The sequence below is a fragment of the Falco rusticolus genome, chromosome 6, assembly GCF_015220075.1.
Source record: "Falco rusticolus isolate bFalRus1 chromosome 6, bFalRus1.pri, whole genome shotgun sequence".
In the NCBI taxonomy this organism is placed as follows: domain Eukaryota; kingdom Metazoa; phylum Chordata; class Aves; order Falconiformes; family Falconidae; genus Falco; species Falco rusticolus.
This window is the reverse complement of record NC_051192.1, coordinates 63,555,544-63,627,632: the sequence shown is the minus strand read 5'-3', so window position 1 is coordinate 63,627,632 and position 72,089 is coordinate 63,555,544. Positions and strand designations below refer to the sequence as shown.

Genomic DNA, 72,089 nt, shown 5'->3' with positions numbered 1-72,089 from the left:
AGTTGATAAAGAGCGAAATGTATTCTTGGAAATTCAGACTTCAGATCTTGTTGATAATAGGTGAAAAACTTGAACTGAATATATTAACCTGGGAAATATCCTGTCTTTTTAGCTGAAACCATGTTCTTGTCTACCTGCTTTTGCTTAAATAGATCTTGAATTTCCATTCAGCCCTGGCTTGTTTGGTTTTTTTTCTTTTTAAGTAATTATTTACAAATTAGATTTCTTGAGAGTAAACTATCAGAGGAGGCACACTCCCCTCTCTTCAAATGTATGCAATAGATCTAATTATTTTTCTGTAAAACTACAAACAACCTTCTAAATAATGACAATCATTAGAAAACATTAGGGTCTGTCACTTTTAATCTCTGCCAACTGCTGATAACATTTTATTACTGCTTAGAAAGGTTGATTAAAGCTTGTAATAGATTTAGTGAGGGTGAAAGATTAACAAAAAGGTATTTATGATAGAGACACTAAAACATAATATGTTCTCAGCAAACACTCAAAAAAACCCAGCCCTGTGACATTTATAGATGTTGCTCAAGACGCAGTTTTTCATCTGAACAATGAAACCGATAAGAAGTTTCTACATGCTGGGGGGGGGGGCGGGGGAACTAAAAAAAAAAACAATCGAGAGAGAAAGGGAGAAGAGCACATTACCTTTATAAGTCTCATGTCAAGGCAAGCGAGAAAGTGCTTTCCAAAAATAAAACAGTTAAAACCCCTGAGTAAGTTCCTGGGACTGTTCCTGTTTGACCATTTGGACAATCTCCTTTGAAACTAAGGCAATGGAAAATAAAGGAACAGTTTATATCAGAAGGTGGTGACTAATGGGCATCTATTTATGCCTGGCCTTGGAGGAGGCTGTTACTCACATCCCTCAGTCCACCCACCCCATACCGCTACTTGAGGGGACAGAAACCACGTGGGGCTGCGCACTGTAGAGGACAGCAACTGAATGCACCACAGCTGGCACTCTGTGATGGGCTGGCAAGGTGGGCATCAGAGCTTTCCTTCTGCTCACCTTTCACTGGGGGCAGGTGCAGCCAACAACAAGCTAGCAGCTCTGAAAAGCATGTTTCAGTATGGAGTTGTTACAAAGGATGAAGAGAACTGCAAGAAAGAGCATGTGGAAGCACCCATATCCCTCCCCAGCAGCAAGGTCCACCAGCCTCTGGAGCTGCCAACCTTGCAAAGCATTGGTGCCTCAGGCAAAAACATGCGTTCCTGTGGCGCAGTACAGTCTCCCTGAAACATTTGATCATCTGTCCACTCATAGGGGCCACTTGCAAGCATTAATTTAATGGACTGCAGGCTCAGCTTGCTTCTCGCTTCAGAGCAGCCTCTGCTGAGGTCAGCCATGAAAGACCCGGTGCAGCTGAGAAGCAGGTGCCCAAACTCAGCCGTTACAAGCTCAAGCCAAGGATGTGAATGCATATGCCATGGAAGGAAGCTTCAGCTGTCCTCGCTCAGTTCTGACCTTCAGCTGACTGCTCTGCCTGTCTCCACCCACCTAGTCAAGAAAATAGAGTAGGAGGTTCATCTGGCTTCCACAAGCCTGTGGCTTGCCTTAGTAAAATAAACTCAGGTCTGTTCTCATAAACTGTGGTGAGTCAGAGGATGCTGAGCATCCCCACACAGACAGGGAGCAGGACAAGTCTCCAGGAGTGAGCTGGAGCAGACAGCAGGGGGGCTAACTGGTTTGGACTGCCTACCTTAAGCCAACACAGAAAGACTAGATGACCTCCCAAGGTCTTTTCCGACCTGACTCTGTAACACCCTCCATGAATTATCTTCTCTCTCGTTTTTTCGAAAACTATGGGCCAATATTTAACAGCACTCACCACTGACCAGCCAATACCACAGAAATCATTTACCAGGAATAAGCGATCGGCCAAATCACAGCCAAAACCAAACACATTTGAAAATAAAAACAATTCCTGCACTGTGCAAATCTATAGCCAGATATACATGTAAACACATTAATGTGTGGCTCATCAGAGAGGTCAAACTGTGGTGAAGCAGAATGAGCTTGTGGTTAATTTGAGCAGAGAGCCACCGTCTGCAGCCTGTGAAAATGTTTGTAAGTTAAAGTACTGCAAAGTGGGTGACAGATTACAGAACCTGTGAACGCAAGTCAGCCTGTCCCGAACCGTTCCTCAAATGCACTGCACGGGTGACACTCACTTGGAGGATGACTCACAGCTTTCATGTTGAAAAGTGGAAATTTCTTTTTAATGTCAAATGATGGTCAAAACTAAGGTAGTTAGTTATCTCGGAAGACGTAAACCCAGATCTGTCCCAGGTTTAACCATAGTCCATTGTATCACAGCCAACACATGAACCCAAACACATCTTCCGAGATTAAGTTATACAGTGATTTTTTTCTCACTCATTCTTTCATACCTGGGAGATAAACGTAGCCTTGGAAGAAATATTTCCAGGCTATATAAAGATACACAAAAAGCAATAAATACAAACAAAAAATCTCATATTTATGTGTTGATGTAGTGAGTCAGAATAAATATGACAACTTTACCTGAGAAGTTAGAGTCTTGAAAACAAACCCCGCATGTTTGGCAACAGGCACAGACAATTTTTAAAAGAAATACCAAAAATAAGCTTAGCAACATACTTTGCAACTCCCACAGGTAAGCCTCATTCACCCAGACAGACTCACCAAAGTCAAGAAAAAAGAAGAATCCTGTAACATTGGGTGCTGAGCATCCCTCATGCCCTGTATTCCACATGCTGCCTGTATCCCACTAAGCTGCCCGCTGAAACCTGCTCCTACAAGGCTAACCTGCTCAGGCAGCAATATTTCTCCTGGAAACAATAACAAATTAGAAGTTCAGCAAAGGCTGGCATAGTGAGCTAAAGCCACAGAGCACACAAAGGAAAGACCGGGACAGGCACACTTTACTTCCAGCATTTATACGCTGGCTGCCAGCACAGCCAGGATGTGACCTATTGTACTATGGCAAGAACCTGCACCGCATCAGGGAGTGATGGTGTGAAGCTGACAGGCTCCTCTACCTCCCTAGTGATGCTGTTGCTGAACCCTGTGGCACCTGAATAACTTGAATACAATCCAGAAAGATGATCTTTCTACCAGGGCAACAAGAATGACAAGTGGATTGCAAAAGACACTGCTAACACTTGATTGAAGCTATGGAAAATTAATTCTACATAGTCTGAACCATCTTGTAGCAGACAACGGACAGAGTACTTCCACCTGGCTGAACTTCTGGTTTGACTATGACAAACTTAGTCATAGAAGAAATTGAGTAAAATTCTGAAAGCTGAAGAGTATGTCCAACACACATTTAATTAAAAGATAAAGAGAAGATCAGAAGAACCATGAAAGCCATGAAAATTTCCATACTGTCAGCGGGTGAACAAAGCTAAATATCCTAACTTCTAGTTCATCACATGTGAAAGCAGAAGATTAGCAAAGAAATCAGGATAGGCTGGACTTAGGGGTTTTGACCCCCAACCTCAGATAGAGGCAATATTTCAATTTTTGCCTCCCAGTTAGAAGATACCACAGCACAAATTCACATAAAAACATTGTTATTTTGTCTATATCTCATTGATTCAATGAAAAAATTTTGGTGATAGGTATTCTTGCTTTTTTTGGATTTAAAACCAAATGTTAGCAAGTCAGAGGTTAAACCATGACTTTTTATCAAACCTCTTTGCTCTTTCATGCCAGAGAATTCTTCTTTCTTCTAGCTTGGGAAAGAGCTTCATAGGCAGAGCTATGGCTAGTACTAAACACATTCAGAGAAATGGCATCCTTTCCTTTTTTTTTTTTTTTATTTGATAGTATAGACATTTTAGGAAAAGATGCTGACTTTCACAAATGAAACAAATATATTCAAGAAGCAACAGAATAATCACACTTATCAGGACTATGACCTCAAATTTTTGCCTCTTCTTCTAGTGTAGCAGCATTTCCCACATCTCAGGTATCACACATTCCCTAATGGCGTGTCTCAAGCTGGGAAGCAGTAGGTAACATGGCTTTCTGTATGTCATACCTGGTGGAGTTTATAAGAAAATAAATGGAACCTTCATTCTCCAGATTCTACTGGTAAATGACCAGGGTTTTATTTTATCTTTCCCTGAGCTCAATTCGGCATCCCTTGAAGTCAGTGAGAATTTTTTCACTGGGTGTTGAAATAAATCATAACGAATCAAAAATTATCCACACTTGCTTGATAGCTGGGAGTTCTGTTATGTTCCACAGGTATCAGGAGATCTTTCTGTTATGTTAATCAGTTTTATTTTTTTCTACTGCTCTGCATCCACTCTGTGCATGCAGCCAAATTTCCAGCATAATTTTTCTGTTACAGGCAAGGGATCATTCTTCTAGAGAGGTTTCCTTTCTCTTGGTGGCATCTTAGCTTTTGACAAAGTCAATGCTCTTTGAGGAGTTAGGACCTAGGACCTGCAGGGCAGGAATAAATTTCCTAGAATAAATCACTGCTAGGGTTGGTGGGACAGGCCCTGGATGGTAAAGCTCCTTCGTTCTCAGCCCAGGGAGCCCCCTGCCTCTCCTGGCCCCCAGACACTACAGTGCCCTGGCAGCATCTTCTCTTGAAATAACTCACATTAATCTTCTGCTTGAAATGGTAAAAAGCTCCAAAAATCTGATGGTCCTATTATCCTTCCTGAGGAAAAATAATTTAATTTGAAATACTTCTTTATGATTACTTTCTTCTCTAAGTTACTCCAATTTCATGAGTTAACAGTATGTAACTTAGCTCCCGACCTTGAAGTAAATCTGATTCATCAGCAGCAATCTTATCTATCTCCCTCCTGCAAACAGAGTCCAGAAGCAAATTGGTCAGAAAAGCATAGAAGAATTCATATGTGCATCAAATATGTTCACTCCTGCAGGAACTACCGAACACCTTTCAATATAAAAGATGCAGAGCTCTCAAAGGAAAGCTAAAGCATGTTACCTGCTTTTTATGTGCTCCCCAAGAGCCTGCACTGTGAACTGGCCTAACTCCTTCAAATGCAAATGTCCCTTAATAGGCCAGGTGCAGACATTCCTTATCCTCTACTGATCTATCAGTAAATCATTAATCCACAGAGGAGCAAAACACTCCTGCTTACCAAGACAAATCTCAGTGTGAAGTTTTTCCAGGCTCCAAATTTCCTATTTCAAATCAATGTATCCGTTGACAACCACAGCTGATGCAAATGTTTACGTGTGATCTGTGCTTTTGGGGTGACTGATGGACCCCAGCTTCTCCCAGAGGGTTACCATGAGCCTGATGTTACATGGCCACCGGGACTGGAGCAAGAGCAGAAAGGGTCCCTGTTGTCAGGTGTAAGAGGATCAAGCCTTTGATGGCTCTTCATAGTTTTAGACCACTGGAATCTGCATCATCCTCAACAAAGGGTCTGAACAGATGTATGCTTCCACCAGATTCTGCCAGATATTTATTAATACAACATAACAAAAGGGAAAAATCCACAACAGAATCTAAGCCTAAGGATGTCTTAAACTTCAGCATCTCCAGGTCACCTTCTAAAAAACGCCAGGGACAGCCAAATGGGCTGCTGACTTGGACAGCCTGAGAATGCAGCTCCTGCATGAAGCTGAATGAAGGGCAGGTGTGGCGAGTATCAAAAAGAAAACTCGGCTCTGCTGTGTCTGCAACCAGCGCCTCAGCCTGCACACCACCCTGCCCCAGTCCCGCCACCAGTCATCTCTAACCAGATCCTGCACCGAAGTGTGCTGAACGAGGAACTGCTGGCGCTGAGTCACTCTGTTTGGGACTGGCCCCACATATAAAAACATTTTGGTTATTGATCTAAAGATTCATGACTCACAGGCTCAATATAGCACCGGGTTTAAAAGACTGCTTTGTTCTTGGAAGTGACACATAAGGCCTCCTCGGGGCACCAGCCCTCCTCTGTGACACCTGCTCCCTCAGAAGAAACTTCACAAGGAGTTGAAGAGATGCCCAAAAATGAATCAACAAGGGAAGTCCACCCTTTTCCAGCTCACAAGGCTTGGATGAGGCAATGTCATCCACGTTGTGGTGTCACAGAGGATTATCATGATGTCTCTTCTCACTTTATAGCAGACGAATCTGAGGTCCCCAGGGACCATTCACTACATGAAGCTCTGTCTAATCAAACACTTTAGACCAGAAGATCTCAAGTCAGATTCTTTACACATAAAAATGCGACCTTGACCTGAACAAGTACTTACTTCCTAGAGCCACAGAAATATGTAGGGGGCAAACTTCAAGGATCTCCTCAAATTTGTACATGGAAGCGGTAACAGCTGCAAGTGACCTTTCATGGTGTTCAGTCATTTACAGAAAATGCAACAGCATACTCTTCCAGTGTACTCTAGCATACTTTCCTTGCCTGGGGAAATTCATTTTGGAAGTGTGATATCTCTTTGAATTAACTGGCACCAGTTTTGTAATCAAGCACTGTTGAGCCAACAGGAAGACAAGGACTTACAGTATTTTAGTGTGGAATGCACACAAAACCCAAAAAATTGGCCCACTGTGCTATAAAAGACCACAATACATGCACTCATTCATACAAAAATTAAGTATATAATCACACGATGAGCAAAGGACTTCATATGATGGTATACAAATTTAAAACACATACAACCCTATTTAAATAAACTGCACACTGTGCTAGATTCCAAAAAAGATGAAGTTACAATAATTGTCACTTTCAGTTTTATATAATTTCCCAAATAAAAATGTGAGAGTTGCCATTAACTAGCACTGACAATGCACATACAGTACACACATTTGTCAATTTCATTAACCTTCCAAATTAGGTATTCACAGGGAGCTAATGGCAGCATAACACATCATTACAATATTCAATGCAATTTCATGGATATTATGTATAGGGAGAAATTTTAGGCTCTCTTGTCCTTACAGCTGTTAGAAAATATTATACTTTGCAAATATCCCATTAGGGATAGGCAAATGCTAAGTAGCAGAATCTGAATAGCATGAATTATGTCCCACTCTCCCGCCTCTCCTCGTCAGGAACAGGGTCCCTCTATTTGTGTCATATTTGGCCATAAGTAAGGCATACAAATCATCTGCCTGGACTTTCCACCCTCCATACCATTGCTATTACAGCTCTCGCAGCTGAATTGGGATCCACAAGGTTTGGGCTTAATTTACCCATTAACTTTCTTTCTGACCTTGGGCAAATCACTTAATTCCTTGCATCTACAACAATTCCTTGCTTCACAGTGCAGATAAAATCTATCATGGATCATGAGGGACTGAAATACCAGCAGAAGGGTTACCATCCTCCTCATAACTCATAAGGGGGGAAAAAAGGTTTTATTAGAATGAGAAGAGGGGGTCTTCCAGCTGGGAATGAGAGTGGGAAGGCACTGGCTATGAGAAGAAAAGTCAAATGTGGGCAGGTGTGGGAAGGAGAAGAAAACAAGTTACTTTGAATTATCTAAAGTAAAAGTATTTTGGTGATGAGATGGGAGAAGACACTCAGAAGAGAAGCAAAATGGAAGGAACTTAAGTGAAAGGAAGATTTTCAGGAAATCAGAACGTGGGCAGAAGTAACTTTGTAACACACAAAACAGATAGATGTCATAGCACTGTACACCTCAGAAAATAACATGTTCTTACCAACAGCAAAAGGATATGAAAGGAAAAGATAGTCTTGCATGACCAGAAGAGGAAGCGAATGACAGAAATAATTTTTTTCAGCTTTGATGTATTTTGAAGGGGTTTTGTCTCTGAGCTACTTTGAATTCCACAAACCAGTCACCTGTGAGTCAAATGAGCAGGACTGGACCTCAAGGAGATTGCTCTAGCATCAGCAGAGAATCCTTAACTCTGAGGTTACCAAAAATACTTGCCTCTCTTGAATTAGAAGGACTTTACTAAATGTATGCGGTATAATAAATTACCAAACTTTTTCCTTTTGACGAGCAATAAAGTGTTTAAAACATAGCCACACATCCATGTGTAATCGAGAAGGACAACAAATTCCCATGCAAGCCACCCCCTACAGTAATGGTGGAGGTTTCCTGAAGCAATTTTAACTAAGCTTTGCCTTTACACTTGATGCCATTTTCCCTGCAGGTCCTAAGCAGAGCTCAGTACAGGTTCTGTTCACCTTGTCAAACAGGACTAGAGATAAGTGGCCCTGTAGCTCACCAAAGAAAAACTGTGTTTTCTGTAGGTGGCGGCACAGCAAGCAGTGTTAGCAGCAGCCCTTCCTCATTGTTTCTAACCCAGTTGGCTATGTTGCACCCTACAATATCTGAAGTTCTCTATTCATAGGAAATGCTTTGGACTGTCCGGCTTTGCAACAGCCAGCTTGTGTTAATTTGAATCACTTTGGTTTGCTTTTCTCACTGTTGCTCTCACTGCCAAGGGCTGTCAAAACACATTGTCCTGCTTTCAGAAAAAAGCCACATACTGTGTCATGGAGAGATACAAAACACAGCTGATAAAACTACACGGAAGAGTTCAGCTGTCTTCCTAATCTATTAATTTAAATAGCATTCTCCTATAGAAATGAAGCAGTTTTATGTTAAGTTAATTTATCTTTTTTCCCTTCCATACAGAGGCCCTGTTTCACTTTGCCACTTCCTTTTGTGTTTAGTTTTTTGTTTTAGCTCAGTTTCCCATTTTGGAGATTTGACGTCATCCAGAGTACCAGTAAAGCAAGATGTTAGCCATCTTCCTTTCATCAGAGTTGAGTTATCCATCCAACCAGTGCTGGAGGTTTACAAAGTTAGCTATACGGGTAGCCTTCCATTGCTCTTGTCTTGACTTTCTGTTATAACATACAGATAAAATGCAGAACAAACGGGTGACTCTGCATCTCCAACAATATGGAGAAAAAAAAATGAAGTAAGGTTCCAGCCTGTTTAAATTCTGGCCAGCACAAAAATGTCTGATAATTAGGGGGAAAAAAACAGTAAAATAAATATATTTTTATTCTTATAGTTGCAGATTTACCACAGACAAAAAAAGAATAAGCTGTGACACAGGAGAGTGGAAATATTTTTAATAAGATGCTGTGCCAATTTGGCTTGTTATTCCTATACATAAAGTATCCTGGTGTCCTTTAAATTAAAAAAAAAAAAGTTCAAGCTGGACAGAAGTGCCAGCAAATGTTATAAACCAGTGGATAGTGGGTGGGTGGTGTGAAAACGTTTCATAACTGCTAACAGCAACCCTGTTGTGAACCAAACAGCTGTGCGCAGAACACAGGTGTGCTAGCACAACAAGGGCTATTCATGCCTTCCCACAGGGTGCTGGCCAGGTTTGCAGAGCCACAGCTGACCACATAAAGCATCAGGGATGGAAAAGACTGAGTGAAATGTCCACTAAAAGTGTAAACACCGGATGCCACACAGGCACGCGCACACACGCACACACACACATATGTTTTTAGTCCGTTCCGTTTGGTACTGAAATGAAAAGGGGCAAGGAAAGCCTATTCTGCTGTGGGAAGCAGAGAATATAATGACGTAGGAAGTTAATAGGAATGTTATGTGTATGGAAAGATAGGCAGGTAATAAAGTACTGGGATATGGCACAAGCCAAAATATTCATAATTTAATTGGCTCTGTCGTGCCAATAAATCTTTCCAACATTGTATTCAAGACATTTGTAATTAAAGAAAATTTAGAAAAGATCCCAAACAATGCTATCAGAAGGGTTACAGATCCTCTTTTCTTGTACAGAACCTCCAAGAGAGAAGATCAATTTCAGGAAAGTAAAATATTATGCTTAAAAATTAAAATCATTTACCTTTCACTCTGCATAAAGTGTTTTTGCAGCTTTTCTTCCACAAATATCAGTGCAGTAAAAGGTTGGGGGGGGAGGGTTGAGTTTTTTTTTAAGCAGGATTCTTATAAGATGGTTTAAAAAACAATTGATGTGGAAAGGAATGGTAATTAGGAATCCCTGAGTTCTAATTCTCGACACAGAAATTCTGCTTTGGGCATTTCAATTGAACACACAAGGAAATATTACAATTTAGTTACAAAAGGTAGAAATCCTTTGCAGAAAAGCAAAGGATTACCTGCCTGAGTAGATCTTCTCTATCTATTGCACCTATTAAGAAAATGAAATTATTTGTTAAAAACACCATCTCTAGATACAATATTTGTGTCCAGATAGTACACATCAGGAACGAATGCTTTCCTGTTCTAAGTATATAAAAGCCACCTTTCATTAAAAAAACATGGCAATGAAAGTTCAACATAGTATAACATATGATGCTGACTAATATCTCCACATTTGAAATTCTCACCAGCCAGTCCAAGGTGAAATCCCACATGACGCCAGCTTTGACATGGCAAAGCCCTGCCTGATTCCTACCAGTGCTGGTATTCCTGGATTCATTTCTGCTTTCAAACCAAAGTACAAGCTACCAAGACTGAACAGGGTTGCTGTGCCAGCTAATAAAGCTAATGATGAAGTGATCCTATGAACCTAGAAAATCTTCAATTCTCCAAGTACCCTTTTGCACGAACAAAGTGAAGAACACTAGTTTCTCTCTCGTATGAAAGACCAGTTTCAAAGGTATTTAAATATCGAACAAAAAATCTTGCTCCTAGCAGATGCAGGGCCTCGGTACAACAGTTAGAAATGCGTAACAGCAGTGACAAAGATACGTTCCCCACGTGGCTGCAGCCGCACACTTTTGGCTCCCGATGACAGTGACCTAGATGTGTATCTGCCCAACGTTCGGAGTGTGGCTGTTCCACTGCTATTAGCAGCAGCTAGTGGTCAGCCTCCCTGAACCACGCTTCAGAAAACAGCATGTACAAGCCGTGCTGTTTACACGTTATGGCTACTATCTGGGGTAAACTGAACATCCTCTCTCACCAACTAAAAAGGTCTAGAGAAATGCTTTTATCGCATTGTTATCGCTGCTTTCTTCTAAGATGGCCCCAGCTGTCACAGGAAAAATAGGTCCCGAGATCGACCAAGATCAGCAGTTTGTATGTGCATTTTCAACATCGCTTGAAAATCTGATAAAAATCCAGTGTTTATCACCATTAAAACACTTGCAACAGAAAAGTGGCCTCCAGGTCTTCACTCATTCAGCAGACACAGGCAGACGTACTCCAGCAGGACATGCATTTCTCATTAGTCACAACTTTGCCCACAACCCTCACGAGAAGGAACTATCTCAAGGAACCAGGGCACAGTTCAACCTCTACCTCCGCTCAGTCCCTGGGCTCTCTGGTGAAAAGTGCCTGGAGTGGCTGATCACCCAGATTTTGGCTGAAGTCCCCAATTTATCACCTCTAATCCAAGAAATAATTATCATATTCAACCAAAGGAGTTAGTTTGGCTTCTTCTCACTGTTATTCCCACATAAGTCTACTGATAGTGCAGGTATTAGTCACACACTTCTTTCATCACGGCTTACTTAAAGTGATTTACACTTACCTCAAAAAGTTGAGCAAACCTGAAGCACATGCTCACAAAATTCTCAAGTTCTTTTTTTTCTGTGTAACTGTCAAACCCAGCTTCTTTCCAAAAGCACCAGAATTTGATGTCTTCCAACAGGATGGTATCTATCTGCCTCGCAGAGCTGCTGTTAGCCAGCATTCTGTATCGAAGGAGTCAGCCAGGGAATTACTGGGCCATTGGGTCTGTCATCTTTCAGTAAGTGCATGCTAGCACTACACTGGAACTAAAACTTTTCCTTATATAAGATGTAAATTGTTTCAACTCCAACAACCTTGAGAAAGGTTTAAAAAATTAGAAGCACTGAGGAATCTGGCCAATCATATTTGTAAAAAAAAAATGTTTACACCATGGTGCTGATTCTCCATTTATTCAGCTGCTATGGGTTCACACTAGCTACACTCGTACAAAAGCAGGACCGATTTCAGCCTAAGCAAATGTAACACCTTTAAAGGGAAAACTTAACACTGACATTCTCATCTTAAACCTTCCAATCAGTCTTACAGAAACCCTATTTTTGTGCTTTTTCATGTGGAAATGAATGACTTGCTGTTCTTTTGTGTGATAATTTAGCTAAGCAACAATTATTACTTCGTGTCCTCAGCTGTGGAAAGGACAGAGTTGAGTTACTTCATTCCCGTTTCTCTCTCTTTGCATTTATAAATTATATATTTTTGTCTTTATAAGCAGCTTGCAACAGGAAATAAATTGAATTCATCTGAGTATTAACGTCACCTAACTACTACTATAGAAATGTAATTTCTAATCTCAAGCACGGATAAAACTTTGCACTCATATTGTTTCCTCAATAATTTTATTTGTTTTTCAAATCCAGACCAAATTCTGCCCTTCAGCTTCTTAGAGGGATCTATATACAAGGATCAAGAGCAAAAAATGGACAGAACTACTGCTGTGGAAAGGAGAAATACAATGTGTGAAAAAGAAAATCTTCAGTCCTTGCTCATAAGATCCTTTTATTCCAGACCTGTGATTTTATAAAGTTTTTAGAGAAAGCCTCTAGACAAATTAAGTCATGGATTAATATAAATGACACAAAGTTATCTTTATAACAATAGATTAGTATACTAGTAAGTCACATATTATTTTCTCACTATTTATGGTAGTGGTGATCCCAGTAGCACTAGCATAGCTAATGCCACTGCAAAAAACCAAAGCCAGTGAAGCCTTCCATGTACAAATTGCACTAATCACTTCTTAGAACCAGATTACCTTCAAATGAGAAAATGTGAAGAAATAACACCAACTGCAGCAAACAAAAAACCCACTAGTTATTTAAAGAAAATTGCACACAGCAATGCTGCCAAGATGCCACAGTGTCTCCATCACAGCCGGAGGTGGATGGCTTCTGCAGGCTTGGGCAATTCACATTTCAGATTCTTTTCCCACTGCCCACATGTTCAATTTTACTCAACAGCAAGCCCTATTTCTCCCTTATTTACCTTCTAAAGCAAAGCCCACATTGGTGGGAATGAACACCAAAGTGACACTTAGAAAAAGCAACATCATTTGAACAGCTGTAGACAGTCTGTTATTTATCAGAAATTTTAACAAAGGCCAAAGGAAAAAAGCAGCAGTTCAGCAGAGAGCGAGTCCTGCCCTAGCACAGCTGTTACACAAGATGCGAAAATTTCAAAATGAGAAAGTAAACACCACTCTATATTCTAGCAAAGAGGGAAGAGATTTTTCTTCCCAATCCTTGGAAATGGCAAACTTAACAGTAATGAAATGCAAACATCCCCCCCATTCCCCAAATATAAAACCTGGGATCCAGTTGTGATTCTTGCCTTGTGGTATTACTTTGCCCACGCTACCTACAGGGCAAAAAGCTATAGATGCTGGACGGGGCCCTCAGCAGCAGTAAACCAGCACTGTGTTGTTGATGTTCATGATCACTGCTCTGACAGTTTTGCTGGACAAGCTCAGAGTTCACAGCCAGCCCCTGCCAGCAGCTCACAGTTTGGGGAAACACCCACAGGGGTAAAATCTTTCCCCAATAAACAGATTTGTTAAAGGCAGTGCAGACAGATCTTTTCCAGGGTCCTTTCAACAGGTTTCTTGCTGAAGGCAGGAACTGGTGCTCCTGTGGTAGCAGCATTAGGAATGCAAAACTCCCCATTCCGCATCTGGAGACAAACAGATGGATGGAAGCTCTAGCATGAACCAGTTTGATTTGGCTGTTCTGTCATTTAGAGGCTCACATTCCTCAGTGCTGTTATTTACGACTCAGATGACAAATACACAGAAGAAAAAAACCCCAGGACCTCCAATTGAATCAAGGAGGTACTTAAAAAACTCCCTGCCAACAACACAAGGCAAGTCAAGTGCAGCACAGCCGTGCACCAATAGTGCAGGTAATACATGGACCTGCACTATTGGAGCCAGACACATTAAAAAAGCCTTACATGGAGCAGTGTCATCACCCACTCAGACACAGAGCTGTAACTGATGTGTGCAGACTTTCCTGGGGGTGAGCAATGCACGGATGAAGGCAGAAGCAGAAGGTCTCTGTCACTATCTTTCCCTGGTAGCTGGTTCCTAAAAATTAGAACAGACTAGTTTTCCCAAGGCAAAAGCACCCAGGAAGCTGTTCAGAATTATGTACCCTGATTTACTGAAAGCAACACCTCACCATATCTCCATTCAAGAGGGTGATGTGTAGGTCCAAATTTGCCTTATTGCAGATCTCAGACAAGCAACAGCCTCAAGGCACAAAGATGGCCAAGCTCTATGTCAGGCACACTCACAACTAAGTGACCTTCCAGCAAGAGCTGTGCTGGCCACCCACACATGCCCAGGGTCCACAGGCCTCCAAAGGTATCACAAAGGCAAACTGTCCCGTAACATCAGAGATAATGGGAGAGACATTACAAGGGTGGTGTGTGTGTGTGTGTGTGTGTCTGTGTGTCTTTGTTTAACAGGACTGTTGGCAGTTCTCTTCCTATTGTTATGTCTGGGACAATATGGCAAACAAGATATGGATATCTGGTTATCTGCAGAAGCAGCTGTGTTGTGCAGAGGCTTGTGCCCCACAGGGCTGTGACGGCAGAAACCAGGCACTAAGCAATACCAGCTCTGGATGATGTCTGAGCACCACTGATATCCTTTGAGTATTTTTCTTACAAAAGAAAAGAAAAAGGCAGCACACCACAGGAACAACTGTAACCCAGCAGTTTGAGGACATCCAGGGGACATTAGATGCAGGCTTGGATATTAAACCTTAATCTCTATCATTCTTTGAATGTCTGAGTCACTGGTTCAGGGGTATTCTGGACTAAGCTCTATCCATCTCCTTTGTTGGAATAACTTAATTTCATGTAAACAATCATATATTAACAGCAAAGGGAATCTCAGTGATCATCTTCCACCTACCATGGAGTTATTCACTGCACAAAGTCCATCTTTTTCTCCTTAATTCAAGGGATGTGCAAACAAGAACAACCTTTATTTGGGAAATTGAGAGGCCTACAACAAAAAGGCTCAGGCATACCTTTGGAAAACTACACTTCTTGCCCACCTTTAAGCACTGGGTTGTTGGTTAGTCTAGGGTACAGGCTGGGGTAGGTGACCAGAAACTCTTTATGAGTGTTATCACAGCTAATGCATCCCAGGGTTACAGCAATCTGACATTAGCCAAAGAAAACCCGTTTAGTCAGAATTTTTTCTGACCATTGTTCCCCTTGACTCCATTCTACAGCTATTTCCCCTGGTTATTCAGTAAGCAGCAATCTGCTGCAGTGCACTGAATGCTCTGTGCTTTATACCATACCCCAAGGGTCCAAAGCAATACGCCAAAGAAATAACACTCTAGCTGTGTTTCTGAATTTTAGCTTAGTTATAACACCGTGGGCAATAAAAAACTGAAGGTTCCAGTTACTGATAGAAATTTTAATAACTTCTGAAAGCAGAATTTTTAATCATTCGCTTGCAATATTTTCCTTTTTAAAACAAATATTCATGTTTCTAGGAATTGCTGACTACTGTGCTTATAAAATGGAGCCTATTTTTGCTGTGTCTAGGGAAGGATAAGGAAAACATGATGCACAAACCAGGAAAATTGTAGAAAAAATATTGGCTAGAAAGTCTGTGCTCCTGAAGACAACCAAGGATAACATTTAACCAGAAACTGGTTTTGACATTCAGCTGTCAGTAGTTCCCTTAAGCACTGGAGCCTCTCAGTCTGCAAATAAAATCCTGATTCATACAAATGCATATACTAAACAGGTGTATGAATCCACCCAGTTTTTTCAGAAAATTTAAAAAGAAATAACCTTTGAAAAACTGATTTCCAAAGCTCTGAAGTCGGTTTTTATATGCAGGCAAATTGATGTATATGTTTATTATATATGAAACGCACAACTTTATATATTTTGCTTCACTTTCAGTGTAAAATCTATTTCTTATTAGTAGAGAAGGTTTAGCATATAGACGTTAGCCAGGTGGTTAGAGAACTTGCCTGTATGAAACACGATAGGTTAAATCCCATTAACACTAATTACATCCACAGCAGCGTTTCCACATACAACCTCACATGTGTTTCAGCTTTGACACTTAAAGCACATTCACTCAAAGTTATCTTAGGACATCAATGTCTTTATCTGGAATAAGCTAAAGCATTTTTGTTTTATTTTTCCTTACACATCAGCTGCTCACTAAGGATTCAATATGTATTTTCATGTTCACAAATTATGCCAGTTGAAATATACAAGCTGCAAAATAGAAGAGAAGAAAACAAAGACAGCAAAACTCCCACCACTGGTCAATTTGCATATAAAATCACATATCAATATAATTTATAAGAAATTACCTAACAACCCCCATAAAATTTAACAATCTTCAGTAACACTTCTTATATTCTTGACTTCTGAACAAATTTTGGTTAACAGAAAATGTTGCCTATTTCTCTGCTAAAATAACTTCTAGGTTTTCTTTTCAAAGGATTCTCCTATCACTAGTAGGTAATTCTGCCATATATATAGTAGTTCATATATATAGTACTTTCTATAGCAGAAAAGCTATGTATATTTTCGCCATCATACAAAATACTGACAAAGTTCTAGGATCTGTTACTACTATTATTTTATAGGTTTCAGAACAGAAGACAAAAAAAGACGTCTCCTTTATGAAACCTAAAAGCTAAATTTTAGCTAAGGTATAACTAGAGACAATCAACAAAAGAAATGAGGCAAAAAAAAAAAAGTGAGGTTAATAGCAACAACTTTGCAACTCAGCCAGTTTAGGAAAAGGAAAAAGAAAAAAAAAAAAGAAAAAAAAAAAAACACATTGTCATACTTACTTTAAAATGGTAAATAATAGAGGGCATAGAGGTTCTGAGCCAAATCCTGCCTAAGGCAGTGGAAAGATACGCAATGGCTACCGTGGCATTTTGGATCAGAACTAATATTTTTATCTAATTTAAGCTAAGGTCATAAAGCATTTTAGCTCACACTTCTAAACCCAGTGAACCTTACATTTTGCAAATGCCTGCTGAACATCTTTGAATAAGCTACGGTATGCATAAGGTGAGTTTCAGGAAGACATTTAAATGGAGAGCAATACCTCTTGCTTGAAGAGCACTTTATTGATGTGAAATCCTTGAGCTGTACATTGCTGGGGGCTGGGATTGTACACTGCGTGAGCACCCTGCTCCTGTACCACCCACCAGCATCTCCTGTTGGCCTCCGTCACAAACAGGACACCAGGCTGGGGGGCCTTTGGCTAAAATGGCCTTTTAATGTTCTTATGTACTATACAGAAAATCAGACAGGCATCTTTGTGAAACTTCTTCCCTCTCCCCTCCTCCTCCCCACTCCCTCACAGCTACAGCATTCACAGACATATTCCACAGATTTTATTTTCAAATTTTTTTTCATTTTAAATCACTGTCAAATTAAAATCAGACTCACAGGACTGGCTGTATCTGAGTGCAACAAGCAAGTGGCTTAAGCTTATTTCTTCTGTTAACAGGGTACTGTACTGCTCTTCCTGCCTAGCATTTTACCAGAGCATCTTTCAGAAGCATTAGAAGAAGATTACACAGTCCTCCTTGATTATCTCAGACCTTAAATTTATTATACCCCTATCACACACAGCTATTATAGTCAACTGCAGGTTTGTAATTGCTCTCAGTGGGAGAAAGTTCAAGCCCTTTATTTCTTCCTCAGAAGGATATTGGGCCTGATCCAATTCAGGCCAGGCTCATACTGTTTTCTTCTCTAAAAATCTATTTCCTTATTTCTAGATTAATACAAGCTACATGATACCATCTTTCTCTCTGGCCCTTGACCTTCCAGATAACCCTTCTTTATGCAAGAAAATAAATGTGTAGGAGAACATAATATTAATTAAAAGGCAACATAACTTTGATTTAAGCATCAAATAAAATTATGATATCACTGAAGCAAAGAATCTTGAATACAGTTCATCATACAGACATTGAGCAAAATCAAAGTGTAGCTGTGAGCCAGTACTAACAACATAAGCATACTCCCCTCTGATGCAGACGCAGTCACTCAGCTCCATTACCACTCCAACTTAGGGGTAGGATCCTTGACCACAGGCAGCTCTCATTTACTCACCCCACTGCCCCCCTTCGGTGCTGCCAACCAAAGAGCCACTCATTCATGGGGACCTCTCGGGGGGGGCCCTTGACTTGCAAGTTATACGAATAACACGAGACACTCACCCCTACACACACACATACATCACCTGTAATTGTACTCTGGTGAGTTTGCATCTGAGTATTTTCTTAAAGACAGACCCATTTGTCTTTCCAGTTAGTTGTCCTCTGTGAAAACACAAACTTTGATGCTTATTTTTTCAAGGCACATAAGAAATATAATTCATTATGAATTAATCTGCATAAGAAAAAAATGCAGCTCAAAAATTTTGTAGGAGGACACCAACATAAAGAATAGTGTTTGCAGGGAGAGGTGGAAATCATGTGTTTGCTGGTACTTTTATTCCGGCTTGATGGGCTTTCCAGGAATTCAGGGTTTAATGGTAGCTCAACAAGGTAAATGGTCAACATCTAAGATTGGCTTTAACATATTACAAGTCTACAAAAGCTACCTCTCCCAAAAGATGCGTTCGCTACTCAAACTCCTCCCATTGAGAATCCCCCAATACTTGCTTCCGAACAGGAAAATTGATAGAATCCTTCACTGGACAGAGATGCTATAATCAGGTTCAGGAGGTGATTAACATGGAAAAGCTGGCTGATGTAGGTATCGACGTTAAGTGACAAGTCCCCTAGCATTTCATTTTGTTCACAATCTCCACTGCAAAGGCTACTGCTCTTCCAGCTTCCTCACTATTGAGTTAAAACAAGCAAAGGACTAAAACCAGTTTACAATATTTGCCAACTCCAGCTGCTGGTCTTGTCTTCCGTTTAAATGCTATTCATTTCTGCTTTACTACAGTCTCAGTAGAAAACAATGAACTCTATAAAACTTAGATTGGAGACTAATTCTAAATTTAGAAATCTTTCAAAGCTGAGGGCTTTTGGATAAGGCATTCTCATTTAATGCTATCAGAAGGATTAGAAAGTAACAAAATGTTCATGTCTTTATTTTTTATAAAGCAACTAACCAAGCTAAACTGGAAGATGAATATTAAAATGACTAATTTTAATTGATGAACTAAAATGATTAAGTCAAAAGCCCATTGCATGATATATAGCACTACTGAGCAAAGTTAATATTCTTTGGATGGATGTCATAATTGTGTATTTTCATAACCTAAAATGTTTTTATTTCATAGATGTGCCATTTTAGCAGTACATTTCTTGTCTTACATACTTGTTGTAGGGTTAATTTCAATACATGTATAATGTATGCTATGCTTACATTACTAGAACATACTGTCATTTTTAGCTAAAATTTAACACTCTTTTCTACTTCAGAGTACAAATCAATTGTTGCTTTCTCTCAGTCTCTCCAGTCAGCTGCATCATAAAATACCCTTTAGACCCCAAATATTCATGTTTTATAAATCCTCATAATGTAAGTGCTGTAATGTTTTGGTTTATATCTATTGAGACACACTTGAGTTTTGATATTTAAGGACTTGTGCATTAGTGATGCACTGAAATTTGGACAATTTATGTGCTGAACTGCCAGAGAGGAGAGGCTCTGGGAAGACAAAAGCTCAGCAACGATGCTGTGGCATGACACAAAGATCCAAACTGAGGATGTTTGTGAAAGGGCTTTCATTGAGCCAAGGAGGTTTTATGAGACTTCAGCACAGTATAGCATTATAATGTCAGAACTATTAGGGCAGCTCACTGTTTACTCAGCACAGATATAGCTCTGGGGTATGCAAAAGTGTGGAAATAAAAACTATTTAGGTTACAAATACAAAATCTATAATCCCCGGCAATTTAGGAAATTTTCACTGTTTCCTATAACAACCTTATCACACTTTTTAAGAACTGTCATAATAACGAAACAGTTACAGCACTGATTTACTTAAAACTTTGCTACTGAGAACAGTCCATTTTACAAATTGCCAATTAGTCATGTTCAAGTGGTTACTACTACAAATTTGCTGGAATAAATAAATAAAAAACCAACTGCTTTGATTTTTTTCATTTTTAATCTTCTGGAACTTGATCTTTGGGAAATTGAGATTTTAAAAGTGCTCTACATGCTGATTTAAAATATGGAACCTGGAATTTGCCCAAAAAGATGATATCCTCATAAAAAGGCAGGCTGGTCAAATTTGTTAGTATGAAGCATAGACATCCAGGCTTTAAAGACCCATGTGCTGAGAGAGTCTCACATTGACATGGCTTTAAAGGTCACATGCATGCTCTGCCTCAATTGAACCCCAAGGGATGCTGTGGCTAAGCACACAAGATGTTCAGATACTACAATTAGGTTTAAATGGGCATATGGCAGAAGAAATCTGTTCCCATAGGAGGAGGAAAAGGAGAAGTAATATCACAAGCGAAATTAAGAAAAATCAGGATGACAGCATATTACTAAACTAATAGAAGGGGTGATACAAAAGGGAGGAGGCTGAGTTGCAGGGAGACACTTGAAATTAAGAAGCCAATTCTGGGAGCATGGCAATGCGTTCAGTATTCATGCTGACCTTCAGCTGGAGAAAAATGTCATTCCTTTTGATTCATTTGGATTTTGGTATATTTCAAATTTATCTAATGTTTTCAGTACAAGGCAACTAATCTCAAAAAAAGCTTGGTTTGAAAGCTTTACAAATGTGGTAGTTCACACAGGACAAAGAAGTAAATGAGTGAGTAAAGAACGAGAATTTTCCCTCCTGTTCAAAGACAAGCTGTATTCATACACCAGTCTCTAGACCTCATAATCTCTCAGACGCTGCTGCCTCTATCCGCCAGGCCTAGCTTACAGAGCAGAGGTGAAGTTTGCTAATTAGTTTGGACCCAAATCTGTCTAAGATACTTTCTTCTTGGGTTGTTCTTTCCTTGGGCTAGTAAGACAGAAATCAGCCTCAGAAAGAATGAACATTTTTTGCAACATTTTCCTTCTGCCACGTCTAAGCTCAGCTCTAAAAGCGAAGCTGCAAATGCAGAAAGATTCATTTGCCTTCCCAAATACATTTTGGGATAGCTCTTAGCTCTGCAGTATCAACAAAAGTGCAAGCAGCATGTCTGTGACCTCCTCTTTGCTATCTGCACAGGAGTGTGACACATCTTACTCATTTTTCCCTTAAGAAATAATTTAGAGGAACACAGGTATTTTTAAGAAATTTTTTTCATATCTTTATCATCACATATATTTTTTAAAATCCAAAAAGCATGAAAAATTTACAAGAACTCCCATTTAAAAACTCCTCAGGTCTATAGAGTGTTTTCTCCACCTGCCTGGAATAACATCATTTTGGGGAGGATTTTTCCACACGGATATATGACAAATGATGCAAAAATCCTCTTCTGACACTCCTCTATTGTATCCAAACAAGGCAGGGAGTATTTAGTAGCCCCCACCAGGCTGGGAGCTGGCTGCTGCTGAAGCTGAATACAGCATGGGAGGAAAAGAGTCCAAAAGAGGCTCCAACAGGAGGCTGAAGGAGAGGAGCAAAACCCCCCCAGACCTGCCCCCCACCTCAAGCTCTTACTCGGATGTAGCCTTGCTCCAATGCACAGTGCAGATTGCAAGCGCCTTTGCAGTGACTGGGAAGGATTGGATCGTGTCCTTCTCTCCAAGTGTCAAATTTTTGTGGTTCATTTGTTTGCTTTGTTTTCCTTTAACAGTACATTCTAACAATATTATTTTAATTAAAGTCATATCTATATACAACTTTGACTGCATCTTAATGAAGGCTTTTTGTTGTTGGTTTGGGGTTGGTTTGTCTTGGGGTTTTTTTTGGTCTGGTGTTTTTAATTTATAGTTAAAATATCTAATTACCAAAGAAAATATAATGAAATCCACTAAATGTGAAACAACAAACAGCAATTCCAATTAGCAGGGGGGACTGATAAAAGAATTTACATTTCCAAAGCTGCAGACAGATACTTTTTCTTATTATGTTACCTACTATTCATTTCATGCTATCAAAGTTCTTTTGCACAACAGAGAAGCATTTATAAATTCCAGCCATGATTCTTCTCCCAGATAAGCAGCACTGAGAGGGAAGGAAGAAGTGGGCAGCAACGAAAAAAGAAACCTAGGAAGTTTCAATGAGAGCTCATGGGCAGAATACTAGGAGATTTTTGCCCCTTTCCGTTTTTCCTACCTATCTAAATCCCATATACAGGCTTAGTCCACAGGAGTGCACTCAAATCCATTGGACACTGTTGTAAATGTTGACTGTAGAGCTCCTATGACTCCTGTAAAACACTTCACCTGCACATAGGAAAAATTATGCCAGAAGACATCTGACTACTGCTGCTTTCATTGATTTTACTCCCAAGAAGACTAATCATCTACCACAATGTCACTCTGCATCACTCTGGCGAGAAGCTGCACTCAGCTTTTGTTTACAGACTTTTTTTAATTATCTAACGTGTCTCCTGCAAGTGAAGGAACTATTACGCACAAAGTAGCAGCACTGTCACCATCGCAGCATTCAGGCAGACTCTGGAAATGATTAGCCCAACACGATTTCTTACAAGAGTGAATTGCAAGCTATCCATTGAAAAAAGAACAAACCTCTTTTCAACATGAAATGGCAATTTAACAGAATTTAGGTGAGAAACAACAGTTGTAATGAAGATACTTTAGTGCTTATTACATAAAACCCGTCTCAAAATTCAGTTCTGTGGCAAGTTTTAGCTTTGTCAGACAAAATTTTCAGCTGACATAAAATCAGACAAATCAGATAGAGCAAAGGATTTTTTCATGTTTCAATTTTCAATCCTAAGAGCCTGAGGGGGAAAAAAAAAGGTATTAATTTCTAAACTTCTACAGGAAATCCAAAACACTTTGTTTAAAGAAATAAAAAATAGGATTGTGGAGGACTGTTGATTTTTGTTGAACTGCTTTTGTGAGAAACTCTCTTCTTTTTCTCCCGCCATCCTTTTTTTGGTCCCCTCTCCTCTGCCTGCTCCGGGGGGGCTCTGGCCAGAGCAGTGGCAGCCAGGAGAGCACTCCCACTAAGGGCGGCAGTGAGGTTTAACTCTGGCTCCAGTTCCACAAGTCAACCCTGTTGCTTGAGGCTGGGGGAGGTTGGGAGCAGGGTAGGTGGCACAGGAGCCAAACTCACCCGATTCAGGCAAACCCAAGCATTTCCTGAAATAATCGTATCTGGCTGGGGTATGGGTACCCCAGCACCTTTCTAGTGGGGTCCTCTCTGTGGAAATTTGGGCACACAGGAGGAAAGGCTGTAGCAAGAAATGGCCTGTAAGCCAGAAACACAGAGCAGTACTGTTTGCTGCCCGGATACCCTTGCCCAAGTCCTGGGAACCCTCCTGACAAATATTGCGAAGGTCAGCTATAGCTATCAATAACAATATGCACCACCAGCTCTGATGACACCATCAAAGAAAAACACAGCTGATTTTATCCTTTTCCTGAGTCCTCTAAATCTTAATTTTGATCTGCTTCATCTTTTCTTATTTTGTTATTTCACCTCCTTTGTATTTTCTGCTTGCCATCCCAAAATGCTGGGTACTGCTGCTGTGCACTGGTAGAAAGACGTTCTGCTCCCCAGAGCTCCCTGTAATTCAGTGGTGTGGGAACAGATTCATGTAGCCACATGTAATTTGTATAGCACTTTGGGACCCTTCTGGAAGAAAGACACTATAGAACAGTCAGATCATTTGCATTATAAAGGTTATGGTGGCTGTTTCTTGGATTAGACACTTTAGGTTTGTATTATGTTTCTATGTCAGAAGAAATAGGAGCCAAAATGGAGAAAAAAGTCTTCCCCGCAGTCAGATATGCATTCCATATATTAAGTACTGTATATTCATTAGGATTCTGATTTTCCTTTCCACTTCCAACACACACTTATTTTCCAGATTCTGTTTCATTGTTTAAAATCAAACCTTTTGAACATTCAAATTAAGGTGTTGCTTTTTTAGCTTTACATAAACATTGCTCTTTCACAGCAGTAAAGCCAACCTCAGAGGCAATCGCAAGCATCCAGCTTCCCAGATCATTAGATGAAATAACACAGTCGCTCTCTCGATGGGAGAGTCCTCCTGTCACAGGGGGAAGCATTCATCAGTGCCTTCTACAAACCAGTATCCTGGAAGGGTCAGTGAGGTTGTTCTGAGGCAAGATGTCAGATCACTTCTTCCTGGGGAAAAAGCACTTGTGGAAAAAGGAGACTGAGGTAAACATGGAGAATCTTAAGTTTTGAATGAAGGAAACATCATAAGCAAAGAAGGGGTTAATATGAAGAGAAGTATAAGGAAGATGATTTCTGAATCCTCTAGCCCAGATGTACAACTGATAAAAATAAGATTAGCTTCATTGACTTCAAGCCCCAGTTTATGCCAGATAAGGATCTGGCTGACTTAATTTTAGCCCTTACCTTTTAAAATGATGAAATGACACTATCTGTGGCCCTGTCTTCAGCAACAGGTGAGCAGAAAATATTCTGTACCAATAATAAGAATCCATCCTTTTTAAAATAGCTTTTAGCTTCTCTCAATAGTTCAAAAATGCCCCACAGCGTTTTCTTACCCATATTGCAGTACCAGCTTCTTCCATGTACAATAGGCTTATTCCAGAGTTTGTTGGAATTACTCCAGATACTTTCAACAGCAAATGACAGTATCCCTCTGACCAAACTTATATATACATACCATACGCTCCTCTGCCAGCACAACAGTAAACTGTCATATTTTCATGCCATTTCATATAAACAGACCCTTTTCCTTCTTTTAACTATTTCTTTATAATGTAGAAGCTGTTCAAAGTGATAGTTGGGGGGGGGGGGGCGGGGGGGCCAGGGATGGGACAGTCAGAGATTATATGTACAAAAAGAACATCCTCTTTTAAGATATTCTGAATAAGTCCTTAAGTTTATATACTTGCAGTGTTAGAACTGACTTGATCTGCTTCCTTATTGCCTGATGGCCTAATTATACTGCACTTTCTCCCACTTGGAGACAGACCAAAAGTCCACCGCAGCTACTGCAAATCTAGCGTTGGGTCAGGACCCGATTTCATAAGAAAAGGAGTCTGTCTGCAGCAGGACTTACTGCTGGTGCAAGCAGCTATTCAGTGTGGGTATGGATGTCACAATCTGGTCCTGAGTATTTTTAAATGCATTCTTCCATAACTAATCATGCATGTTCTAAAAAGTTTGAGCAAAGTCTTTAAAAAAGATGACACTACAGCAAGCTACCCTAAAGCATACCACAGTAGAGAGTGTGACTGTTATCAAATAAAACAAAATAGACATCTGTTATTTAAGTTATTACAAAGCATTTGGTGTCATACTCAATAAATAATACTCCAGGAAGTTTAAATGTAATCCTGATGGACACTTAGCAAAAAATAATTTTAAAATTAATAGCATATGTGAAGAGTATCTAATGGTTTTTCACTCTGAAAAATGAAAGAGAGCTATTTGTGGCAGAAATTGACATTCTTCCAGTTATTGCCATGCTAGGGTAGCTGTGCTCCAATACAGTATACCATGTGCATAAAATATTCTCACAGTTTAATGTGGGCCAGAAATGTAGGAGAGGGGGAAAGGGAAAGGAAAAAAAAAAAAAAAAAAAAAAAAGAGGAAGAAAAAAACCCACCACTGATGTAGTTAGGAATTCCAGGCTGCTGGTTATTAAAGTGCCCTTCGTTCACCTGCTACATCCAAATCACAGTGCAGTGATTGGCGTTTGCTCTCGTAAGCGGGTATTGTGTGAGCAGTGGGCAGCTGGAACCCTCCGAGAATCTTCACTTGTCAGAGATGAATCAATCACCTCAAAAGATGTCAGCATCTGCCCAAACCATTTTATATTAGAATAAATGGCAGATGGTGGTGTTTTTATATTTAATCAGTTCCACCAAATGCAGTTTCATCTCTTATAAAACTAAACCATCTGCAGTGTGTAGGTGTACAAATCTAGCTAAATGCCCACTGCAGAGCCTTTCCTCTTAAAGGTAAACTGTACACATTTAACATTTGTGGATGCTAAGTTCAATACATTTCAAAAGCTCTAACAAAACTGCTCTGTTTTTATAAAACCTCTTATTTTTCTAATTTAAAATATTTGGTATCACTGGTCCATGCCTAACTGTCAGATTTGAATCTTATTATGTAAACTGCTCATACTTGAAAGTATTAAAATACTTTCTATGAAAGATTGTTTCTCCCTTCTTTCTATATAACTGTAAACCTCAGGTCCAGCCTCATAAAACATGGCACAGAAAGAGACTTTGCAACTTGTCCTGGACAAAAGACCTCAACAGCAGTATGACACAGAAAAGGTCCAGCCTGGCAGGATTAGACCTGAAGATCTTGACTTTGATAAGGATTTATCTTTATTTTAGCATGGCTTTCAATACTATCTCATAGAACAGCCTCATAGACAAACCGATGAACTACAGACTAGATAAATGGACAGTGAGGTGGACTGAAAACTGGCTGAACTGTTGGGCTCAAAGGGTTGTGATCAGCAGCATGAAGGCCAGATGGAGCTCAGTCATTAGTGGAGTACTATGGGAGCTGATACTGGGGCCAGTACTGTTTAACCTCTTCATTAAGGGCCCAGATGATGGGGACAGAGTGCACCCTCAGCAAGCTTGCAGATAATACAAAGCTGGGAGGAGTGGTTGATGTACCAGATGATTGAGCCGCCATCCAGAAGGACCTCAACAGGCTGGAGAACTGGCCCAACAGGAAACTCATGAAGTTCAACAAAGGGCAATGCTGAGTCCTGCAGCTGGGGAGGAACAACCCCATGCACCAGTATATGCTGGGGGCTGACCAAATGGAAAGCAGGTTTGCAGAAAGACATCTTAGAGGTCCCTGGAGGACAGTAAGTTGAAGACACACCAGCAATCTGCCCTTGCAGCAAAGAAGGTGAGCAGCCTCTTGGGTTGTGTTAGGAAGAGCTTTGCCAGCAGGTCAAGGCAGATGATCCTTCCTCTGGTCAGCACTGATGAGAAACACCTGGTGTGCTGGGTCTAGTCATGGGCTCCCCAGTTCAAGAGACATGGACATACTGATGCATGTCCAACAAAAAGCCACAAAGATGGCGAAGGAACTGGAGTCCAGTTCTGCAGAAATTAGTGTTAAGTTTTCTTTGATTTTGTCCCAGTTTCTCTCTTTGTGGCAGGTCGGTGCTTTCAGTTGCATGGAGACACCCAGAATTTTAAAATAATTTCTCCAATGGCACCTGGGTGAAGTCTGGCCAACAGCAGCCTGGACAGCTGATTTCCAATACAGACAGATGGGATTTGACTGGGACAAGAGGGGCAGCAATAAAGCAGCCAGACAGCTTAGCACTGACTTCAGTCTTTGCACTTTTTCTATTTTATTCAGTCAGCACTGATGCCAGTGTGCAACAACCAGCACAAATCAGAACTACTGACATATATTGGACTCTGCTCAGACTAAAATTAATCATTAAATCACTTGGAAGGTCTAAAAGTTCCACAAGTTTCATGAAGAAATATAGCACATTCTCTATCAGAAAGAATTAGAATCCAACAATGGAAAATATTAAATATAGACCTAGCTATCTAATATTTCTACAGCTTTGGAAAGTCATCTAAAAATAAAAAATCACCTTAAGTTTAGAAAAAAGATCCTTTGCTGTGTCATAAACTTGCAGTGCTAAATATAACATTTTCCTTAGCACAGTGGCAATAAACGTGGTGTGAGGCTTTTGTGTATTGTTAAGCAACCATCACTTTTCAACCCAACAGTGGCTATACTTTGAGGAGTAACTATAAACTACAAGAAACCGGGGGGGGGTGGCGAGGGGGGGGCAATGCACTTTGCACCTTTTCTATTTTTCTATAAAAAATGAAGATTTTAAAAAATAAATGAGACTGAAATGCCCTTGAAAAGGTACTACCCAGGCAGCCCCTGGAAATATAGGCACAGAAGATATAATTGAGGGCTGCAAGCATGGAAACATGCTGCCTGAAGAGGCTGGACACCCCAATAGCATCAGCAGGACAGAGACAAAACTGTGCCAAGAGCAGGTGGCAGCGGGAAGAGAAGACACTGCTCAGAAGGGTTTATACCTCCACCGTCTTCCACACTGCAGGGGAGAAGAGTGAAGAGTGGTTTGCGCTTGAAGAATCGTTCCTTCCTGGCACTGTATCTGGGGTAGAGCCCTTTGCTCCAGGTCATCTCTTATGGCTTCATGCCAGTCCCTAGGGAGCAAGCAGGAGGAGGGACCTCAGCTGGGAAGTAGGGCACCCATCTAGGTTAGCACAGTGGTTTCCGTTTATAGCGATTCATAGAAAGCTTTTCTTCAGTTTCAGCCCAAGTGCATTCACAAACACTCCGCTCAGGTTTCAGTCTGAGTTTGCCTGTCAAATACGGCTCATTTGAAATGGAGTTACTCCTGAAACTCCTGTTTACTGCCTGAAAGTGAAAACTGTCCCTATGCTGCATTGTTTAAGAGGGGGGTTTTTGGTAACCTGAGAGTTCAACACCTTTTTCTGAGTTACTGATTTAGTCTGGGGCCTTGAATTCCCCTGAGGTCAGTCTTTTTTCCAAAACATTTTAGGACTCATCCAGGACATGTCTACGCACCTTACAAAATCCTCATTTCAGTGTAGGAATCACTTGTGGGTTTATGTCCGGCTGTCTTCACCATACCCTGGTTCAATAGATTTTGTATTAATAAGCAGGGAAGCAGGGCCAAAACAATCTACCTTTGAAAAAGTCTCTTGTAAGGGCTGTTGTCTGGGTACCAGAGCAGGGCAATGAGAAGGCTAACATCTAGGAAAAGGCAGATTGTATGTACTGGCTGCTGGAGCTAGAGCCTGGGAATTTTCCTAAAGGCAGAAGAATGAAATGAAGCATTGATACAATGCTACAGAAGTGCATACTTTTCCTCGATAAAATCTCACAGATTAAGAAGCTGGAGAGGGCAAGCTGAGCAAGAAAGAAATCGAGACAAAGAGATGGAGAAGGCAGCGGGCCAAGTAAGGAAGTAGGAACCAAATGACACTGAGCCCGTGATTCAGAGGCAGAGCTGTGCACCAGATGAGGACCAGGGACTGCCTGGAAGGCTCTGACATAGACAATGCCTGGGAGCGGTAGGGAAACAGAAGAAAAACAAGGCAATGAGTGTATGCATTCTTTCTTCTTTTTAGAAAGATACACATACACATTTTTGCACATAAATACACATTTTGAGTTCATAAATATGTACGCATACATATCTGTGCACGCACGCATATGTGTGTGTATGTGTTATTCCTTGTGCTCTTTCAGTAGAAAAGTGACTGGTGCGCAAAAAGTGTCTGTCCGCTTGCTATCAGCTGTCACACTCACAAAGAATAAATTGTAAACTCACTTTTCCAGTAGGACTGACAGTCTCGGCAAAGATGAACTGACGTTAGTCAGGCGCTTGGTGTGGAGGCCAAAAGGGCTAATACAGCTGTGAAAGCATAACAGGCTGACACACTGTTTATTGGAAAACTGCCAGAGAAGGCAAAAGAAGAGACCATGTTCCAAACCACCCAGTCAAAGTGGAGCTTGGGAGTTCACCACAAACTTGAAAGCTGAGTTTAGCACAAGCTCAGAGTTCCCTACCAGTGCTGTGACGTATTTTAAATAACAGTTTGGTATTTGTATAAAATTCTTACTTGATTTGTTCTAAGCTGCTGACGAATCATCATTCCAAAGGGACAGTCTCTGCAGTATTAATTTCATCAAAACCATTATTCAGAATTTCCAAAAGAATATTTTTTCTCCCAGAATCACACAAGTGCGTGAAAACTTCATCTACATGTTTAGCTGCAAGGGTTTGCTGTAATTACTTTAGCCACAGATCGTGCCATGAAGTGCTGGTCTTAGCCACTGTCCTCAAACCATTGAAATTAAGATATATACAGAGGTTTTTATTATGGTCTATAGGGATCCTGTACACGCAGCTTTCAGAAATGCAACACCACAAGAATAGTACTGATCTTAGCCCACCCAACTTGTATAAATATACAGCATCCATGACAAACCAAAACAAGCTGTTTCATTACTTGAAAGTTTAATGATGCTAGATGGAGAAGGCAAGAAATGGATGGTATGTGGGCAAAGGGTTACTGACATACAGAAGCAGGTCAGTTTTCTGGGGAAGAATAGTGCCAGGGATAGAAAATATTTGTCAGAAGGCACAAAGTTGTAGGCAGGGCACAGATATGAAGCTGGTAAACTAGCACAGGAAGGTGACATGGCAGTGAAGGCAACATCTGTAAGGCCCTGAAGATGAGGTTGGGAGATTCCATGTGATGCAGCTAAACGGGAAGCCAATGAGTGGCATCGAGGGAAAGCAAAACTACTACTGGATCACTTCATCTACTGTCACGTCAAGTCTCTGTGCAATTCACAGCTTACAGATCTACCAGCTAACACATTCCTCACTGCAAATTTCCAACTGAGCCAACTGTGCAGAAAGTTTTCAATTTGGCTCCACCGAGAATGCCTTTTTGTTCACAGCACGGAGAAATGCAGGAGGAGAGGGCTCCCATTTTCTGTCATTGCCATTGTACGACATTCGGCACACTGATGGTGGCATCCTTACTGGAATGCACCGTGCTTTGTGCAACCCTGTGAGGGACCCAGACGTAGAAACAACCCCAAAGTAATGCTCTCTGGATAACAGAGACCAGGTGCGCTGTGGTCATGAACAACTTTGCCACTGGGGAGAGGAAAGAGGACTGTACCAACTGCTTTGCTCTAACGATATTGCTTCCCAGCCTATTTATAGTGTGGTTTTAACAGCCATGGAGGACACATTACTTGGCTGCCCAACCTGGGGAACACAACTAGCAACGAAGGAGGGGGAGGAACAGCAGAGGTAATGGAAATCATAACACATAGACTACAAGATCATGAGAAGTCTCTTTTGTAACTCAGTGCAGCAAACAGGGGTAGAGGTGGTGAAGTTTGGGGTTCAGAGTATAATCTGGAGTTAGTCTCACCCAACTAAATGCAAATAAACTCTTCCAGGAGAAGTGAAGCTGTTCTGCATTTATGCCAAAAATAAATAGGAGCAGAGTCTCATCCAACATGATAACTACTTCTGCTGATTTCTTTTGGCTTGTTTCTTTCTCACTCCACAAAATGCTGCGTAACGGGCAAATGAACATGGAGTTCTCTTGCAATAAATTGGATGAGTGAACAGAGGGAAATCAATTTCTTTATGATGGCTCCTACTATGAACAAAACCAGAATGCCTAACGAGTGCTGGAATGATAGATGGAGTTCGAGGACAAAGTCTGTTATTACATTATGTTAAACTAAAACAGCTTTGTTGACTTCAATACATTTATTCCAAATTTTGCACAGATAGAGACTGTGACTGGAATATACACAGTCTACAAAGTTGTAGAGCAGGTTCTGGAAATTAGAGGGGTTTCTGCTTCTTCTGACACTTAGAACTAAATTGGATCAATCACCAATTACACAACACATAAAAGGGGGGGAAAATATAACATTTCTAACAATGGCTATACCAGATGAATTAATAGGAAATTTCTCTAATTTATGAGGTTTAAAAAAGAATTTCTTACCTGGGTTGGAACTACAGAGAGAGAAATGAAACTTTTCAAGTACATTAAATATATCATTGAAAAATAGCAAAACATGCTCTTTCACATAATATGCAGATGACCAGAAACAGTCATGTGTGTAAGATATCCTCTACTTAGAGTTTAATTGGAAATTAAAATTAATGTCATATACAATAATTAGGACTGATGTTCTCAAACTTTTTTAAACATTTCCCTTTGAAGCTATAGTTTGCTTACCCTGTTTTATACTCTTCATACCTATTAAACTAAAAATGTGTATACATAATTATGAACAAATCCAGAATCTGCTCCAAAACCCTACTTCCAGTGATTTATAAGGTTTGAGTTGGGCTGTCCAGCAGGATCCTCCATCCCTTTCATATCCCCCACCAGTCTGCCTGCCTTAAACCTCATCACTGGAGTATGATAATAATTTGTCAGAGGTACATTAAAGGCAGAAATTAGCACCTGTATTAATACCTAATTAGGGCTTTTAAAGAATCTTCCCATTGCCATACGGTGTCATCCCCTGGCAAATCTGAAGATAGGCACCAGACCAGAAAGTGCTCTTACCTGGAGCAGTAACTCCTACCATGCTGTGAAAGAGCACTGTTCAACTAATGAACTTATTTTGCAAGATAACATGTCAATACTAAAAAAAATACAAATGCTTAAAAATTCAGAAGACATCCACAGACATTAGGATGGAGAATCTGACTCACATCAGGAAGTTACCATTTCTGGGACACTCCTCACAGTGCACATTTTTCAGAACAGATAGGGATGATTAGGTTCTTCAGTTTGCCGTGGCTGGAGATAGTGATGTTTCTGGCCTACAGACAGCAGGGGAGGAAGCGAGATACTGCTGCTGCCAATGGCATGTTGAAGCCAAAAAGGTTCCATGTTCAGTCTGCAAACATCTTTGTGGAGCAGACTTTGCAGAGCTCCACTAGCAGCGCAGCTGAAGATGGCATTTCTGACACACATTAGGATCTAGTAACAGGGCATCCTCCAAAGCACTGATTCTTACGTCTGTATTCCTGACAAGGAATAAAGAGAAAGCCTTTCCTGATCCCTTTACTCTGATTCCTCATGTCTTTATTGTATCCTACAGGGCAGTATCAGAGGAATGGTGGAACATATTAAAACACATATGTGTATTTATTTATTCATTTAATTTACATTTGTACAAACCCAGGATCCGGGAAAAATGACTTATAAAGGGAATGTCTGTCTGCAGGCATATGGACCCCAAGCGTTACAGATGACTGCAAACTTTCTCTGAATTACAAATTTGTTGCTTAATTTTGAAACTGAAACGTCAATCTTTGAAAAAAAAATATTTTCTTAATATCCAAATGTTAAAAAAACTACTTCTGCTTATTTTCTACCTACTCACATGTTTAGCTGTTATTTTAAAAGGGGTTCTAACATCTCCTGATAACTGTTTACCAGTAGTCGTGGTTTCCAGTGACGACACCTGTGCCAGTCCTCTCCTGATTAAAAAGGGAGAAATCTCACACTATGAAGCAAACGTTCATGACTAATTTTCCCATCCAGAGGCTCAAAGTCAAAACCCAGTTTTGCAAAGTATATAAACCCACATTCATTTTAAGCTCTGTTCCCAGAGCATGTTTTTAAAGTAAAAATTTTGCTGAATGGAGATTGCCATACGCACATCTTCAGTGCTCTGATGAATCAAGTCTCAGATGCTGATGAAGTTGGAAAGCTAATTCTTATCTTGAATACAATCTTAGAAGACATCTACTTTTTAAGATTGGATTCTGAGCTCTTGATATACACTGTATATCTGTAACATCTAGGAAAATGTGTAAACACGTCTGACAAATGGGGATGAACATCTGTTGGCCACTCCTGGTTACTAAACAGGCTATCAGATTTGCATCACACACATACGTGCGTTTCCTAGCTCCCCTCAGTACATGACCTACTTGAGCTTCCTATGTGGAAGGTTATGGTTTAATCAGCAAAGTTCATGAATCGTCCTCTTTATATACTCTGCATGCTCATGTATGTAAGCTCCTACGGAACGTTTCATGCTTGCAGCCATTGCAGTAAATATTTTGAAATGGTCTGCGCATGCCAACTCCTACCTGAAAGTAAAACCACGCCATTAGAATAAATTCAGGACATTCCCTTTGTCAGCTACAGAATATAAAAAATTCTCCTGTGATTTTTACACAGGTGCGATACCCATTGGCTTAATGAGATTATACAGCAAGCAAATCGCAGCAAGGTTGGATTCAAGATTTGCAGGGAGGCATTCAGTGTATCAGGCCTGCAATAGGAAAAAATATTCATCAGCTTTGCAGGAGACCTTTGTACATAGCACAATGCCTCCCAGATCACTGAACAAGTCTGTCTTATCACCTACTGCATATATGTAAAATACACACCGCCTCCTGTCCTCTGAGCACAATCTGAGGAGCAAAATCACCTCTCCTTCTGTCGACCCTGACTGGGCAACGAAACCCATTATTACCTCACTCCTCGCTCGGCCTCCTCGGAGAGCAGTGTTCAGGTTTCTTTTCTCAGTGGTACTACATCAGTCACTATTACCAGACTTCAGCCTTTGCTAGATCTATTACACGTCATTCTGTAAATACGTTCACAAAAATCACTTTCCATCCCAGGTCAGGATTCAATGTGTATCAAGAAGACCTATAAAAGGAATAGAGCCATCAGACGTCACGTCATTCTGAAACAACCCCAAAAAAACAACTCGGCTTTTTGGAGGAGACAATAGGCTTTGAACTTGGTAATCACCAGTTATTCCTGATGGCTGTACGTAGGAAAAGCCACAGCCTCTACTGTTCATGGAGGCTGCAGATGTAAACCCTTCATTATTGTTTCTGCTATATAAACATTCTTTTGCTTTTCCGTGTATTTAACCTTTATGATGGCAAAGAAATTCAATGTTTAAATCAGCTTTAACTATGTTGCAACAAGGTCCCTCGAGTGACATCTTTATTTGTGTAAAAGGCAGAAGAGTTTGCAAAAATGGGGTTTAAAACACTGCTTCTAGTCCACAAAAGTATTTCTCTCACAGGGCACAACAGACAAGGAAAGAAGACAGCGTGTTCACCTAGGAAAAATACCTAAGATGGAAAGAGTTTTCAGGAATCCAGTTAAAACACAAAGTGTTATAGAGATTACAGATGTCACTGCAACCTGAGAGGACTACACAACTTGGGCAGACCCCTTTCAAGGCTATCTATCTAAATTGACTCTAGCGTCCAAGACAACATCAGAGTTGTATGGCACAAAGCCATCTCTACTCCTCTCCCACATAATGCATTTTTTGTGATGCATTGGATTTCTACATGTAAAATGACGGCATTTTTAAAGACACTTAAGCACCCTAATCTTTGAAAAACAGAAGCCCAAATAGTTTTACAAGTCTGGCCCATTATCAGCTGGAAACCTGGTCAGATTCAAGAAATCAGTAAAAGTACTTTCAGACACTTCTTTCTTTTCTCTGTTCATCATCAATATATCTTTTTCATATATTGGTCTAATCTAGACTGCAAGCTCTACTGAGGAGGGAATATGTTTTAACATTTATAGACTGCCCATATATTTATGCACTGGATGTGTTTTTATAACAATAAGTAAGAAAAAAAATCAATTATTTCAGTGAAGTGATACTTTCCTCAAACTAGCAACTGATATTAATGCCTCCAGCAATAGCTGATGCTGGCTATATCAATATCAGAGCCTTGGAAAGATCCTGGAAATTGTGCTTATGTGTTTCTCTAGTGTTTGCATTTTGGACTCTTGGAAAGTAATAAAGCATTGCAATACAAGATGTCTCTTGGCTCCTTGCTGACATAAAGGCACTCTGCTTATCAGTGAATTAAAGGCAACTTCTTACATTCACATGGCTAAACTATTACTGACATAAGACCACTACACCAAATGCCCAGAATACGTGCAAATGCACCGTACTCAAGCTTTTGTTTCATTATAAATTTCTTTGAACACTGATATAACGGCTGTATCTCCCTTTATGTAGGCTTTTTGTCCTTTCAGCTTTTAAAGTGCTTCTCTGGCCCACGTTGCAGGACACAGTTTCAGGCATATAGTTTGCTCTAGTGGTATGCATGCAAAATGAATGCAAAATATGCAGCCAAGATAAGCCCTGGCAGGTCTGGAAAGCAGAGCAGAAGACATAATTTTGCTCGTTACTTTTAGAATCTCTTCTATTTGATAATTATACAACCAATAGAGGGAGAAAAGCACTTTTCTTTGCCAGATATACGTATTTTCTTGTAATCAGGCAGAACTTTCCAGGATGCCCACTCTGTATTTGAATACATAGGAATTCATTGTTTTATCCACCCATTTCCACAGGACAAGGCCACTAAATAATGAGACCCATAAACCTTTATCATCAAGGAAAAATACAGATAACATAGAAACAGGCAGAGCCTTTGGTGGCATAAAAGGACACCTCTAGCTAGTTAACAGGAATAACCAATGCATTCCTGATCCTAAGTGCAATGATTTTAACAGCTAGTCTTACAAAATAGATCCCATAATTAATACATTTGAAACAAACTTGAGTTGCTAGATTAGGGCACTCTGTAGAAGCAGTGGGAGCATTCATTAAATTGCGCATCAGATATCCATTGTCTGAACATGGCACTGATAGTCTTATTGTAAAGCTGATTCTCTAATATTCTTGGGATGCAATGTACTGCATTTTTTTCATCATTTCCTCTACATGTAAACTGATCTCCTGCGTTGAAGCAGTACTATTTAAAACAAAAGGGTTTGATTTATAGCCAGTCCCCAGCCTCATAAATCACACCTGCAGTGTGGTGCTCTGAGCTCCCTGTGTTCTGCCAGCATTTACGTTTTATAAATGATTTGGGTTTACCTCCCATTGTGATGGAGCCTAATACAATTGCATTCTTCTCTCCCAGCATTCACTCTTGCTGTTGCTCATTATTCCCACTGGGAATTCAGACCTAGTTTTTGCAAGCTTGTAAGGGGGAGGGGATTGGTGTTGGTGTGGTTTTTTTTTAAATTAAGGAATGTTGAATTAAAAATTTATGTTCGCATTCTGTAGCTTTTTCTATCACTAGGCATACTATGCAGCAGATTTTTTTCCTCCCCATTGACTATGCTTATATTTAAGCTCCCATTTGCTAAGCTAATGATTTGGAACTTAAGCAGGACAGCAGCTTGAAATGTCCAATATACACAGTATTTGACCTTCAGAGTAACCCAGGTATGCACATCAGCCATCCTGTGAACTGCATAAGGAGCTTAAATTCTCATTTAAACAAAAAAAAAAAAAAATCACTTGAGCCCCCCAAAAGACTAAGTGTAAGGATTTTATTCTCAGAATCCACTGAAGTGTCCAGAAGATTCTTATATAATATTTTGCAATTGTGTCTCAAGTTCTCAACCATATAACAGTTCTAGTTGGTTAAGCACAGTTCAGACACTTGAAGATAACAAGACCTGCTCCTTTAGAGCTGACAGCCTTAAGTCCTGATTCAGAGAATTATTCCTAAAGTCATGGCACCATTTAACTGAGATTGATGGGATTTGTGTACATGACTTGATTTCCCCTGTTCCAAAACAATCAGTGATTTAGTTTGTTCAGTTAATGACTATCATCACTGTCATTTTTAATGTTAAATAATACTGCTACTAGCATACCTACAGCCAACAAAGAATTAATTGTAGTTTGAGACTGGTAAAAGCAAAAAATTAAGTCACATTTCTGTCACAAATACTCAGTACAGTTTAAATTCAGTTTTGGAGTCTAGTCTTCCAAGCATTTAAAACTGAGTCTACTATTTGATGAGATAGTTGCAAAATTTAGACTTGAGATTTGGAAGGCTGCAATGCATGTCAATGGAGATCAGGCTCAGACCTAAGCAGTTGGAAAAATATTTCTGAAATCAATAGTAGTTATTCAGAAAAGCTACTCCCTTTCCAACATAACTCACAGGTGGACTGGAATAAGTGGACCTGTTCCAGTTCAATGAAGGATTAAGCTAAACACTTCTATTTTCAAAGTAGATTAACTGAAACAAGAAGACATTTTGATTCCCATATTAGAGCTGTCCACACATGCATTTATACAGGAAGAGCTTTTGCACTTTAAATGCAAACCTTATTTTAATCCAAATTAACTTTCAAATGAAGGCAGCAAGCCTTGAATTATTGTGTCCATTCTCTGAAAATCCATATAAAAGTATTTGTATGAAGAGCAGGCTTCTGAAGTTCATAGTGTGGGCATAATCAGTTGTAACATTTTTTGTTAGGTAACGTCTAGCCTAATTTTTAGAACCTATTTTGGAATTATAATGACTGTGTAAAAACTAGTTATTCCAATAAGTGCTTCCAAAAAAGAATTCAGTGAATTCAAATGTTCTGAACAACGGTTTCAATTCTTCACTAGTTCAAAACTAGAATTTATTCTGAGAAAATAAATTTTAAAAATTACTGATAATTACTGAGAAGCAAACACCAAAATTTTTATGCCAACATTTGTTAGCTCAAGTTTAAATTTCTTGGATTTGTAACCCAAATGTGATAGAGCCATGAGGAGAAATGGTAACTCTGCAAATATTGTCCATCTGATATTTTATCTTGCTGCACGACAAGGTAGCAAAATCACTGCATGAACATCCTCCTTCATTGCAGTTATTGGTTGATCCAAAGGTCAGTTTTACCATTGGATTTAACTGCGTAGAGTGCAATTATGCAAATCCTGGTACACATACAAAAGGTTAAATTACATCTTGCTGTGTAGCCTTGCGCTCCCCCAAAAGCAACCATGTAAGGCAGGGGTCCTCAAAGTTTTTAACCAGGGGGCCGGTGCGCGGATGAAGTGGCAGGCAGTCATCTGCGGCTGCTTGGTTTCCCCCCCAGCTCCCGGCGGGGGGGCCTGTAAATACCGGGGGCCAGATTGAGGACCCTGGGGGGCTGTACCCAGCCCACAGGCCATAGTTTGAGGACCCCTGATGTAAAGCATGTAACTCCGAGCAGTTACAAGTCCTCTATTACAATTTGGTTTATAAAGTATCTTCATAAATGCAGCCTCTCATGAAGAGAAGTCCAGGATCATGAGCTTCATTCTGAAGTAGCTTCACATGCACCCACGACCATGAAATAGAGAGTTTTATTGTGGGCTTGGTCCAGCAGTATTTCAAATCCTTTTAATCCAGCTGCATGGGAGGCAGCATAGTCATGGTATATAACTTATCCTTATACATTCATTTGAAACAACCCTAAAATTCCAATGTTTTTTCCTAAAGGCAATGTCTTTACACAAGATCTTATAAAAAATAAACCTGTAACAGAAAATGTTTATGTAAAAAAAGAGATTTTTAGTTGAATGCATAAAGTCTGCTCCTCTCTCGAAGTAGTCATTTGGGTTAACTTTGAAGCTTGATTTAAATATTTGCAAATGCGCAAGATTTACTGTTGTCATTACACAAAGCAAAAAGGTATTAAATGTGCCCCAATGTCTTCAATGAATGAAACTCATTTCACTAAATGTAGACATGCTTCAGTTAATGGCTTTGTTTATAATGTGAAGCAGCAATTACAAGCTGTATCTGGAACACTGATAAACTCATCCAATCACCTCTCAGATACTGGCACGACCAGTTTAAAGGGGACTACTAAACTTCTGCCTGCTGACTTTCCGTTTGCACACACAACTGTGGTAGCTGGAAATGTGCAGTTTGATTTGCATACACAGCTTTGACTTCTTCAGACAGGGCTGAAGACAGGTATCTAGAGTTCTAGTGGAAATTTGCCCCCCTGTGATTCCTTAACACGCTAGTATTCTTGACATGATCCATCCAGCTGTTTTCCTGAGTTCACATTCATATAATAAAAAGTCTTGCAATCTGTCGTTATTGGAATCCAAATGGCTGCCCCAAATGCTCCTGTAATAGATCTGATACTTTGAAAATACATTTAAATATCTAGACCTAGCAGAAGAGGACTGCCTATGTCCACTTCTGCCGTTCGTTTACCCCTGGGAGAAATCAATACAGAAAATCAAGAAACTTGCCAAATAAATACCTGATAGATCCATTAATATGAAATAATAATCAATAAGAAGGCTTTCTTGGCAGTAAATGACTAGCTGGAGGACCTATTAACTGTGAGAAATTTCCGATGCAGCGTGGAATCTGATCCTGAAAACACTTATACACATTATCAGTTCTTACTCTTGCAAAATAATCCTGATTTGTGAGCCAGATTTGCTCATTAAAGTAAATCCTACATAGGTACCATAACATACCTATTGTTTCTTAGCTACATTAATAAAGTACCATTTTTAGACCATTTGTTAAAAAGTTCTGCAAATGTCACTTATAAAATTACTTTAAAAGAAAAAAAAAAGCAGGAAAAAAATGGCAAGCGGCTGCTTTCTTAAGAGCTTTACTTTTTAAAATTGATTTCTATGGATACACTGCTTTGGTCCTATAATGGTCTTGCTTCAGTACAGTAAGCAGGAGGGAAACGGAACTTACCTTCAACGTTTCAGCAGGCTTAGCACCTTCATTAGCTAAGCGTTCCTCCAGTGGTGCCCAATGGGATACATTATTATTTTTTTTCCTTCTGAGAAAAAAATAATTCTTGTTCTTGTCCCAGCAGCTGATCTCAGCACAATAATAAGCAACTGTGTCATTTCTCCCCAATATACCCCAGGCAGCTTTCTCTGGCTGAGTCACACAATGTCAGCTGGTTACAAACTACTTAGCATCCCAGATCATTCATACAGAAGTATCATCACTGACTTCTCCCCTCCCCCAGAATTGAAGTTTTTAGTTTATACACAGAACCCTGTTTTCTAGAAGAATACTTAGAATGACGGAATGATTATCAATGCAAATAACGAATGCCTCTGCTCCAAAATAAATGAGTTATTAAATGTTGCATCAATCCCACCTTATCCAATTGTACATGAGGAATAATTCTCTGATGCTACAGGTTGTTCTGCCTTCTTGTTCTTTGATGAAGATGATCATTATGATCCCCAGGATAGGTCTCAAAGACATTTTTAAGGAAAGCGTTTGACAAAGACAGAGCAATCTTGGAAGAAAAAGAGCCTATACAGAAAAATCATTTTCTTTAGATGCAAAGGAGGCAGAGAAGGGTAACATATTTCTTAAAGGGTCAGTAATGGTAGACACAGCTTTTCACCTCTATATCACTAGTTCAGATGTAGCTGAGGTTGTCAGTGATAAAAAGTTGGGTGTCTACAAATGCTGATAGGATGTTTTGCAGCCAAGAGGCCGAGGGATTATTTACAGCAGCATCGAAGACAGAAAGGAGGCAAAATAGGGTTAAATGAATGTTAGCTTTCAAAATAACATGAAGACATATTTCTAGACAGAATACAGTTAAAAGAAATCCTATCTCCAGGGTGAGGTGGACTAGTGACCCAACAGCTGTTTTCTACAAGATGTTTTCAGATATAATAGGATCACTGCTACACTTAGGTCAAATGAAAATTTTCCCTAGACTAACTTCTAAGATTGCTACTGGTCTTTCAATCATTCATCAAAATTCCTCTGTCATCCAGTCCATAAAAAAAAAAATAATCATCTCTGTTTACTAGGTTCAGAATGGCCAGAAAAGTTCATTAGAAAGTTCTTTTTAATTAAAATATTGTCAAGTTTGGTATTTTAAAAAATCATCACTACATTCACTATTTTCAAGGTGTTTCAAGTGATGACAAATCTCAATGACTGTAAAGCTAGCCTGTGCATTCTGTATCACGATCAACACCACTGTTTTTTCTTTTTACTGTTGTCTTTCAAGTTTCATGTAGCCTTTTCAGCCTTGGGGCTATGTCACCCTATCTACTAACTAGTACATTGGATTCTGATACTGCCTGGGTTTTCAGGACACTGCTGCAGAACAAATCACCATCATGATCAATATCTGGGGAGCTGTGACATTGCTAGATGTGAGCTTGGCTCAATGACTCCATTAGCACCATCAATACACATCCAATGGCCATGTGAACAGCTATGTGATGTAGTAGCAGTCTCTTCAGAAGAATCATTGACTGACTTAGTGCACAGACACAGAACTGACAATTAAATGAACTAACAGCTTCAATTTACTTGCCACGATCAATTCAAGCTACAGTGCAGTCATGCGGGGAAAAGTTAGGAGCAGCATGACCAAGCCTGAACCACAGCTCCCATTTTGTGACACATTGTCTCCCAATAAAGAGTTTTTCTGTCAAGGGCAAATAAAGACATCTTAAAAATCATTCTTCATGGTAAATCTTAAAGGTGCTCTTTCAGACACAAGGAAAAGATTTTGGCCAAGAAAACTAGGGAACAATTAAGTGGAGCAGCTGCTGAGTGGGCAGCAGGTCTTGTTTGCAGTGAGCAGGGAAACCTCCTGCATCTAGAATGGAGTCTACTGAGTATTTGCATATAACCCATACCTGGGTCTGATTCTTTGCTGTCTTGCATAATAGGTATTTATATCTGTGCAAAGACTGTGAAACATGGTCACTCTGAGCACTTTCACAGTCACTTTGCAGCTCACAGAACAGGACAGTGGAGGGATGGTCCCCAAAGCCAGTACTGCCATTACATGCAGTAAAACCTCCGTTTACATATTTCTCCATGCACCTCCTCATCCACTTATTTCCTTCATCCTGGATACAGGAATAGTTTATTTACTTTTCATATCCCTATTCTGTCTGAAAAAGGTAAAGCACTCTTTAAAACTGATAAAACACTAAGTCACACTGAAGTGGTTTTGTGAAATTCATCCAAGTTCTTCAGTACGATTGACACTGTTTCCTTTTAACGTATGTGGCAGAGTTGAATAGACTCCCTGGAGACTCCACAGTTACTGTCAGTAGAGACAAGAGCCCATCCCAAACATAACTTTCAATCTGTTCATCCCTCCTTGAATACTAAGTAGAGCCTTTTCCTCTTGCAATGTACTGAAACCACCTCTGGATAACAAGAACACCTCCAGCAGTCCAATACCACCTGACTTACTTTCTAAGGTATGTGTCCTAATGCCACAATTGCTCCCATTGTTAGATGTAACTCAGGCCAAAAGGATTGTGCACTGCCTTTTATCCAACCCTACCAGCATGGAAAGTTCCACTGGGAGATACCCATTTGTGTCAGGGGCAGCATAAAGCATCTTGAAATATAAAAGAACCACTAATGAAGAGAGGATGCACCCAGAGGACAACAGAGATTTAAAGCAAGCCACAAAGTGTTCAGAGTCCTAAACCCACCCACACCCCACCCCCAAAAAAAAAAAAAACCCAACCCAAACAATTAACTTTTTAAATGAAGTACCAATATAGTAGTAGTTCCATGTAACAGCATCAGTCAAAAGTAACAATTTACTTTTTTTTTTTTTTTTTTTTTTGGCCTATGGGCAAGTAAATAAGAGAACTCCCCACCACTGGTTCTTTAACCCATTTGTATAGATACAGGATCTCTGAAAATGCAATGTAAATTCAATTTTGGCAAAGCTTTGGTTATTACAGAAGCAGTAACTTTAATTTCCCCAGTAACTGTCTGCACGTACCATCACTGAAGTCTTACACTACAATACAAAGTTTGGAGACTGTTTTCACCATGTTCCTATTATTTTTTCCTGGACTGCAAGATTACTTTAAAGAAAAGAAAACAATTGCGATACATTGTTTGATTGTGATCACTCATTCAACAAATGTATCATTTACAGAACACATTCGCATTTCACATGCTCCAAGTTTACACAACAGTGTGCCCCTCTTTCCAACAATTTGCATGTAAAATCTGGGGGAAAAAATCTCCTATTAGGTAAAAAATCCTACCCACATACATGCTAGACGCCTTTAAATGTCTTTTCAAAAGGAGATGGGTCTCGGGATAAAATGCAAGACATGAAAGGCCTGCAGACTGCATACAATTGTCTTGTGAAACAAGAGACATGATGCTCCGACAGCGCAGCCAGTCTTTAAGCATTACTATACGTCTGCAATCCAGCCTGCCTTCAGTCCTGCAGCACAGCTGCAGTCCCAGGGGGTGGTTTCCCCGAAGCCCATAACACCAGGCTGGTTACTGGCTCTGACACCCCTGGCAGCAGCCCTTTCACGATTCCACATGTCTCAGCCCCTCTTCCAGGTGCACGCACCCGAGTGCCGGTGCTGGGGGCTCTGGGGGCTCATCAGCCGTGGTACCCTGCACAGATACACCGCAAAAACAGTGCATACCTAGAGTGTAAAAGGGGATCTGAAGAATAACTTAGCCTGACAGATAAAAGAGCCAATTAAAAACAGTGACATGATTCAGATACACAGAAATCTATGATGAAGAAAGAAGTACAGTGCTATCCTGCTACCCCTGCTCAGAAGAGAAATGCTACTGGCTTTGCTGGATATTGTACCAGTCAAAAAGTAGCAAAGACATAGTATTTTGTTAAGAGATTTTTTACTTGCATGACACATGCATTCAAAAGATAACTTCAGTCTCCTATTACTATGAATGCATTAAACTATGTTTAATGACATAGCACAGCATCATAAACATTCCTGAAACCACTCTGTTTATCTTCTGGTAGTGAATTTGATATGACTAGAAACACTTCAAAATTTGTTAAAATAATTTGTAAGCCAAATATTGTCATCATGGAAGCTCATGCCCAGGTACTGGAAAAATATGAGTATCACATTATATTTGGCATGATTATTGGCTTGTAGTAAAACACTGTAGAACAGGTTATAAGAAAAATTTAGAGTGGTATGAATAGCTGTATTATTGAATTCTATCATATTGCTTAAGACAGCAAGTACATGATCTCTTTCGACTTTTTAAATTGTTATTTGTATGGACTTAGCTGTCCTCTGTTGAATAATGTCATACAACCACTGACCCAAAAAGCCAATTGATCAGCTGAACAACATAGAAAGATTTAGTATCTGTACACAACACAGCAGTCTTTTTGCACTTTGTGTACCTGAGATGAAGTACTATGTAACACCACAATGTGCCATTCAGAAAAATGTTGTCTCCAAAGCAAATTAATTAGAATGTCTTTAGCTGCCCAGTTCTAGGATTGCAGACTAATGCCAGATTTTGCCAGGAAACCAGTCCTGATCTCTTCCTACTCCTATTGTTCACTGGAGGCAGACAGGAGGTGCAGGAGGTGGACCACTTTATTTTGCATACGTTACTGACTTCTCAGTTCACAGTTTACTATCAGTTTGACTTCAATGGGAGTAGTGACCAAAAAGAAGACAACACTTTGTGTATGACTGGCTCAAAAGACTGTTCATTCTCTCACTACTAAACATTTGGTAGGATATTAACAACAAATTTTTGCAAAACCCAACTGGTTATAGGCTTTGTTGCAAACTGCTGAAAGTTTCACATTACCAGCATTTACACTATCAGCCATTTACTCGTGTTCACCCTCCCTCCTATAGCCTTCACACGTCCCCCTTGGAGAGGCGGTCTCAATGCAGCAGTCCCTCCCGCACACTCAAAACCTACATTACCAACAATCAAAACAGTCCTCCCTCCTATTCTGTACTGAAGGAACTATGCTTTATTTTTAATGTGCCACACAACCCACTGCTGACACCAAAAGCAACATTCCCAAGAACAAGACTACGTAACAGATTTTGTTCAACGCCTTTAAGCCTTTAAATGACAGGATGTCTCAGCAGCCCTAATCAACCAGTCATAGAATCGCAGAGCCATGGAATGGTTGAGGCTGGAAGGGACCTCTGGAGGTCATCTGATCCAACCACCCTGCTCAAGCATGGCTACCTGAAACAGGTGGCCCAGGACCATGTCCAGACGGCTTTTTAACATCTCCAAGGATAGAGACTTCACAGCCTCTCTGGGCAACCTGTGCCAGTGTTTAACCACTCTCATCATGAGAAAGTGCTTCCCGATGGCACCTCCTGTGTTCCAGTTTGTGCCTATTTGAGTGCACAGCCTGACAGAAAGATGACAAGGAACAACCAGCTAGGGTACCAGGCAGAGTGGTAAGACAAGCAGGCATTGGTATATGAGAAGACAGAACCTACTCTAAATCTTTCTATGCACAATAGAGTAGGCTCCATACACAGAGGGACCAGTTTTTCACTCCGTTAGAGGTCCTGCCATGAGGTTTGTGATACAGCTTCTGTGACAAGCTCAACTTGCACCCTCCATGCTCTCCTATCCCTATCAGAAGATCAGCCTCAACCTCTGTAGTGACGGGGACACTTAAATAAATTACAGTGAGATTTCTGCAAACTGTCATCTGGAAAGGGCCAAAAAGCTTAATTTTCTTCATTACAGAAGCTTCAGGGCAGGAGTTTGAATCTTTGTTCTGCTTTATTTTCTCTGGTAAAATATCAATTTAATGTTTTTGGAAAGATTTTGCCTTTTTTTTTTTTGTGGGCATATCATCAAAGCCTATTAGTGCAATACTCGCTATCGTTCATTTACTGGAGAAAACTCGTTAAACACATGTCACTTCAAAACTGTGTGACATAACATGAAATTGAAATGACCTTTATTTTGGCACACTACTGCACTGCGCTAGAGTATTGCTAAATCCCAAGCGTTGTCTGTTTACAAATGCCAGTCAGGCTACTACTATGGCTCTAATGTGCTCAGAGATTGTGCAGCCTATGAGCAACTGTAACTAACTGCAAATAGTAAAGGAGCTTTTGGGGAAGATCCACAGCTTAACAGAGAGCAAAGCCACTACTTTGAGACAATAGATTAATTTATGCTGGAAATTTGACCGAATAGAAGTGGGAACTTTGACTGATTACTCACTTTTGTCAGATGCTGTTTCAGTGTTTGGCCTCCTGTCTTGCAATTCGTGAACTTGCATCTTGGGTCTAAGTTACTTCTTCCCATCCATATGGTTCTCACACCAAGTCTGTTAAGAGTGACAGCTGAATGAGTCACAGTCATGCTTAACTTCAAGCACAAAGGTGTCTAATTCTTAGTCTTAAAAATGCACATGACTGCATCATAAAAAGCCACAGGCTACACCACAGATCTTCAAAGCACTGCCACAGAGTGCACAGATGCAAACGTCAACCCTCCAGCGCCCACCTTCCCGCTTTCAGGACTCAGGACAGTCAAACAAGAGTCAGATTTCCACTCATTTCCTGAGGTTGCTCAACAGCTTTGGACAGCATCAAATGGATGCTGTGGATCACTAAGTTTCTGTCCCCTAGACCTTTTAACACACATTCGGTCGTCCCTCTCTCTCATCAGGGGACTCCTCCTGAAGAGGTGCCGAGCTCTAAGACAAAGACGTGACTGATTCTTATATCTGTTCCAACAAGGGCCTTCATGGCTATAGCAAATGCAGCATTTCACTGTGTCCAGCTGAGGTCCTTCTCCTGAGGCCTAACAACACAAAAGACATTTTGTAATAGCTCCCTTTGAAATCAAATTAGTAATGTTTCAAGGCGTGACCCGTAAAGGGCTGCTGTCCAGAATCTACATGTGTTTGACAGACACATCTTCCACCTAACAGGCCACTTCAAGAGTACAGATGGAATCAAGATGTGTGAACAGAGCTCCAAAAAGAGAGCCATGGGATATCAGGATACACAGCAAAGCACTATATCTCAACAGATAAAAAGGAAAGAATATCAGATACACTGTGAAATAGCTCACTTCAGCTGGTAGGACAGATTCTGACACCATTATATAGGTGAGATTATTGCAGAGGAAGATGCTATTCCATATGTACAAAAGCCAGCAAAATACAGCCCAAAGTAAACCATATAATCTTGTGCCAACTCCTTATAAAGGTCATACAAAGTCACAATCTCCTTTTCACATGTGACCCTACACTGCAAAATACTCAAAGTTACTGTGGGCTGTAGCTCTGTATACCCAGGTATCCTGGAGGGCTGGAGACTAGTCTTTAGAATGCAGCTTATTTTACCTAGCTAGCTAGCCATTTGTTAGCTGAAGGACTATGCTTGGTAACTTACACACAATGTGTATTTCGTTTCAAAGAGCTAATAAGTATCAGGGGAGAACAGTTCAGAGATAAACTTTAGTGTACCTTATGCAACAGGAACTGTGGGTCTTCAGAGTAAACCAAAATGAATGGAAAAGTTAGAAAAAAATATAAGTTTTCAGGTTTTCCATGATGTATTTGCTTACCTGTCAGAAAACTAACAACCCCAGTGTCCTGCAGGGTGAATCTCTCTGGAGCAGGAGTACGAAGATGGGAACCTCTTCCCATGGTGTATGAAAGTGGGAAAGCATTTGGTGGCTGGCCTTTCCAAATATCCAAAGGTCCCATTTGACTGTAGAGAGAATCAAAGAAAGTCAATGCCCTAATGCAGGCCAGACCTCAGCTCCATAATTCATTTTCACATGAATTCACAGACAAGGGGTGGGGGTGGGGGTGGGGGGGAATCACACTAGTATATCAAAAACCCCTATAGCAGCCAAATAAAATGAAACACCTGCTGGCAGGAACTCCACCAGCTACTTAGTGTTGCCAGTGTCTCCCATCTGAAAAGGGGACATACGCAGAGATGAACGTGTATTTTACAAGATGAAACGGAGTCCAAGGCAAGACCATAAAAAAGGTAGGCTGTGCAATGTACACTGTGTGTCAGGACCAGCCACTTCTGAAAAGAAACCAGGTACTGTAGGCTGGGACTAGGAGCTGAGGCTAAGCCACCAGGCTAAGACACAGGCTTACCTGTGACAGCAAACGGCAGAGTTCACCGATGGTATAACTGAACTTGTATCAGACTCCCAGTGGCTCATTTTTTCAGCAGCCTTCAAGTTCTGCCTCTGCTAACAACAGGAACAGCAACCACGGAACAAATTTCTGCCTTCTCACAAAAAGGACAAAGGAGCATGCAGTACTCTTAAACAAATTTGAGATAAAGTTATAGCCAAGATTTGGCCAGAGTTTTCACATATCAGTATTTTCAGCCATAAATCACTAACACTCATGATTTTCACACTATTTTTCCAGAAAGCTACTTTAGTAGGGAACTAAAGTCACAGGGAACAGGGAACTGTCACAGTTATTACAAAACTACATACAAGTGCCATCCTGATGAACCTACGATCCCCGTGAGACATGCACAATACGAGATTCAAATCCTGATGTGAAGGACCAACCCAAACAAGGTGGGAATTCAGCTCACTCTCCATGTTCAAGCAGATCTCCCTGCTTGAACTGTGAAGGTCATCAGTTGTCACATTGACTTTCACCTTTAACAGCTGTCCCTCAGGACACGAGCAAGAAAACCAAAACACTACCACCAGAATTTGATAATGAATGGCTTTGCGCATGAATTGTAGTGTGGCTGCAGCACTCTCTCTTGGATTATAAACCTAGTTAAACTTTTGATTACGCAGTAAGTAAATGAACGGTTTCTCATCAGGTATTTGTGTCAGCAGAGTGAGACCATCCCATTGTATCTGAAGCGGTAACTGGTGTTCTCCACGTGACATGTAAATAAGCTTGGCCCTGGAAACTGTGCTGTTGGAGTACTGGGTAAGAGGAAGCTTTAAAACAAACAAACAGACAAAAGAAAAAAGCAAACATTAAAACTAGGACTAAAGACCAAAGGCAATGATCAGTCTGTCTCACAGACTGTCACTCAAGTTTGGGAATGTGAGTCGATGCTTATGCACTGAGATCCCCCATAGAGTGGTACCTCTTTCTTTTCAGCCTATCATGACATATTTACAGCTTTGTCTCTCAGCAGTCCCTACTGAGACTCCAGGGATCCACACTGGCCTGTCATGAATGATATTTTTCTTGTGCTACTACTATTTAGAGCCAACAGAAGATATGCAGCAAGGAATTAAGAGTCTGTGTTAATGTGATTTCCCCATATATCCTGGATTGGGTTAAACACATTCTTTCTCTCTTTCCCTTTTTCAGCACTGCTTCCAAATGTATATGGTATACAAGTAAGCTTACATTAACTACATCTGTACTAGAAAACTGAACACGTTCTTCAGGATTACAGCTACTGGTTGCAGATAGTTCCTATTCATAGTATTTAACCCTCTTGGGCTCCAAAACAAGATGGTCAGTTACCTGTTCAGAATGGGTCCCTGGTTGGAGTTAATCCCTGAACAGTGCCTGTAAATTATTTGGGAGAATCCTAGTTGGTCCAGGTCTAAAGCCGGCCAGGGACTCTTCTAATACTTTCGGTGCAGACAGTGCAGTGCTTGGGAACGTTTCCTCAAAGTATTTTTTATAGACATTGCTGTACAGAACAGAAGAAGAAACTCGAAGTCATACAGAATCCAATATCTAGTGCTTTGGGTTTACAGTGGCCTTCTTTTGTTTGCATTTAAAATCCTCGTCAAAACCATCTTAAAACCCACCAATACCATATCTTACCGGTTTACAAAACTATTCAATGGCTCCTATGAGCACCTTGATTAGCTGTAAGTGTATTATCAAACCTAACTCATCATATTTGGCACAGGAAACACTATGGGTATGTAAATCATACAATCACACCCGTAAATGATACAACCCCTTCTGGTCTGAAGGGGTCTAACTGTTTTTCAGACCTCCATGAAGAAAGAGAAGAGACCTGAGTCTTTCCTAAAGGGGTACCCAAACGGTATCATTCAGATCTGAAAATGAACCCCGAGTCACATTACAGAGCAAGCCAGTGTTTACAGGTCTTTACTCTAGGATGGAGTTGCCCATCTCTTGTTCGAGTTTGACAGATGCCACGCTAAGGCCACTGGTTATTGGGTTATTCCAGCATTCACTGCCGATGTAGAGTCGACCTGTTTCTGCTCAGTTATGCAGCCAGGCCACATCACCCCTCAGTTTCACTGTTCTTTCTCAAAATGATACACAGACACAAGGACAGTAGTTTCAAACCTTACAGAGTGGAAAAATGTTCTCTGCTCAGAGGCAAAAACCCCTATCTCCCTGGTATCATTACTTAGTAGCAATAACTCCAAGGTGTTGAGACCACATTTAGCTTTACGGAATAAAACATAACAAGCTGTCAAAATGTGCATAAATAAATTAGAGTCATTATTCCAGCTTAAGGTTCTGGGGACATAAAAAATCCTCTTGAAGTTCGTTGTGACATATTTTGCAGCGGGAGCCAAGCATTAAAATTACGTCCTGTATACAGAGAGCTGTAAATGCATTCTGTCTTAGGGCCTGGCACTGCGGTGCAGAAATCAACAGGCCTGCCTTGGAATAGAAAATAAAGCAGTCGAGGGCCAATTCCCTGCTCCTGAGCACAAGTTTCATGGCACAGCCCATGTCCATATGGCTAAATTCTGTCCTTCTGCTCACTCCCCAAAGAGGAGTCTTCATCCATATCTGCCTGCTCGGAACAGTGCCTGGCTCACGCTCCTGCCCTAACCCCTATCCAGACACGGTTGCAGAGTGCTGGCTGGCACAGGCAAAGCCACGCAATGGAGTGTGCTAACAGCTAAACACCACAGGTCACCACATGCCACTGCCCCTGGCCCTGCCCAGGTTACTAACACAGACACAGGCTGGGACTTCTGCTAGGATATTACCCTAAGTCATGCTTACCTTTCCATAAGCGACTTCCAGTTGCATAGTAAGAAAGGCAGCAAGTGAGACCCAAAAAAGGCATGAGGAATGAAGACACACATATGTTTCATGTGCACATAAAGGGACATAAAGGAGCTGTACCAGGTGAGACCACAGACCGGTCACACCTCCAATGGCACAGACTCAAGAAAAAGTATGAGACCAGAGTAAGTGTGCAGCGGTGCCTCCCCAGTACAGTCTCCTGCAGCACTTTGTGACGCAGGGAATTCCTGAGCTGAAAGTGGTATCTTGGTATTGAATAGCCCTCTGAGGATTCTTCTTGAAAGAAAACGAACGTCTATTTAAATGCTACATAATTAAAAAGTCAGTGAAAATAGGCTTTAGCAATTTGAATTATAAACAAGGAGCAAACCTATTCACTCAGAAAATGCATTTTACATCAAAAGAACATCAAAAAAGGATGAAGAAGAGTAGTGTCATTAGAAGACAGCATCAAGCTGAAAGCTACAGTCTAAGAGCAAAATGGCGATGACATTGTCACAGAAGGCTTTTGCTTGGGCTCAGTGCACACAAAACAAAACAAAAACAAATTTCATAGCATATTCAAGGCAGAACCTGCTGTGACAGAAATCAAAGCAAATGGCTAATAACTCAGCAGCAAAACGTAGGATCCTTCCTAGTTTGCAAACAACAGTTTTTATAGCAAAGGTTTTTCCTGACTTTTTTGGTATGTCCCTTTAAGGTTTTGAAAAACCCATAGCAGCTGCATCTTTTGGTCCTGATGGGTATTTTTGAGCTACTTGCTAAATCCATATTAGGAGCGGAGGCAGCCGTGGCAGTATGAAGAACTGTTCCATTCCTGAGTGGGAAATTCCATGAGATAAAGCATTCTTGCATTTTGTCCAGCAGAAATACCGTATTTCCACTGAAAATGCCATACTAATAAGCTCACGAGTGATTTTTCTTTTAACATAAATAAGACAGAAAAAATTCTGAGGCTCTCTTTCTCCCCTTTTTTCTTCCCCTCTTTCTTTCTCTTTCTCTTCAAAGTGGGAGCAAGCTGGTCAAAACAAAAATCTAAATATATTCCCCCCACCCCCTAATAATAAAGAAATGGATATTCGCTTACTTTTGCCTTGTTGTATCAAAAGCACACCAAGGGAAAACCATCCTGTTTTCCAAAACCTGTTGGCCACAGACATGAAAGACTCCCTAGAAACACACCTAGCACAGAAAGGTTTGTGCTTGCTCTATGCTAACTCACAGCTCAGGCATAGCCACGCAGGTGTAAGTTTTAACATCCATGATTTGAAACCTCCGAGACTTCTCCTCATCTCCATGCACTTTGTAAACATGACACAAAAGCATTCCAATATTTTTATTTGGTAAATTAGGGAAAGCCTACAGAAATTCATTTGGAGCAGGTGACAGAGCAATTCTGACTAGGACAGAAATCAAGAAGAATGCAAAATCTTCAGCCAAACTTGCGAAGGCAGTATAAGGTGCTGCAATGCAGAATTCCCGCATTCTATATATCATCATCTGATATATATTAGAGGAATGCAGGTTACATCATTTGATTCTGTTCTGCCAAAAATTTCCTCATCTGCAAAACGGTGACAGCAGTACTGCCAACCTCACAGGGATCCTGTGAGGACAATGAACTGCTTTGCAGTGTTCCTACACTGGGCAAATATTAGACGAAGGACAGAGTAGCCCATCACCACCCTATGGCCTCCTCGTATGTCAGAGAGGCATACAGAGCTCTCAGCATGCAAAGCAGCTCTATTCATTCTCACTTGTAAATACTGTTGTGATGGATTATCAGCTACTCAAAAGAGCAAAACACAAGCCCAAGGTTTTGCCAGCAAAAGCTGTGAGCAAAAGCAGTTGGGATCTAGCTGCGATCACTAGATACCAGCCAGGGCAACACAAGAAACACAATATCCAAAGACACACAGGAGTAGGACGGGATCAATTTATCAGCCAACAAACTCGACATAATTACCACTAGCTATAAACATGCTGATTGCAGTACTATTTAAACATAATAAATTAGATTTCCTTTCACCAGGAGGAACAATCTTTGCCCTGGTGCTCTACTGTAGATTGACAGGAAGGTAGGGAACCATGCACGCCACTGGGGAAAGATCTGTGATCATTTTACCTAAACCAGCACTGATCTGGCTTCCTCAGGTCACTAACCACCTTCAGATCAGAACACAACCACTATACTTATGCAAGACATAAAAATACACTGTTTACAGTTATATGTGTAAGATCAAATTAAATAGGGAAAGGGGAGAAGGGTAACGTAGGACAAATGAATCTAATAAAATCATATCAGAATACATTTGGGTTGCAAAGCGTTTAAGAAAAAAATCGGGGGGGGGGGGAAGTGTAAAATGACCCTTCAAATTAACCAGTAACTCTATCAAGTCACCCATACAGCAAGGGCTCAATGTTCAATACTAGCTTTATAGGGAAGGGAAGTATTTTCGTGATATGGAAACTATCATGAGGGTAGCGGGTGGCACAAGCCCCTCAAAAACACTGCATTTTCAAAGCAGTTTCAAACATGCTCTCAAAAGGAACAGTTTTATATGACATTGTCCCCAAGCCTCTCACACCCTGTTAGCAATCTCCATGTCTTGGAACATATATGGAAAAAAACAGAGGCATCTCTACAAGGTAACCCTGGAAACAGGCTAATATACAGCAGGGGCAGATTTACAGGAAGACACCACGAGGTTCCCCATTTCTTTTCCCCTCAGCCTATGTTGTGGCAGGAGGAAAGGCAGACATCATAAATACGGGAATCCCCCAAAAAACTAAGAAAGGTTTTTCTGAAAATACTGTGTGTACAAGATTATATCCTACTCCTTTCCCCTCTGGTGGTTACAGTCCAGATTACATAGGCATGCCTTATCACTGAAGACAGACAATTAAATATGGGAACGGCTGTCAAGCAAATGGTCTGCGTTCTTGTGAAACCATTTCACCATTCTTCCACAAACAGGAAAATATTTAGCAAGAGGTGTGCAAACTGGGCACAGATGTAACAGTGCGATTGAAAGGTGGGTGTCATCTGCTGAAAGCAGATCTAGACAGAAAGATTCAGCATGAAAAACGTTTCCTTTGTCCTCCAAACTGAGAATTTTCTTCCTCTGGTCTGAAAATGTTTGTTACATTTATTCTGAAATTTTGAGTGTTTTCTGTTCACACTTCCAACAACGAACTGTCAGCTGCAGTCCCATATTTACAGTAGTTCTCAGAAAAACCTACTGACCACAGCAAAATATTCCTCTGCTTGCTCACAGAGACCAAAGCATTTGAGCCATTGGAAAATACAGCAGAGAATAAAACATTCAGACATTAAAACCCACTTACCCATTTAGTTTCTCTCTAACAGCCCTTCAGAGCTTCAGTTCAGTGACATGAGAAACTCCCAAATCTGGTCAGTCTGAACAGAAAGTACTTTCCAGTAGCTTTGATGTGTTCTGGTGAGATTCTGCATTACTCCAGAAGCTCCAGGGATATATGCTGTAGTAATATATGGGTTGAAATTTGTCTTTACATTTTTGTACCGCTAAAATCCTGCATAATCCTCATTTTGAAGACTTAAGTGAGACTTAAGCAGCGCATAGCCTCATACCAGGTCTTCTTTGTGTTGGCACAAATTTCACCCAGGCAAGACAATATTTGCTCAGGTGCAGTACCTTGGGTGAGAGTTAATCCCTTTCATTTCTGACACAATAGTTATTATGTACAATAACTAATAAAAGCCACTCTTGAGATCGACAACCTACACATTTTCAATTTCCTCTCATGTACTCTAGCCTTTCATAAGCTCCTTTGATCCTGTATAGGTGTCAATCTTCGCGTGCATATAGGTCACAAGAAAGTTCATCTCATGTTAATAGCCTGGTCACCTTCAGATGCATTGATTTGAAGCTATTTCCATTTCCAAATTTCAATTTATCATCTTTTTTTCAGTCACTGCATTATTCTTAAAGACACCAGGCTACAGGGACTGTGATTTTGCTTGGTCTCTGTATTAAAGAGGAAAAAGTCAAGTCAAATATGAAAGCTTCCTTCTTGCCTGGCCAGTTGGAGACACGTGTACACCATACTTTTCCCTGTCAAGGGAAAGGTGGGCCACCTGAAGCAGGGTTTACTGGGGCTCCTAACCCAGGAGCAATACTCCTAAGAGTGACTGGACAGAAATCACACAAAACGCAGAATCGAATCACGCAGGCTCGGGATGCCTTGTGAAATCTGCACTGAGGACTCTGAATTTAGGGAAAGGCAGGGGGCTGCCTGACACAGGCACCCCTAGAAGAGCTCTGATGAAGGTCCTCCTGCCTTGGGTTTCTGCACGGAGCATGACTGTCTCGTCTTCTCCCTCCAGCCCCCAGAGGCTCAGCACAGCCCTTCGCAAGCGCACAAGCTGGACCCTGCCACAGCCTGGACTCCCCCTCCCGAAGTAAGATGTCCTGCACAGTTTTTCCCCTTTTTCCACAAACCACCAGATCAACACACTGAAAGTCCTGTCGTCTTTCCTGTTTCAAACAGGACCAGATGCTGCCAGCGACAGAGTGCAAGGCAAGATGGACTGGACTTAATCTTTTCTGGGAAGGCAAGCCTTATAGAAATGTTTGTTTTCACTCTGCTGTTCAACATTCCAGCTAGTGGGAAGCTTCAGGAACTTGTTCCAATGGCTTGTTTCTCCTGCTCCCCTCCCATGGCAAACTGAAATCAATATTTTTAGATTCTTGTCATTCCCTTAAAGATTCTCTCTCTCCGCCCCCCCCACCTCCTTTCTGAGGTCACACAAACTTTGCTTTGGACTCCAAACTATTAATTTTTCACATTACTCATTTTAGGTGTCTGAAAAGCTTCTTACTCATCAGCCTGTGGAAGGAAGTGTTCCTTTTTGATATTTTTTTTCTTTTTTAAGACAAATAGGAGATACATGTCTCAGCAACAGAAACGAAGTCTCCTCCATGCCATCGCAACAAGGTGGCTCCCAGCCTGATTTGCAGTGTGTGTGTGTGTGTGTGTGTCCCACTTGGTACACACTTGCTGGCTTTGCTTCACACTCACTCAGAACCGTTTATTTCTGTAGACACAGCAAAAAAACTGTGCCAATTAAGGAAATCCAAGATGCCTTTTCATCCAGGTAAAGTAACTGCAAGGAATCACAGTGAAGTTGAACTCATTTCTCAGAGGCCACCAAAGCACCATGCTGCACGTTAACAACTTTTGGTAGCCACAAGCTTAAGCTACACTCTTAGCTAGACCTTAAAAGCTGCAGGGCCCAGCATCAGCCTCCAGAGCTCAGCAAGGACTCCTGTCAGCAATGCTTGGAAAAGAGATGAGCGTGTAACACAGGAAGTGGCTTGTGAAGCAAGAAGCAGCCTTCCTCATTTACCAAAAGTTCCCTTTTCTGTTCAGCTCCTCTCCCAGACACATTTGGACCAGCAGAGGAATATATACCAGTGCAGCCCTACCTGTCAGCAGGGAAGAATGTTTGTACATCTGATCCCTCTGCCTCTCTACCAGAGCTTTGCTCTTGGATCTCCTCAGGCTCCTGATAACCTCCTGATGTTACCGCAGCTGTTTGTTTAACATAAACCCATAAAATTCTTGAGGTTGCCACATCGCCCTTTTCTCCTGTCCACACCCAGGACCTCCTCATCTTCTGACACACAGTAAACAATTCCCTGCAGGGTCCACATGTATTGTGATAACTAATAAGCCCATTAAAACTTCAGCTCTGACGCACACTATACAGCAAGCTTCAGTGCACTGCTGTCAGGTAAGACTTTGCTGATACATTCAGACTTTACCAATAAAATAATATTTGTGTTCTCACAACCATCTAGTTTCCCAGAATTCCATAGCAAGAGCTACAAAGTCTTTTTAAGAAGGGGGGGGGGGGGAGAATGAAAAAAAGAAAAAAAAGATAAAATATTTTTCCCCATACAGAATTCAGCAAGTCTAAGCTTATGTAGACAGCGTGGAAAGCATTTTGCAAAGGCAAAAAGCAGATGTTGTCACAAAGCCAGTTTTGTCCTCACCTATATAATTCCTCTGGTTCAGAACAAATCAGATGCAAGTAGCACCATAATCAAGTATTTCTGGTTTGGCCCCTGGGTAGACAGAATACAGCTGAAATCCAGATGATCCACATTTTTTACATCAGGTAAGCCAGGATCACATACAGGGCAAAACAAAGCAATTTGCAAATGCCCCTATCTAGAATTCAGGTTTGAAAGATATGCTGAGCCGCTTGTGCTTGTTTGGAGACACTCTTAAGTGTCAGTCAGCAAGAAGATCTTTACTTGCTGCATTGCTTCATGCCTACCTGGAACATCCTGTGCAATTGTTTCTACAGCTGGATAGAGCATTCAGGAAGTCTGTTTGAGGTACAAGCCCTAGTTCCCCTCCCCTGCGGACACTCAAGAATACATTCTGTGACAGACTGTATTATGTGCAGTTTCTTCATTCTGTTTTCTCTCAAGCTGAGACTACCTTTTTGATAAATACATACGTCTACATTTACACAAATGCATAGACACACAGCCAAAAGAGAGAGAACTGAGCCAATCTGTATTAACAACCTTTGTGTTAATAAATCAAATATCTGAAAGCATTTCTTTGTACATACCTTTCTGTAAGTCCACAGCCTATTTCCCAATCAAAGACAACATGTTGCCCATGCAACAGCAATAAAGCTGTCATACCGCCTTCGGCTGTAACTTGCAATCTGTCTGTATCCAATACTTCACTGAAAAAGAAAAGGTGCAGGCCCTAAATCTGGATGAATTGACTGGCAAAGGGCTGCGCTACCTAAAGTTCAGCTCACTTTTTTCTTGGCAAAAGCATTTAAATCCTCTAATGTAGATTTATGTCATTTTGTCTGGGTGTCTTCCCCACAGAGGCTTCAGAAATTAATCATGCTTCCTCCACAATATCATGGAAACATCCCTGAGTTACCATGAAATTACTTGCAAATTTTTTTTGCCTCATTTTTTCCACCTCTTCCCTCTCCCCCGAATACCTGTCCCAGCTGAAAGTATCACATATTATGTTTTATTCTTATGGAGAATTTTATCTGTGATAGTTAGCAAGGTTCTGCAAATGATTGTGACTGTAACATCTTCAACATTTCTTAAATTGTTTTACAGACTTTGTTGCTGTTTGGTCAGATTCACAGACACCTGTAAATTCAATATCTTTAGAGATATTTTCCTATTTCACAATTTCAAAAAGTTCCAGACTTGTGATTCATTTTTTGCTATGTTTCATGTTTCATTAGAAGATGCAAAACACCCTGACAAACAGGAACTGAAAAAGAAAATATTGGAACAGGGAGCTGTGTTTGTAAAGATGTCAGTTTAATATGTGCAAAATGAAAGATATTTTATAAAACCTATTAATAAAAAATATTCCCAAGCTAAACCAAAGTCAACTGCAGTATTTCTGCTCTACTTTAAACAATATTGGTTTCATAACTAATTATCTCACAATTACTAATATTTTTCCTTGATGAACTCTGTGCTGCATCATCCTAATGAAAGTGCTGCAAGGTAATACAGCAGTTACATGACAATGCAAATAGGACCCATTCAATTTGCACAAAAAAAGGTTGCAAGGAGCAATTAGCACTTCATTAATATGATATAAAATGCTAATTTGCCATATATCCCAAGTGACTCAAAACTCTTTTCCATCCATATGCACAAATAATAGTTAATATGATGCAGTGTATGTGAACCAGGTTCATGGTGCATTAGCTGGAATCCCTGTGTCAGTTTTTAGTATAATAGCTATTAGTTAATATGAACAGTAGCTCATATTTAACCTATGACAGCGGTGTTAAATGATAAAAGGATCTGTTGGCAGCAATATCTCATAATTCCACCCCTGTAAAGTTCTCCCTTCCTTGCTATCCAGGATGAAGTATTGGAAACTGACTTCTAATCTAATTTATAAAGCAGATTGAAATGAAGTGCTGGTAGCACTCAGCTCGGCTGCTCAGCATTTTGAGAGACAAGATCATTCCTGGTGAATTGCACAGCTCAGGCATTCAAGCACTCACTGGCAGCTTCTAATGATCAAAGTATTTGACTTAAATAATTGATTTATTTATACCAGTAAAGAAGCTCCAGGGGGTTGTGAATATTATGAGATATAATCACACCACTAGGGAATTAGAGACACTCAGATGTGCCTTGTGCCTGCTAATGCCCTGCGGGTGTGATTAGGATATCACACATCAAAGGAATTTGCTCTAAAATTGTTCATATAATAAATTAATAAAAATAATGTATTTAAATAATTCCACTGATTTAACAGGACAGATCTGATGCACGATGCAGTATGCGGAGAACTACAATGAAGTGTGTTGATCTAGGACAGTACAGAAGCCTTGACCAGCTTCAGTTAATGCCCAAGTATTATGCCCAGATCCCTTATGAGGTATTAGCATTGTCTCAAAGCTTACTGTCTGTGATGAGCATTCCCAGAGATTTTAGCCAACCTGCATTGTCTGAGATGGAGTAAAATGGTGCTCTCCTTCAACAAATCCTTTCAGGAAGAGAAATGTTGATTAGCAGTGACATACAAGGCGGTACAGCATGCTCCACGGGCAGGCAAAGCAATGGCTGCAATACCTCATGGAGAACCCAGACTCTTCTGGCCAGACTGCTTAATCAGTTATTTTAACAGCTACCTTAATGGTTTATATGGCTTGACCATCGCAGACTACAAGTATTTTAGTCTTTAACGCACTCCTCACTCCAACATACAAAGACAATAGGGAAGTGTTCTTATTTCAACGGTACTCATAAGAAATTGAGTTACACGGAGACCAACTAACTTGCTCAGGGGAACTCCTGACAGTCTGCAGACCAGGGGATTAAACCTGAACTGACTTTTTGCAGTATTCTTCTATTCCAGAAATACACCAGCTTTTCCACAAGTATATTATATCAACAGGCAATTAACATCATGTTATCTTTAACCTAGCATGGTGCAAAGGAAGTATATAGATATTCCACTTCCAGAAGTACAATCCTTTCCTATATCCCAGGACCCACAGGGAACCATTTATCACAGTAACAGGAAATAAAAGGCATCCTTTTAGAGAGGAGATGTGCATAACCTTTGTAGATCCTTTCAGAGCCATAGAAAGGCATGAAGATGGAAAGCAATATTTGGAGGCAACTTGTGCCTTGGAGAAACTAGTACTCCAGGTGCAAACTGTGATTGCTGTCCTTGGGTTGCAGAAAGAATGAGTGAGTAAGACTCTTTGAACCCATGTCCCAACTCCCCCAGGGTCAGGCCTTGTCTTTCTTATATTGATTTAGTGCCCTCCTAAGACGTTGCAAAAGAACTCCAGAACTGCAATGCTGAAACAAGTCACACAAGTTCTAAGTAAAGAAATCAACAGCAATTACAAATTCCTGCAAAAGTACCATCTCTATCACTGAAATTAGAAAGAGGGAGGCTTAGAGGGATTTGTTCAGGCCTATGGGAAAAGCCTGAGACTGTGTTCAACTTGTCCACATTTAAGCTTCATTCCCGTCCTTGCATACCTGTTCTGGTTTTGGAGCATGCACTGTGCATGCTGGCTGGGCCCATTATCGACTTAAGCCACAGAATGAGGTACCTGGGGACATACCACGAGTCAGATGTCCACCATATCAGACATGTTTTTATTACAAGGGTCAGATCTGAAATCAGCTTCAAATGCACACAAAACTCAGTCTCTCTTACTTAACGAGTTCAAAAGAAACTTTCCTGTCTTGGAATTTCAGGATTTAAACTGAGCCTGGCGTCAGCAGTCCACTACCAATTAGCCTGACAGTGCTACATGTAGCATGCTGTGTTGAAAACAAATGTGTGCTTCTTTTTATGTTTATAAGCTCTTTACCTTTCTTTACCTCATTTTTCCAACATGCACATAATAAATACAGTCTGTCCTACAGCTGCAGTTTCACTGGAGTACACAGAGGACTTTTTTCTCCCCAGCACTAGAGGATACAGCACTGTCCACTCGATGGAATGTGGCGGAGGCTCTGTGAGGGTGCAGCCCCCACATTTAGGCAGGGCTGAATCTGCCCATATGCTTTTATAACATGATGTGTATTTGCTTTGTACTACTTATGTCTCTCTTCTGCCTCAGTTCTCACTTTCCAATTTACCCCTGTAGAATCAAATTAAATACAATTACCATAAGGAAACATAAAAACTCAGAAATAATCTTCATATCTAGGCCCACCTCTAAAAAAGAAGTACAAAAAGAAGATCCCTGACATATCTGTCATCATTAGACACAGAGTCATGTCACCAACTCTGACCCCAATTTCAAATTTTTCCTGTTTTCCGTGACTGCCAACTTGAGCTTCAACAGCTACCTGATCTGAGGGAGTCCTGGGCTGACTAGGATATTTCAGATGTGATCCCGGGTTAGATTATGACACGGTTCAATATTTCTGATCCTAAAGATATCCCAATATGCATCCTACAGCACAGCTGCCTGTCAGTAAAAACTGCAAATACCAGCAGTCTACCCTTGAAGCACACTGTCAAGTCTGCAAGCAGCCAGTGAAGATCAAAGATTATTAACATCAGCTCTCAGAACTGAGAGTTTGGGGTTTTTTAAACAGTGTCTGTTTTATTACCTGTATCAGCCATGACCTGTGTGTTGCTCTCAAGGATAACACCACCCTGAGCAAACCAACTACTTAGGACCCCAGTGAAATGATTCACCAAGAGAGAGCTCGCACCAGAAAGCAGCCCCTGAACATCACAGCAGTGAAAATACCTATTCTTGATTGGAGACAAAAATTGAATGTCAAGGAATATAACACTATTAAAAGCTGAAGCTTTTCAATATGCTAGAATTTTCCACATTTATTTATAACTGCAAATATTATTTATATCTATACATGAAGGTCTATGAGGGAATATAAAAATCTCTCTGCATACAACAATGCCCTTTGTTTGAGCTGAAGTGGGAGGTGGATAGTATTTCTCAAAACCAAACCTCAGCAATATGGAGGGGCCTGGCATCTACCATTAACGTAACAGCAGCACGCTGACTGGCAAGCCGTGGCTGAGCTCAGAGGCAGCAACATAACTGCATGCCAATACAGGCGTATGAATCACAGGACAAAGGTGACTAAACAGAAGCTTTCATGAGCAGGACCTGGCCTTGAAGGCTCGGTTGTAGTGAATCAAGGATGGTACTAGCTAACACATGGCTCTGATGAGCCAGACCACAGCCAATAGCCTGGGAGCCTGGAGGAATATCAAGACGGGGTGGTAGTGGCTCACCTTCCCAGGGATACAAAGGTGTCATATTTGCACAAGCTGAGTCTCTGACTTGCCTCCATCCTCATCCTCCATTGCAGGAATTCAGTCTGAAGGTAACAGAGACATGAATCATCATGACAAATAACACCCAAGTGGAAAATGCAAAGTTAAAAAATATCTAGAGTTGTGAAAGAAATATTTCAGGGCATAAGGAACCAACAATAGACTGAGCAAGGGCATGGGCTTTGTAGATGAAAAGCAGGGGGCAGCTGTCCTCCGATGAGTGGCTTTCCCTTCTGCAGAAAGCCACCTTTCCTTACAGCCTCTCTCACTGCCTGAATTCAGTTAGAAGCTGCTCTCCTTCATCCCTGTGGTTCTGTCCCAGGCATTGTGAAATCTTAGTGCTGGCAGTGTTTGCAGCCGTAGGAAGTCAGATATAAGCCCTAGCGCCACCAGTACGCTCCTGGCGATGAAGCCTGGCAGCCCTATCACCAGCTAGGGCCTTCAGCACACAAAAAAAACCAGTTAAATAAACCACAGACTTGGTGATCAGTGACAGACCTGCCTGCTCATTCTGTCAGGAAATTAAATTCCCTCCTTTTGAGCCAGCTGTTAAAGTGCCGCTCTTCTCCGAAAAATACCTGATGTAACATGGCATCCTCTGCCTGAACCAGCCAAGCTCCTCAGCAAAAGTTTCAAATCTGGGACTTAAGTTAGATAACTGAACACACACTTACTCCCCTGCAAAAGAGAAAAGGCTTTTTAGGGGCATTGGCCACTCAGCGGCTCTGAAAGACGAGCAGTATGGGAGATGCAAGTGCCAATGCAAGGCACTGCAGCTCAAAAGTGTCACTCTGGGTACCGATCTCCTGCTCTGGCCACTTCCTAGTCATGGAGGGAGACACCCTACCTCGTGTCGCTGCCTGTTCTACATTCCTCCTCTCCACTTTGTGGGCCAGTTAGGCCTTCATTCTGAGTAGAGGTTCTGCAAACTGAATGAATAAAATGTCAACTACGGAGCCAAATCCAGTCCTTGATGTATGCTTGTAAAGATATAGACAAAACCATCCAGGGAGAAACCAAATGACACATTTCCAGATGAGGTATAAAGAACATTACTTATCTTTTCAGGGCTTTATACTGCTTCTGGTAAAATCAGTAGGAAATTTGTCTTTGGTTCCAAAGGGAGTAGAAAGCTGCACTATGTATTTTAAACAGAGTTTGTAAGGTGTTGTTGTTTGGATTTTTGGGGTTTTTTTTTTAAGTCTTGCCATTTTCAATAAACTTACAAAATGAGAAAATCTTCTTTGCAACCAATGAAAAGACAACAAATGCAGAACTCATTACTCCTTAGCAGCCTTTGTACATCACAGCAGCACTGTTTTGATGAGGGACTGCAATGATTTCTAGTAAAATGTTTAAATCTAACTCCTCATTACTCGAAGTTCCCCACCCCCCTGCCAGCCTGACAGCCTTGGAGCCTGTGAAAGGAGGAATGTAATGAGTATACATTAATGTTATATACTTTCCACAGTTCTTGTTCTGGTGTGACCACATTTATGTATGGAGTAGCTTGAATGTAATCCATCACGATTATACACAGCATTGGCTTCAACATTTCTGCAGGTAGCACCGTCTCCAGACTCTCTTAGCTGTGGCTGTATGAAAGGAACTGAGACGTGGTGACACAATGTTCATTTGTTTTGGTGGCAAGACTCAATTAAAACAACATAACGGGGTTTAAAAAAAAATACTAATCTGTGAAAAAATGTGAAAGTGAGTTAAGTAAAACCTTCAAATATTCCCTTGTTCAGGACAAGCTGTGTGGGCTGACAGCTTCTCCCAGCGGAGTGAGAGGTCTTAGAAAAAGCCCTGCTACGAAAGGACTGGCTGTTAAGGCAAATCCCCACCAGTCAGAGCCCCGAGGAGGGTGAAGCCCAGCTATTGATGCCCAAACACAGAGAAGACATTGTAAAGGAAATATGGGGGATGAGAGTGGAAGCAGAGGAAACAAAATAGGGACTGGCTCCCACACAGGGGGACAACAAACCTGTGAAAATAAGAAACTGTGTTTTCACTTGACAGATTTTTAAGGAAGAAAGACAAGTCCCATGGCTTTCAAAATGCCACCTGGGCTGTTAGGGAACTCCATGCTACCATGGCTTGAGGTATGGTGGGAGTTAAGAAGGCAGATTATTAAAAGTAAAAGAAAAATACAAGGAGGCTTCTTTGCAACTAAAAATCATTTCAGTTGCTGCTTTCTTCAGTGGGGACCAAAAAAAAAAAAAAAAAAAAAAAAAAAGGTGTTGTCAAGTATTGCCGAATCCCCACTTTCACCCCAAGTCCTGCAATAGCCAGTGTTGTTCCCAGAACACCGGGATCCTTGAGCCTTGTCACCAGAGAGCTCTCATTTTTCAAAAAGGATTGCAGTCCAACCAGGTCATGTTTTAAAGCCTTTTCTTTTTACTCACAAGCTATAATCATGAATGTAATGCAAACTATTAGAAATAAAGTAATTTCAGACAGTCTCAATTGGGAGCGGATGAGAAAAAGGAAGAAGAGCCATGTAAGGAACTTTGAGTCTCTGGAGCTGAGAGTAACTTCACAGAGCTGGGACTGCTGAAGGGAAGAAAAGCTTTCTTGTTGCTGTTATACACTGTCCAGAGCCATAAATGGATCGTAACTGAAGGCAATAATAATTTACATTCAGAGAGTGCTTTTCATGGAAGAACTTACAGGTAATTTTACGTATCTGCAGTTCCCACATGTCACTACACCTCTCCATATAGCTGTTTCATGGCATACCATACAGAAGCCCTGAAAGCCAAAATGTCATGCCCCAGGACACAGTCCAGGCAGCCTACAGGACCATAAAAGCCCTCCTCCCAGACCCCACGTCTCACCAAAAGTCCCTAACATATCTGTGCAGGCAATGCTGGTAAATGGTATGACCACAATGACTGAAGAGAAAAGAAAACATTGAAGAAGGATTCAACCTAAAGACAAGGAGTTTTCTTATTTAATACTGCGGTGTTGTACCTCCAAGTCTCTCGTTCTGCTCTTAAGTTCTTCTAATACATGAGCTGTTAGAGAACAAATTGCTGGAGGCCTGCACATGAAATATGTCCCACGTGTTAGGTTGGATTTACTTCCCCAAAACTTTACTCCCTCAGAACCTTTTTCCATAAAATAAATCCACTAAGGGAGAGGAATCTATTTACAACCTCTATTCTTCACAGTGAATTACCCAAGATGAAGGTTGTTCCCACAAAGTAAGCAGGGTATTCAGCTGTGGAAGTTTAATTATAAGACAACTGTACAGTTCCTGGAGTCCTCGAAGAGAAGATGTGCCCAGCAAGACCCAGGACAGCCCATTAGCAACCTGGTTTTCTCATGACATGAACTTTCTTGCATACCCCAGAGCAGTTTCCATTAAAAGCAGTGTTGCATTTGTTTAAATTTGCATTAAGAACAGTAATGCTTTGTTTCTTAGAAAGCAACATCATCCCAGCAATTACTTTACTATACTAGCATCTCTGCTTTCATGTTTTTTTTTAAAAAAGGAGCTGCCTCTGGTGTGTGTGGAGAGCTGCAGAAACTACATGTAGCTTGCAACAATCTACCAAAGAGGCTGAAGGCAGCTCACAGCCCTAAGACAATGCCAGCAGGGCACTCATGGGGAGGTGAAAACAGGACAGCCCCATGGTCTTACAGTATCCCAGACAGCCCTGCCCTGACCCTCTGGTGTCCTCTAGAGGGTCTGAAAGAGGTATGGGTGCCCAATGAGCATTGCTCCTTACCATTCCCATTTTCTAGAGCTCTTGTCTGGGCCCAGTAACAATGATGTTCAGCTCTCTGTGCACTGTTAAGCAGAGTAGAATGTTAAGTTTTGCAACTATAATGCCTAATACAGCTCACCTCCAAAAGCTCCCACCCCTTCCACTAAGCTGCATGGCTCTAAGTGCCCCAAACACGACATCCCTCTCACACGTACAACAGCCTCTATCTTAAGACACCAAGACAAAGCTGATAAAGGGATGTAGCATGTGTTACTGTAACATATTCAAAGCTTCTTCTGGATCGCCATCTCCTGTGTTAGCACTTCTGCACTCAGGAACTGACAGCAACAAACAGTGTACAATGCAGTTGAGGTGAGGCTAGGCAGGCCATTGCATTATGAAAATTATTCATTTGCAATCTGGGGTTGCTTATGAACTCCAGCCACAGGCCCCACAGCACCGTAGGCACTCTGTGAACTCTAATAAGTGGGGCAGAACAGATCATTAGCTACTGGACTTAGGACAGATTATTTCTTGTAGAGGCAGCATATATTTGTGCCAAAAATGGGTGTGCTGCTTTTGAACAAATCAGACAGAGAGAGCCAGCAGTGTTTCTGTTTGCAAAGGCTTCACACAACAAATTAACACTATTTCCAAATAACTACCCTAGCTGACTGCACAGCAGCAAGTACCTCTGTTGATGCTGATGCAAAGAAAAGTGTGTTAACATAGGAAGAGTTTGGGAATCTCAGGCTCTCTTTTCCCAGGTCCTAGTTGTTACTTTATTACTATTACCATCTCAAAATCCCAGAGAAAGAGCTAGGGTTTTAAAACAGATAATCAACATTATAGCAACATTTGTGGAACCTGGATGTAAGGAGAAAAGTTTTAAGAGGGAAGATTTTGGAAGAGTGACTTGAAAGTTGGTCTGTATGCATTGCTAGAATGCTGAATGCTTCTCCAAGAAAGTTTCAGTTTTTACAAGCGTGGCATCCTTTTCACATTAGCACATGTTATGTGAAACATCACCCTGCTCTCCCAAAAAAGCAGCTCTAATGAGTTTCATGGTAGATGTCCTGCTGATCAAACATGGGTTTATGAGCAATACAAAGAATCAATAGGATGCTTGCGCTGCACGCATCAGCCCAAGTACAAGCACACTGCAGAATGCCTGCCTTCTGCCCACACAAGCTCTATTTGCTGGCTAATGAAGAAGGAGACACAAATACAATCATACCACAGCACATGAATAAGTTCAGCTGAAGTAGTAACATACAGCTGAAACTGTCCAACAAAATATTTCAAAATGCAATAGTCTGGATACGACTTTCTGTTGGAAAAAAGGAAGCTAAACCAGTGGTACATGGAACACAAAGGTTTAGCCTCTTTCCTTCAGTGGACATATGAGAGGGGGAAGGAAAGAAACAAAAAGCTAACATGCTTTCCACCCTCTCCCTTCTGCCACTAAACATGCATAAGCCATCAGTAAGCTTGAGCTACACCCGAGTGCATCATCTTGACACAGGGACACACATCAGTTTTATATGCAACATTGAATCCCTACACGGGAATATTAATACTTATCCTCCATACTTTAAGGCTCCTGTAACAGGGCACAGGAGTCAGGCAAAACAACACAGCTCATGAGGAGATACCAACCGCTCCTGTAACTGGAACTCCAAAAGCAGGGAAGACAAATTTCTCTGGCAAGGTGGACCACATTGCTTCTTATAGAAGTATGAAAAGGCAGTCAGCATACTGTGATCCTCATTCCTAACATATGATCAGACACATTTTAGTCTTCTTTTCAAAACATCACTATTTTGCCACATGACAAGAAACATACTCACACAATCAAAGAGAGAACCGGAATGGCAAAAAAATTGCCTTGGTGCATGACCAGAGCCCATCATGCAGCTGAGATCCTGATAACGTGACTACAGCAGAAGCACCCCGAGCACATGGCTATAAGTGCACGAGTCCTTATACCAGAGTCCCACATGCTGCCATCATACAAGGAAAGAGTTTTTCACATATGACAATTACACAAGAGGGAGTGCCCCATCAAAAAAACCCAAGCAGTCTGCAAATCACTTCCTGCCTACAGCTGCAGGGACTTTAGGGCAGCAAGGGGGTGGCCTCAAGCTGGATGAATTATGCAGCCCAGGTTGGATATGACTTGCAAGACCTTAAATTGGGCAAACCTACTGCAGAGGGACAACAGAGAAGTACTGCATATATTGCATCGTTTCTGAGCTTTCCTACCCAAAGAAGCTCAGCAGGGTGAACCGCTGTGTTCCCAACAATCTTTCCCTACGATATCTATTTCCCAGGTGGGTAGGGACCAGACCTAGTTAAAATAATCAGGTCCCAGCTCATAACATCTTGCCCTCCTTTCTCCACTGGGCGCACCATTACACTGGTATGCATTGCTCAGCCTCTATCACACGTACAATTAAGTTCAGCTTCTAAAAGCTCTACCTGTAATTGGAGCCAGCTGCAACCTTCCTGACACATACTAATTGCCAGTAATGATTTAAGTGCAGTAAATTCACATGCTGCAATTGTTTTAAATAAAGGAATCTCTCTCAGCTTTTCCCTGAGAAAAATCTGTTAATCTTTGCTGCTGACTTATCAAATCCTCCAGTCACCTGTTTGCCATCATTTTCATGAGCTGATAACCTGTTTATTAGAGCCATAATATGCAGGTGGAAGAGTAAAGATCTCATTTGGTGGAGTATGAATTCTGTCTCATATATCTGTATGGAAAAGCTTGGTTTCACCATTCAGCTGTGCCTCAGAAAAGAATAAGTTCCGAAATAGTATCTTATTCTTTTCAAATGGAATATTAGTTCTTTTAAACTCAATACATACCTTAAAATACCATTTGGATGAGCATGACAGGTTGTTTTTTGTTAAGCCCCAGATATTATCACTTCCTATGGTGAATCTATCCAGCCTTAGTTAATTTCAGCTTAATTGTATTCTCCTTTTAATTGTTTTTCATATATAAAAGCAAGTTCTACAAAATAATAAAATGTCATGCTGATTCTGTAAGGCTGGTTTAAGAGTTCTTCCCACAAACTATTTTAGTTTCCTGCAGAAGACCTGACCTGAGATACTGCAGACAACACATTTCTGGCAGAATGAACCCACTCTCTCTCTAGAAGTTTTGCTCTCCTTTCTGCTGAGTTTGGGGTTTATGGTTGGGGTTTTTTGGGTTTGAATTTTTTTGGGGGGGTGAGGTTTTACTTGTTTGTTTTTTACAGCATGCTAGTGAAATTACTACAGCTTTGAAATCAGTGCACAGTGTTTATCAGTCTATTTCTTCCACCAGTGAGTTACTCCCAGCGGACAATCACATGGCAAATGGATGTTCTGCTACAGCTGAGTTCACTGGCCCTTTGGCTGGTTTACATGTGTGATGTACTGAATGCCCTTAGCTTCTGACCCAGTGTGTAATGAAACCCAGCCTTAAATGGTGTCTACCCCAGATATCTGCCATTTCCAGAAAGATATTCATAACCCTTGCCTCCCCTGTGAGATTTCAGGAGAAAAAGAAAAAAAAATATGTATGGTGGACCAGAATGTGAAGTGAGGATGCTCAACCAAATATCTTTAACTATATGAAAGAAAAGAGAAATAAGCACCAAAAGTACTGACAAGCCACTCAAGGAATCAAGGCAGATCTTTCATGAAAGAGAAGAGAAATAAGCACCAAAAGTACTGACAAGCCACTCAAGGAATCAAGGCAGATCTTTCATGTGAAAATGCAAGCCTGAATAAAAAAAAAATAAAAAAAAATCTATGAGAAAGAAAAACTTTAAACAAGAAGGCAAGTGAAAACCTAAATTATGTTTGGGACAGCCAAAATTTCCAAATGCAAGTGGAATTTCATATGAGTTAGGACTCCTTGACTTGGCTTCTGAGAATGTAAAGTAGGGGCCTAATTCTAGGACAGTATGTGGTTTACTATAAAACAAATCTAGCATATAATAATTTCCTTCCACAATTCCCATGACTTGTGGCACAGACCCAAAACCTCTTCCATGATTCACATCCAAACCTCCCAGGAGAGATGTGATGGCCAAATTGTTAGTTTTAGTGCATGAGTAGTTTGGGTGAAATGACAAATGCTAACACTCAGTCATACTGTGGAGAAGAAATGACCACAGTTATGAGCGGACGGCAGAGCTGCACTGACAGTTTATTATTAGCATCTTGAATATGTGTAAAAAACGTTATGTTTTTTTAAGGTAAATAACATTTTCCTACCTAACTGGCCAGTCCTCAGGGACAATTTGTTAGTCATTCCACAGCACAGGCCAATTCCTCTTTTCCAGAGAGGAGAACAGAACGTCTCAGTAGATCCAATAGTCCAACAGGCTGATGTTCTGAGGTGCCTTACAACTCCTAAATTCTGCTTCTATGCCCAGTAATCTCCTGAATCTGCATTTTATACAAACTCTGAGCCAGTGCTGACCATGCCCAGACTAACACCTCCTGGAATAGCTTTCCCTACTGCTGAAAACCTTGCCAGAGTAAATAATGTACCAGTTTGCTGATGCAGCCTATTCCAGAACTCCTCCTAGCTTTAACCTTTCCAAATAGTCTCTGAATCTGAAAATACAGCTGATCTGCAGCTTCAACTAGTCAAATTATGCATTCCAAATTTCATGTTTGTTGTTAATTATCCCCTTTTTCTTCTTGTTTGCAGATTAATCATGGATCGATCCATCAAATCACACAGAGAAACAAGTCTCAGCCACATGGTCTCTGCTCACTACTCATTGCTCCTGATGCAAGAACGATCACTTACGCCACATGTTATTTTCTTCTTCTCCCTGACTATATGGCTGAAACTCTCGAACTGAGAATACTGACACCTTTAGCACGGCTTTGCGGGGGCAGGGGGGGGAAGGCATTTCTACTAAAATTTGTGAGCATTCTGGATTCAACAGTCTTTCTAAAAGTACATCCTAGATATCCCAGTATTAGCAAACACACAAAAAATATTAGAGAATACAAAGAGGAAAAAGATGAAGAAAGAAATGGAAAAACCTTGCAACGTTTGACTGTAAAAGCTATCACTGGAGAGATCACTTTATGCAGTTAGCTCTATCTAACCACCTCACCTAAAACTTGTGGCAGTTAGAGATAATTCAACAGTGGAAAGTAGAAAGGCAGAGGTATGCCTCAGAGGACCAGCAACATCCTTTTTTTTTTCTCTCAGAGCAGTTCCTACTTCACGTGTGGTGTCCCACACACCCAGTGGACCACGAGCTCTAAGCAGGAGCAGCAAGCCAGTTATTCCTGTTTTTGAAGGGGAACTGAGGGCAGAGACAAGAGGAGGCGAGAATGGTGGTGACCACTAGAGAAGTAGAATTTGAAGAGCAAGATTTCCTGATTGAGGTTAGAAGAAAAGATGACTAAAGAAAGAACTATATCTCCTTGGATATTTTCCAACATATATCTGAACGGTACCAGTCTTATCAGATAGAGGCACTAAGAAATGGAGGTGAGCCAGTGGACAGCCACATGAGCAAAGGAGGGCAGGGGACAGGCAACACAGAAAGCTCACACTACCGTAGAGTGGGGGAAAGCACATGGTGCTTACTTCCCAGGCAGCCCCTTTAAGCATGGAGAAAGGAGAGGAATGCCACAAAGCGGGCCACACCTGAAACCCTGGCTACTAAACATCCAAGGACAGAGTGGGAAGGGGTTACTTAGAGCCGTTACAAACCCAGCAGTGCTGACAGGACTGAGTTCAGTCTGGGCCAAGGCAAATTTGGAAGTGGCTCCAT

General features: G+C 40.8%; 1 long non-coding RNA gene across 1 annotated transcript; it reads right to left on the bottom strand.

Annotated features, from left to right (window-relative positions):
• Positions 1-34,139: 34,139 nt before the first annotated feature.
• On the bottom strand, positions 34,140-54,717 carry LOC119150466. The gene is made up of 5 exons (XR_005105065.1): positions 54,569-54,717; positions 47,803-47,948; positions 46,447-46,552; positions 40,165-40,252; positions 34,140-34,312 (listed from the first exon to the last, which is right to left on the bottom strand). It is a non-coding gene; the product is annotated as an uncharacterized LOC119150466 (long non-coding RNA).
• Positions 54,718-72,089: the final 17,372 nt, after the last annotated feature.